A 72,089-nucleotide genomic window follows, 5' to 3' on the forward strand; every position below is an offset into this window, starting at 1 on the left:
TGTAGGTTAAACCCAGGTATCTAGACTACATAGCGCTTTCCTCACCAAAGCCTGTGGTGCATGATGGAAGATCTGGGCCACACGGGCAGCCATGTGTACTGTAGTGTGCCAGGTGCTTGACTTTGTTTTCCATTCCTACGCAGGCAGCAAAAAACAATTTTTTCTGAGCCTCCACCGGGTTTCCATATATAGCTGGTGGTCTGCATTCGGGATGGCGGACTGTTAGGACTGCAGTAATAAATGCTTATGGGACCAATACACAGTTCTAAGAAACACACCTACTCTACACTCGGTCCGACCTACCCAAATACCCACCGTCGCGGCGATAGTTTATTTAAAGGAATGTGGGGGGGATTCAGTCCTCTTTTTTTTTTTTTTGGTTTCTTTCGGGATCTCAAGCCATACTGTACAGACTTTATTTATACGTATATCACTCCGCATCGACTCACTCAATTCACGTCGGGAACTCCTTCTCGATGTTCCTCCGCCACCAAGAGAAGTGTAGGGACTGCAGTGGCGAACGGGATGGGTTCCTGCACTTAACTTCGGCCTGTGGAGTTGCAACGGTAGGTACTAACCTTCTATTGATGTATTCCTCCGCTGTGGAAAAAAGTCCTCACTCAGTTCGCTGTGTCCCTCCGCTGTATCGGAGCACGCAAGCAGAAGGCGCTTCTTCTGGCTGTAAGGAAGATTGTGGACCTACGAAGACAAAAGACCTTACTTGCACTCGGAAGATTCGCCTGTGTGTGGTCGCTTGTGGTGACGGGCGCGTTCTGCAGAAGACAGAGACGCGTCTTGGGTTGTGTTGCTCCGCTGCAGTGTTCCGCTGCAGGGTCGTTGTGAGGGGTACGGGGACTCTTTCGCACGGGCGGCGGCGGATGGATCTCTAGCTACCTTTCACGATATCGTTCGTCCTTCGTCTCCGCCATCTTGGATTTTAATCCGCCATTTTTCCCCTTGGAATTATTATTATTTTTTTATGATTAGTTTGCCCCCCCTCCGGGCCGGGATTCTGGACATCGGCAACGGAGGCTTTGGACTGGTGGGGTTCCGGGTGGCGAAGGAGACCGCGGGGCCTCGGGGCAACCAGCAGGTGAGAGTTTGGCGGAGGGGAGGGGGGAGGCATTGGCCCGGCGGAGGGGCCCCACTCCTTCCGGGGAGGGGGCGGGAGGCGAACGAGGGCCCTCAGGCTGGACGGAGGGGGGGGGTGCGCGTGGGTGGAGGCCTGTGGAGACCGGAGGCTTTTTTTGGGTGGGGAGGATACGGGACTCTCTTATTTTTAAGGGACATCAACGAACGGGTGGGGAAATCATTGCAAATGTCTTACTGGCCCCCTCCCCCCTTTATTCGGAGGTGAGGTCAACATGGGGGCTGAAGGGGTGGCTTGCCATGGGGAGGGGAAGGGGCGACTCGGGGAGAAAGGCTGGCAAGGCGAGTAAGATGCTCAGGACGTGGTAGGGCGGAAAAGGAGAGGCTGGTTTCGGAAGGGGGTACCCCAGGCGGGGTGGCTGTGGGAAGACATCCGGCCCATGACAGAGAGCCCTCAGCATTCCCCCACCGACCCACCCCCATCGGTGGCTTTCGTTATTTGCCTCCTCTCAGTATGGACATCCCGAAGGACTCCGAGTGGCACATCGGGGTGGTGTGTGAGAGTCAGAGTGATGAGCCCTCCAGACCCGAAGCTGACGACACGGGGGGTCTCTTGTGTGGGCCAGGGGAGTTTTTGTACGTGTGGCCCGTCCAGGACTGCGCGATTGTGTCGGTGGTGAACTGGTAGTTTGCAGTGGGGGTCAAACTATTGGCTGGCCAAAAGGCCGTAATAATAAATATCTATTTGCAGTGGGGGTCCAAAGAGAGGGGCGCTTGGCCACTAATGAGAGTGAGCCCCTCGGGGATAGGGCGGTATATAAATCTAATAAATAAATAAACAAAATAATGACAGCGACTGGCGACTCCCCCCCCTCCCCCCCCCCGGTTGGTGACTGTAACAGCTGGCATCCTCCTGCTGGTCTGTGGCGGTTGCAGAAAGATCTTCCCAGAAGAGGAACTGGGACGAGTTTCCTGCTGAAGGATAATTGAAAGTCGTCTTGCTTCTGGGTGTTACCCCAGTGCGTGTGGAAGGAGATACGGGTTTGGGGAGTGGTGCCCGGCGCAGAAAGCAGCTGCGGCTGGCTGGTATCAGACGAGGATGACTCGAGTAGACGGACTGGCGAACTGATGGCTCTTCGCCTCTCCAGAAGGCGAGGTGCGACCGCTAGGGGGCAGCGCAGATCCAAAGAACAGGCGGCGTGTAAAATAGACTCTCCTTCATCCCGCAGAACAACGAGAGAAGTTTGCTCCAGTTTAGGATTTAAAGTGCCGATTTCCCTTGCGAACTGACACTTTGTCCAGGGAATTCGTTAGAGCCTTACTACGGGGACTCCTGCTTATGTGGAATGGCTTTTCACTGTTCACCCTTATGAATACACATCACATTTAAATTTTATTAGGATGTCTCTTTTCAAGATAATTTCCAAATAGTGTTCTTGATTTTGCTAGTGCAAGTCAATAGAAATATGCATAAAAAACGGATAGGGTTACAGAGGAGCAAATGTATGCTGCTTTTTTTCTGGTCCATCAACCTTTTAGAAATAATGAGCTGAACTACACCAAAACACAAAACAAGAGATCGACAAAGAGCTAGTATAAGAAAGCCTGTTTGTATATTTGAAAATATACAGCCTAACATTGCAGGTAACTGACATGTTGATTAATAATCCATAAAGCTTCTGCAGCCCAAAACTGTGGCTGCTGGAAATCCTTTAGCAGGAAGTGGCACATTTGAGGCCCTGCTAAAAGTCATAAATATGCAGGAACACAGTGCATGATTGTTCTAGTGCACTGGCATAAATCTCTGCATGATTTGCACTTGCATTACTTGCAACTGTTTAATTTCTTTTGTTGTGAAGCATCTATAAGACATTATTTAGTCCTATAAAATCTTTGCCATTTCCTTCACCTTCTGCTTCAATATACCTGAACTTCAGTATTTCACTTTCTTTTTCAAGGAGCCATATTGCGTTCTGTACTGAATCACATTTTGCTCTAGATCAAAAAGGTACAGACCCCTTGTTTGCATTTTGATTGAAGCTGAAAACCTTTGAGTAGAATGACATGAGGAAACAGAAATCTAGATGATGGAGTGGGGAGGGAATAGTTTGGTTTTCTTACAGTACTGGAGGGAGTCTTAGGATTTTCTGAACATTTATCAGAGGTTTGTCAGTGATCAGAATGATAGAACAAATAAAAATGGTTTTCCCTGCCACTAGTTTATCAGTTTGCAACCCAGAGCTTTAGGGTCTGTTGATATGCTATGGGATACAGTTTTAGTCTCTGTGAGACTGCTGTTTTGTCCAACAGACTTAACCAGTGATCGGTGGCAATAGGCTATGCATCCTTAAAAATTATCTCAGAATAGTTAACAGTGTGCAGGGGTTCCATGGCAGAAAAAAATGAATGTGGAAAGTGTTCTTTGAAAATAGGAAGTTTGAAAATCACTTCAGTCATCAATTGATCATTGAGAATAGTGACTAGTTTTCACAAACTGTCAATAAGATGGTAACCCAACTTCCAAACTGTGTCACCTCAGAGTGCATACGGAAGCTCACATGTTGGAATTCTCCTCCACAGAATAAATCGTACACATAGAAAACTAGGATGTGAAAGAGAAGACTAGGCCCATCTCCCAATGCTTACTTTTCCAAGTACAATTTGTGAGCCCCCATCACCATCTGTAATTTGAAGTGGGACAGTTGTGATACAACTTTACCACGTTATCTGCACTTCTTGAGAAATAGACCATGAGATGCAAAACAGATATGGTGGGTATGTTTTCATTTGTTATGCTATTGGGTAGCTTTTGAGATACAAAGAATTGGAAAAGTGTCCTGTTGATGCTCTATATACCTTTCATATTTATTTGGGCATTATATTTTTTTCTCACCAGATATGTTTAAGTTTAAACTAAATGCTCTTGTAGGGCATGATATTTCATATTATCTGCTAGTAAACATAGGGAGATGGTGAAAGCATCAAGGGGGTCTGTGGGGAATTTTGGGGGTATAGGGAGTGGCAGAGAATTGTGGGGCTGCCAGGGGTTCCTGGGCCAGCTGGCAGGTGAAAGGTAGGGCAGAATTCTAGCTGCAGCCCAAATTTAGCTGCAGCAGCCTTTGCAAAGCAACCAGCCCTGCCCCAAGAAATATGGTTCCATTCTGCTCCTGGCTGGTGCATTCAGGGCCAGGCTGTGTTAAAGGGGCAACAGCAGGATAGGCCCCCTGGCCACTGGGGGGAAAGGAAGAGGTGGTACCCTCCAACCTTGTGAAGCAGTCCCTGAGGTGGGCAGGCTGACTCTTCCTTGCAGGGAGCAGCCCAACCCACACACTTTTGGTGGCAGTGGCTGCATGGAAGTCATGGGGCACAGGCTGGCCGCTGGGGGAAGTGAAATGCTTGGAATGGGCTCCTGGCGGGCTCGGCAGCAGCAGAGGCAGGCAGGCTTGGCAAACCATCTCCCGAGCCCCATCTCGCCCCCCCCCCACCAGCCCCACAGAAGGGGTGCACTCCCTCCATGCTGAATGATCCCAACCCAGGCTGAGGAAAGGCCACTGGGGTTGGTTGCCTCTCAGCTTGCTTAGATCCCTAATGGAAGGGGGTGGCGTCTCTCCTGCTTCTCTCTCACCCTGATTCCCTCTGGTTTTGCAATTTTAATTCTTTTTTTATTTTGCAAAGAAAAAAAGGGGGCACGTCAGGTGGGCGGAGAGGCTGGAGCTACAGGCTGCAGAGTGTGCTACTGCCTAGATTGAGAACTTCCAGGGTTGAGAACTTGTCATGTTAAAATACACATATGTGTTGCTGTGCTGGAATGTATGAACAAAGGCTAAGTTCTTGTGGCCAGCTAGGCAGGGTTAAAGCCATTAATTGATTGGAATCTGACTTTAATGTTGACTTCTAAATTCATGCAATATTGTCATGAAAACCAGAGATTATACCTAAGTACTGGAGTAGGCAAAGTTGTTTCCAGTTTTGGGAGGGGGGGTGAAGGGAGGGGGCAGGCAGTAAAGTTTGTTAGTATCTATGGATGTATTTCAACCAGTTGGATTGTTAAAATCATGAACCAGACTCTGGGAGAAAAAAAAGAGAAGGCATGGTTTATTAATCTTCTTTTAATAGTCCTCTTCTTTTTCCTTTTCTTCCCCATCAGAGGATCCCATCCTTTCATGTGTCCAGTACAGATAGCCCAACAACCAGGAATTGCAGGAATGTAACTTCCTTTTATTTATTTTCATCATTTTTGTTCCTCCTCCACCCAATTCAGGGTTCCCCATGCAGCAAGCATTAAAGATGATTGGGGGGAAAATGGCAAACCAACCTGTAAACAGTATGCCTAGTAAATGTCACCCCATGGGTCAGTAATGACCTGGAGCTTGCACAGAGGACTACCTTTACCTTAACATGACCCCTGAACCTCTGCTGTCTCCTAATTTGGGGTGCTCAGGGGTGTCAGGTGCTGGGGAGTGAAATTTCAGTGCTTGCCTTGGGCACCATTTTCTGTAGATGCACCCCTGGTGACAGGTCTTCTCCCCTCCAAAGAAGTTGCCATGGATGTCTGGCAGGGTAGTTCCCAGAACCTACCTACCTACCCACCCACCTTCCTTCCTTTCTCCCTCCTTTCATATTGTTATAGCAGCTAAATACATTGCTTTACTTTTACTAGGTCATGCTTTATTTGTGAAGTCATACATAAGAACATAAGATCAAGCCAGCTGGATCAGACCAAAGTCCATCTAGTCCAGCTCTCTGCTACTCACAGTGGCCCACCAGGTGCCTTTGGGAGCTCACATGCAGGATGTGAATGCAATGTAGCCTCTCTGCAGCTGTTTGGCTCTCCATCACCTGGTCTGTTAAGGCATTTACTCTGGCAATCTCAGATCAAGGGAGGATCAAGATTGGTGGCAGCCATAAATCGACTTCTACCTCCATAAATCCAAGTCTCAAGCCCCCCCCCCCCCCCTTTCTTTTAAAGCTATCGAAGGTTGGTGGCCATCACTCACCTCCTGTGGCAGCATATTCCAAACACCAATCACTAGCGTTGGCGTGAAGAAGTGTTTCCTTTTATTAGTCCTAATTCTTCCCCCCAGCATTTTTCAATGAAATGCCCCTAGGTTCCTAGTATTGTGAGAAAGAGAGAGAAAAATTTCTCTCTGTCAAGCATTTTCTAACCCCATGCATAATTTTTGTAGATCTCAATCATATTCCATCCCCCCTCAGCCATGCCTCCTCTCCAAACTAAAAAAGAGGTCCCAAACGGCTGCAGCTCTCTCCTCAAAGGGAAGGTGCTCCAGTCCCTCAATTCATCCTTGTTGCCCTTCTCTGCACTTTTTTCTATCTCCTCAATATCCTTTTAGAGATCTTGTGACCAAGCACTGGAAACCACACAGATACCTCCAATTAGCGGTCAAATTAAGCACTTTTCACTGCTTACTTTTCATATAAGGGCATGACAATCTTTGCAGTTTTATTCTTCAATTCCTTTCCTAATGATCCCCAGCATAGAGTTTGCCTCTTTTTTCTACAGCTGCCATGCATTGAGTTGATGCATTCCCATGGAACTATCAACTAAGCACGCCTACAAATCCCTTTCCTGGTCTGTGACTGATAGCACTGGACCCCTGTAAAGCCGTGTTAATGTGAGGAGTTTTGGATTTTGCCCCAATGTGCATCATCACTTTTACATTTTGCTTTTTTCTGGCTACATTGAACTGCATTTCTGCCATTTCTGAGGCCCACTCAATCTAATTTATCAAAGGTCGGCTTTGGAGCTCTTTCAGCCGAAATCCTTTGTGGTTCTCACCACCCCTACCACATAATTTCGGTATCATCTGCAAAGCTTGGCCACCGCACTTTACCCACCCCTACTTCTTTCAGGTAGTCAATATTTATGAATGGGTTAAAGAGCACTGGTCCCAAAATGCCGGATCCCTTTGGGGGACACCTAACTCCCGACATCTCCCTCCATTTGCTTGAGAACTTCTTGCCATTTACACCCACTCTTTGTTTCGGCTTCTGTTTCTCAACTTCAGTTTTTTTTTAGATCCGATAGGAGGACTTCCCCTCTTATTCCTCCTCCTTCATTGCTGACTTTTCTCAACAGTAGTCTCTGGTGAGGAACTTTGTCAAAAGCCTTTTGGAAATCCAAGTGCAGACAATGTGTCCACTCCGGTCTTCACCCTCTTGAATCCACATGCCTGTTTACATTAATCTCCTCAAAGAACTCTAGTAAGTTTGTAAGGGCACCAGGATTTTGCCTTCTGCAAAAACCATGCATGACTGCTGTTCTCAGCAGGTCTTGCTTCTTCTCACCATGTTTTATAATTTTATCTCTTAATGATAGATTCTACTCTTTAATTTACCAGGAACAGATGTCAAAACTGACTGTCAATTGTAATTTCCTCGGGTCCCCCTAAGATCCTTTCTTAAAGATTGGTGTGACATTGGCCATCTCTTCCAGTCTTCAAGGGATGGAGCCTGATTTCAAGGGGATAAAGATTGCATATTAAAAGTGAGAGAAGATCAAAGCAATTTCATGCTTGGAGTTCTTTAAGAACTCTTGAGTGAGATACAATCTGGAGCCAGGGGATTTGGTAACATTTAGTTTATCAATGGCTGCCAGAACTTCTTCCTTGTCTACCACTATCTTACAGCTAGTTCCTTGGATTCGCCTCCTAAGAAGCTTGGTTCAGGTGCAGGAATGTTCCTCACCTCCTCTTGGGTGAAGACAGATGCAAAGAATTCATTCAGCTTCTCTGCAATCTCCCTGCTATCTTTTAGCACACCCTTTGTTCCTTTGTCATCTAACGGGCCTACCGCTTCCCTTGCTGACTTCCTGCTTTTGATGTACTTGAAGAACTGTTTGTTGCTGGTCTTGATGTTCGCAGCCATGCGTTCCTCATAATCCTTTTTTGCCTCCCTTACAGCTAACTTGCTTCTCTTTTGCCACCATTTGTGTTCCCTCTCATATTCTTCATCAGTCAAACTGGACTTCCATACATATGCTTATAGTGTTGTTTTGAATTTGCAGTAGATCTAATACCGAGAAAGAGGTGTGTTCATTGGGGGGGGGGGGGGGGGACTTGGGATGTGGCCTGGGAGCCAAGTGGGCAACAATCTAAAAAAGTTTGGGAATCAGTGCTTTTGATGAACAAAACAAAAAAAGAGAGACATTGTACTCATCTCTAATTGTAACATTTTAAAATTGTTTATAAATTTCTGCTATACGTTTAAACATACGTTTAAACAAAAATGTTACACATTTCCTCTTTATACAGCTTAAAATAGTTTATGGCTCTTTTTAATTCCTATTGTGGGGTGTGCCTTTTGCCAGGCTTGGTGCTGCCAGTTGTGCTGTCCCTCCTTCCCCATACCTGGGCGATTTGCAGCCCATCCTGGCTTCCGTTTGGTCTGGGAATGGGTTGACCTGCCTTTCTACTTCTGGGTTTCTTGGCCAGCCCACATTGGGTGGACTTGTGTGTCCAGCTACTGGTGGATAGCTCAGGCAAGCTTAGCCTGAGCTTCCTGGTCTAGCCCGTGGCCTGTCTCTCCTTTTAGGCCTGGGAAGAGATGGTCTGGCCTCCTCCTTCCCCGACTGTGCGGAGTGGCCTCCCTGGAGCTGGCCAGCTGTGGCCCAAGCCCTTGGTGCAAAGGCCTGGGATTTTCGAGCCTCCACACCTTGCTCGAGCTGGCTGTTGCCACCACCTGCCCTGTTTCTCAGCTCCTGCTGGACTAACTGGTGGTGTAGGTCTTTCCTGACCCATCACTGTTCTCTGGGTCTGCCCCAGCACCTGTGGTGAGTGGGGGGGGGGGGGCGACAGCAGGATGTTAGGCAGCTGAGTCTTTGGGCTCCGACAATGTGGAGGACTTTGGGCTGGTGGCTGCTGCTAATTCCGGATACCGATGTTTAATTTGTACATTGTCTCACAGAATAACAGAGAACGACATCAGATTTCTTTGTTTTGTCAAGTCAGTGCCACAAACTTCCATTAATTTAGTGTATAGGATAAACTTCTTGCTAAAGTGCCAGGATAATAGAATAAAATGAATAAGAACTGAAAAATAAGTTGATGCTTGTTTCACAGCTCCATCTCCCAGTATTCGCATATCAGAGTACTTGTTCTGTTTGAAATCAACCACTGTCAGTGCTGTAAATCTTGTTACTCGAGTTTAGTCAGTATTGTATGTCTTCAGGGATCTACTTTTCTTTTTCAGCAAACACTTAGAAAAGCAATAAGAATTGTTCTTTCTTTGTGTCTGGCATCTACGTTTTTTAGACAGTAGGTTTTTCTTACTGTAACTCCCCCCTGAATCCAAGAGGCATAGGGCCCATTATTTAAAAGTATTATTTAAAAGTCCTACATTTAAATGCATTATCCTAAGCAGGTGGGCATTCTGATCATATAAATGTATGAAACTGATATTATCAGACATATGAAACTTTGATGGCACACAGTGCAGTATGTCACAAGACTGATACATTCTGTGTAAAGCAAGTTTGAGGCAAGTCCAAATTCCCATATTTACTGTTAATTGTTGTGTAATTAGCCACATTTGTATGACTGCACTGATATAACAGACTCCTATGTTTTATTTTACTTTTTGTACAGTCCACCTTTCTTATTTAGATCCAGGGTGGGTTACAGAATGAGGAGACAGTGTATTAAAAACTGTGTAATATATCAGATTTCAACAAAACAGTGTATTACAAACTACAAACCATGCAAACAAAAAACTGGGTTACAAAATTAGAAAACAGTGCAGTCCAAACAGCGTAATTCATACAGCAAACAATGTAAGAATAAAAGAAACTTGTCTAATTTTTAAATACATCTCGGTCTTTTTTCCACCCTTACATTTGCCTAGAAATGGCTATTTCTGTCCCCATAATATCAGCCCATGCTTCCAGGCTAGTGCAGTCTACTTTGTTGGCCTTATACTGGCACAGCACACTACTTACTGTATGTCCTTAAATTAGTGTAGCAGGCTTTGTGCATACTAACTGTGCTTGTGTGCTTTTTTAGCCATCTGCAGGGATGACTTCTGTGATGTAAAAAGCATAATCATTAACAGCCCTGTGGGGGAGGGGCTAAAGGACTTGGGGGAGGGGCTTGGCCTTGTGCTCGTGTGTTTCCTCCCCCCAGTTCACTTACCCCAGCAGAGGAGACAAACGTGCCAGTGGGCAGCTGCTACCCAGCTCTGCTTCATCAAAACCCGGAAGTTTAGGTGGCTATGGGACTGCGCTGGCGTGCCAGTCGGACACCAACATGGGGGGGATGGGTATTCCTGGAGGCGAAGCCAACATTCATCGGTTTCCTCCCAGGATTTAGGGCTGGTTTGAACACCAGGTGAAAACAATCTAATCTACAGGACATTTTTTTATTCTGTTCCTGAAATTGCAAGTAGAATTCTCAGCCCATTTCGCCATGTATTCTGGCTCCATTGTACTTTAGTTTATCCTCTGATTTCCACATGCATTTTTTGCCTTTAGTTTTCACTTTGTTTTTGGTTATTTTTCCTTTGTTTTTTTCTGGCACTTTTGAGACCATCTTCACACTGATCTTTTCTTGGAAGCTGATTTTGACAGTCCTCATCATTTAAGCCATGTGCAAAAGAAAATAAACTATAATTGTAAAAATGCACAGGAAGGGTAAATGCATGAAACAGCCTGCCCAAACTAATTATAATGCTTGTGAATCTATTCTCAAGAAAATCAGGAGTAACTTGAGTGTAACCAGTACACCACACTCGTGGAAGTTCGCAATTGAATGAACATGGTTAGGCTATAAGTATAAGAGCTGGAGTGGCGTAGTATTTAAGAGAAGTGGACTCTAATCTGGAGAACCAGGTTTGATTTCCCACTCCTACACATGAAGTCTGCTGGATGACCTTGGACTAGTCACAGTTCTCTGAGAACTCTGTCAGCCCCGTCTACCTCACAAGGCTATCAGTTGTGTGGAGAGGAAGGGAAGGCGTTTGAAAGCTGCTTTGAGACTCCTTACATTAGGGAAAAGCAGGGTATACATTTGTGTGTAACTTCTAAAGTTGTTGTGAAGTAGTTTCTTGGTAAAGGAAGACTTTTCTAGGCCAGGAAGAAGACTATAGCTTTCCCCAGTTTTGGAGGTATTCCAAACAGTACAGTAACCCTTGAATTTTAGGTTCTGTTACTGTCTTGGCCCATTGGGAGACAAATTTTTAAAATGAGGAATGGCTGACATTAGAAGAAGCTACATTCTTCTATTTACACCTCCCCAATTTTTTAGAATGTGTATGCCCATGCATCTCTGAGAGTGGAGTGCTAATTGCTCTTCCTGTTTTTAGTGGGATTCTTGTTTCTGCGTATATGTGTGTGGTTCTGCTTCTTTCATTTCTTTTTCTCCCCATCAGGTCAATTGCCTGCTTTACTTTTGTCCTTTCATTTCTAGTGAGGTTGCAATATTCAGGCTTACCAGCAGAGTTGAGAATGCATACGTGAAGGTGTGATCATCGGCTATTGGTATATTAATTATATTTGACTGCATAATGTTGTCTTAGAATACTAATCTCATATCTGAGGGCCAATTTGTGGCATTATCTTTTTCTTTGTTATTACTGGTGTCTTATTGTACTTGCTGGATGCTGTTGGATGCGCATCTTCTGATATGTGAATGGAAGTAGTTATGTAAAATTTTAACTTAAAGATTTCTTCTGCCATATAATGACTTTTCACATTTATTGCATGTTTGTAACAGGCACTGCCAATCAGTCATTCAAGTACTGACGACTTTGGCACAGTACATTAAGATTAAGAGAAATTGTATAGTTAGCTATCCTGTTTTTCAAAAGAATCATTCATGTACATTATTTCACTAAACCTTACAGTGACTACCATTTCACTGTACTACAAATGAAGACTGAGAGATTGTATTCCCAATAAGTTTATGGCTAAGCTACTACTTGAATCAGAGAGCTGCAACTTGTGAAGGTTTTCTTTTACTTTTGTTGGTGGATGTAATTGAAATCAGAGATATTTCCAAATTTGCTTTATTTCCCATCGTTGATAACATTTATGGTGAAATCTGGTGAAAATTAACTTGTCTATGTTTTTCCACTAGGGGGAACTCTTGTAGTACATTCTTTCTGTTCATCACTTAGATTACTGGAACCTGAGATGTAAGGAGTGGCTTGGAAAACTTGTTTGAAATTTTTGACTTACAGACTTCAGATAGTAATGAATCTTTTCTGAGCATAATGAAATAATGCTCTATATCTGAGATTTTGGATGAAGTGCTAATGTGAGCCCTGGATGCAGGTGTTTGGAATTTGTCAACATAGATATGCTCCTCCAAAATCTGAAATCAGTTTTCAAAGAATAATGTGGAGAGTTGAAAGGAAAAGGAGAGGAAGTGAAACAGTTCTGTTTATTTTTCAAGATAATGGGATTTAATGGCTTGTTGGAAGTGTGTCCTTTTTAAGAATATGCATCTCTCTTATTTTTACAACTGTCTGTGTAGCTGATGGTCTAGTTCAGTGTTTCTCAACTTGTGGGTCATGACCCCTTTGGGGGTCGAACGACCCTTTCACAGGGGTCGCCTAAGACTCTGCATCAGTGTTCTCCATCTGTAAAATGGATAAATGTTAGGGTTGGGGGTCACTACATTAGGTTGAGGGTCACGGCATTGGGAAGGTTGAGAACCACAGGTATAGTTGGTCTGAGTTAAAAGTCTTTGCATTATCCCTTTTCCCAGTCTGATCAGCCACTCCATCATTGTCAAAAAAAACCTCGTGGCACCTTAAAGGCTAATAGATTTAAAAGTCCATTATTGTCATCTGCTCTTTAAAAATATTTTTAAATGCTTCTTTTCATCATCATTGTGGATAGATTACATATTTTATTTGATAAATTTGTTTATATACAACTTTGTCTCAAGGTCTACGGACATACTACAGCATGTTTTATTGATACATAGATATTATTAATTACCACTTCTACTATTATAAGTGTGTCAAATTGTCATTGTTTTGTTGAGGGGTGAGCAAAAGTGTTAAAAATCAGATACTGTGCTTCAAAGAGGACGAAGAACACACACATGGGAAAAACACATAAGATATAGAACCCTCAAAAGGGAGGACAAAATACCCTTTAAAACAAACAAATTTAAAGACTATTTATTTATCATTTAAATTTGATAGACCACAACCCCCTTGAAGGTGTATAGTTGTAGACTGTTGAGTTGTGAATGTTGGAAACAGCCCCTGAAAAGTGAGAAACCTGTGCATTTGGTTTCCAACCACACAGTCTTCTATTATTGTGGTACAAGCATTATAAAGGAATAAGGCTACAGGGCTGGCCAAAATACGCATAGAAAAAAGATATACATGATCTTTACATGGGATTACATACTTGAGCTCTTTTGCTTCCTGCATCTGTTTCTATTAAACTTTGTGTGAAACTTTTCTTAAGTTGCCTACAATACACATTTCAGGTACAACGCTTTGTTTTAATGAAGGAAGTTGTTCTGATGAAGAAACAAAAATATAATGTTCAGTGTTCACATATATTTGAAATGGTGTTTATTAATGTACTTCTCATTTTTACAGAGCATTTGATTTGTTTCTATATCTGGGATTTCAGCTATTTCCTTTTGCTTGTGCTTTTTACTTCTGCCAGGAAGTTGAACTTTAATTGACTTTGGAAGAAGGACTAAATGCAACGGGGGCAGATTGCCTGTGGGAATGAAGTGGTTGGGAGAATCCAAGAACATGGTGGTGAATGGCCGGAGACATGGAAGCAGGTTATCTAATGATCACCACCAGAACCAATCCAAATTACAGAGCCCTGAAAAGGAAAATCCAAAGACTGGCAAAAATGGAGTTGAGAGACGATCAAGCAGATGTATGTATATGCTAATATGATAGGAACTACTTCATTTAATGATTTGTCAAACGAATTTTCTCATGGAACTTGTTATGTGCCTTTTTTATTTCACAAAGGTTGTATTTGCTGAATATATTTGTGTAAATATTTGCATTGTTTCTGATTAAGTTTATTAGTGACAGATCAATGTAGTAAAATAATTTATTCTTATATCTCAAATAAACCTGAGTCCCAATTAAAGCTGAAATGTGAGCTGTTTACTGTTTTTCTATCTGAATTTCGTGAGAAATTGTGTCTAATGTTTAATGTGCAGTGGTAGTCAATTTGATCCCAGAAAAATAAGTGGCTATTGCCATAAAAGTTATTGATTTTAGTGTTTTGTTAATTATAACACAACATGAATATACTTTTTGAAGCTACTCTGTTAGTTGCAAGGTTATGTAAAGTAGAGGCACGGTAATGGTAGCCCTTTCATAGAATCATAGAGTTGGAAGGGGCCATCTAGTCCAACCCCCTGCTCAATGCTGGATCAGCCTAGAGCATCCTTGGCATGTGTTCATCCGGCCACTGCATGAAGACTGCTATTGAAGGGGCGCTCACCACCTCCCTGGGTAGTCAATTCCACTGCTGAATTGCTCTCACTTTTTGGAGAGTCTCTAAATAAAGAGAATTCTGTATTTTCAGATATGAGTACATATTCTGGGAAGATGATCTGCTGCTCTGCTGGCAGAAAATGTCCTTTGTTTCAATTTAGATTTCAAGCAGAAATGTTTGTATTGTATGTTCTACTACAAATTTGATCTGCAGACAGGTCTTCCTGAAGTCTGCTTATTGAACTTCTTCAGAGCATTAGTATAAATAATTATTTAGAGGATGGGCACCTGTGTGTGTTTTTATACCCCCCTCCCCCTCCCATCCTCCCTTCTGTAGCTTATAGGATATTTTCAGTATCAGAGCCTGGGAGTTTGCATGGGGAGCCTTCCTCTATTCCATATGAACAATGAATATATGCTCTGTCTCTCTTCCAGTTCCAGCTCTGTTCTGAGACTGGAAGGGAGTTTATGAGTAACCTTTTTAAATGTGGCATTGACCTTGGGCAAGGAAACTGTATGTGTAAATGGTCTATTTGCATGATTTTTCTTTTTCTGGCATAGGAGCAACAGTCTCCCACATGTTTGCAGATCCCTTAATGTATTTCTACAAGATGTTTTCCAAGTGTACCTCAGCCACTGAAGTATCATTGGAACAACCTCGGAGAGGCCCAGTTATAGGAAGGGCTGTGCTAACACCATTGCATGCCTTTTATATAAAGGAAATATTGTTTTAAAGGGAAAAAGTGAGCAATATTTTGTTAGCATTAGAAGAGAGAATAAGGTTCACAAAATGACTTTATTTAGCAGATCAGGGAGTATTTTCTGGGAAGCAGATTTTGTATATCACATATAGCCCACCCATGTGAATGGCATTTGCAAAGTATGCTTGGGTAAATTTTGTTTTAGATGCTTGAATGGTGTCTACTCATGAACCAATATAAACGTCAATTAGCTGTCCTCTTGTCATATAATGGTACTTCTGTGCCTCTTCCCTTTCGCTTTGATGCCTCTGCTCCCTTACGTTAGCCACTTTCACTGGCTTGTGTCTTCTGTCCTTCCTTACCCTTTCAGATATGTTCTTACCAAAGTGTTTCAAATTTTTAAAAACCCAAATAAGGAAGTGAGAAAAAAACGCACATTAAATGATTATTTTTATTATAATTTTGTGCAATTTGAGGAGAGTCCATAGTTGTACTGCCCTTGGATTTAGGAACACCAAGTGAACATTACACGCTTTTGTTGAAAACTCACACTACAAGACAAACATAATAAAATGAAGTTGGCATATCTCATGTCAGGTAACTTTCACTGAGAAAAGTAAAATCTTCATCCTCCTGGCCATATGAAAATCAAATCATAAAAAACCATTTTTTTACAGAATAGTCACTGTTTGCCACTTTATTAATATTTCTGTTACAAAATTTCCATGGTTTGTGATGAAATAGTGAACTATACTAATAGCTATCTGATTGGTCCTTAAAGATGACTGTAATGCCATGTAAATTTCTCTGTGTTAAACCAGTGGCTTGGATCCAGACAAGTGTTTCTCTTGGTACTAGGATTTTTGCCCATGGAGCTCTATTTTCCCACCTTCCCCCTCTTGTGGTAACCAGGAATGCCTCCCAAAATCCTGTTCCTGGAGGTTCTCTGTCCTCTAGCAACAAGATTTCATGGAGTATTGATGCTGGTGCCAGAGCAGAGAGTAAAAAGAACCCAGCATGTTATGGGTGGAAGTTATTGTGCCTGTGGAAATGCTAGTCTGGATTTGTGACAACAGGAGCTAGAGTGCAGGGCCTTGGTTCAGTTACAGGAGCAGGCAACTTCCAGTATGCATTCCAAATGGCTGCATGGCAGACCAGTTCATCACACAGAGCTGTTTTTTGCCCTCAATAAGGCAAGCCCCTGAAGGGCTGACTGTATCACGGGCTGGTGGTGTGGGAGAAGGCAACAGTTTAACTTATGGTCCTCATAGCCTCCTAGACCTGTGAGGCCCCCAGCTTGTTTTGAGATGAGTTTATGTGGCTCTGGGAGTGCCATTTAAACTCAGCTTGCACTCAGTGCATTTGGCGGTGTACAACTCTCACTTGTCCTTCCTCTCTCTCCATTTTTTTGCTGGCACAACATCATCTTCACGAGTAGATGTTGTGGGAGAGGGAGGATTGTCACTTGAGGAAATTGATTGTTTAACCCTGCTTTAAATTCCTTAGGTCAAACATTATGTATGAATGAAAAAATAGGGCTGCTTTTCCACTAAACAGAATAGGTTGTTGTATTCAGTTAGCAAACATCCTGTATACTGGCATATATACACAACAAACTATTAGGCAAGTAAGTTCCCACTCCTGTTATTTTCTCTCTTGGAAATGCCTCATAGAAAGGGAAAATCCTTGAGATTCAGTAGTCTGTTTCAGCTAATACTGACATTTCTTTTGATTTATGCAGGTAGTGGTGGTTCGGGATTTGAAGGCCAAAGTCGCTACGTGCCTTCCTCTGGAATGTCTGCCAAGGAGCTGTGTGAGAACGATGATCTAGCAACTAGCTTGGTTCTTGATCCATATTTAGGGTTTCAAACACATAAAATGAACACTAGGTAACTTCCTTTAATTTATTTACCGAGAAAAAATAAAGAATAAATGAAGAGTTGGGAATCCCTAAATTATGTAGATGCTATCTTTCAAAGCTAACACAAAATTGGGATGCTACCTTGAGCCTTTTGTGGTTGGCCAGGCAGAGTGTGATGTTTCTAGTTCAGATTCCTTTAACTTCCATTGCCATGTTCCAAGTAAGACTTTGGACTATACAATATACAAAGGACAGAGAATGTGCTTCCAAATTTTGAATTCATCAGATCATTACAACTGTTAACATATTTTACTGTTTATGTGTTGATTTGGTTCTTTTATTAATAATATGAGAAATTGTTCCTTGATCTCTGTGTAAAGGATGATCACTGCCTCATCACCCAGATTGTGTTCTATTTAGACAACTGCTGGAGGTATGTAATGACTGATCATGGCAGCTCTCCTGTAGAAATAATATTTGCAGGAAAAAGTCTTGTAAATTCTTCATGGTCTTCTAGTAGGTTGTAGTTTCTTGAACCACAATATAAGTTTTAGGTGTGCGTATTTTTTCCATGTACAGTCTCAGTACTAGGCACAGTAGTTATTTTGGGGGGAAAGAATTGACCCGTTGGTGTAGCATTTAAAATATTTTGCTGGCGGTATAATTTTTTGTACAGTTGATTTGAGATCCATTCAAAAAGAGTTCTAGAAGAAACTTAGAACTTTGTTTTTTTGCATAATTGTCTTCAGTCAGTTTTACTTACTATGGGCTTCATTCTTAGATTAAAATAATCTTTTTGTGTATCATGGCAGCTTTAATTGTTACCAGAACTGTTGACGGTCTGAAATTAATATTCAGAATCTTCAGATGTTCTTTATCACACACCAATAAGAGTAACATTTTTTTAAAAAATTAATTTTTAACATATCATACACTGCTCTCTTAAAACACCAGTGAATCTGCTTGAAGATACTGCTCTAGAAAACGTGATCTAGTATAGTATACTTTGAATGATGCAGCGTGTTGTATCATCTCAATAATATGAAAATATAGAGAAATTCAGAGCAACACATTTTCATATACCTATAACTAATGGTTTAGAAGTTAAATCATCCTCCCCCGCCCAAGATAAGCTCTTTTCTGCATTTATATGTTCAGTCTGTCATTGTTGGTGATTTTGTGTAGTCCCTTGTCCCTCTGCTGCATTGGGGATCCCTTTGCAGAATTGGTTACTGTGTGTGTTAGAAGCTATAAAAACAAAGTTGTCATACAAGGCTTTATAGAAATGATTGGTGCCTTGTTCTTTAGTGGATTGAGCTTTATAGAAATGATTGGTGCCTTGTTCTTTAGTGGATTATTGAATAGTTGTGGGGAAAATTAATATACAGTGAGTGAATATGTAAATGACTTTTCATTGGAGGATTTCTTTTTTATCTTTTACTTGCTCCATTGCCATCCTTTGTTATTTATGGCTTTGTGAAGCATGATAACAACTAGAAAATGTTGTCAGCATTGGAAACAGTGTCACTGGTTGCAGTTGGGAATAATTAAGGTATTTGAGGTATTCCTGCCTCAGCCCTTCGACATAGGGAGTTGGCATCTACTAGGTACAGTTGGTGAAGCACAGGGTTGTGAAGTGATACAAAATATTTCAGCTGTTCTGGTATTATTATTATTGTTGTTGTTGTTGTTATTAAATAAATAAAAAAAATAAATTTAATAGACCGCCCTACCCCCAAAGGGCGGTTCACAAACCAATCAATATTTGAATACAACAAATAGTTTCAGTTAAAACAATTAATAAATTAAACATTAAAACACTAGCAGCAGTGATCTTCCACAATTAAAATAAGTAGATGATGTCCGGCATTAACCCCCCAGGAGGGGACTGGCCGATATTCAGTCAGCAGATGACAAAGCTGTAGGGAGTTTGGGTAAGTAAGTTTGGGTAGTCCAAGACCACCAGATCTCTGACATTTCTAATTTATTTATTTTCATAAGTAATTTTGGTTCCTAATAAAATTTTGAGAGCCAGCATGGTATACTGGTTAAGCTGGGAAACCCAAGTTCAGATCCCCATTCATGCCATGGGAGCTTCCTTGGTGACCTTGGGCCGGTCATACACTCACATCACTGACCTGCCTAGTATTTGGACAGGAGACCTCCCCAGAATATTTGGGTCACAATGCGGAAGGAGGCAGTGGCAGACCACCTCAGAATGTCTCTTGCCTGCTGGGTCATCATGAGTCAGCTGCAACTTCATGGCAAATAAAATTACCATTATGAACAAAATAATCCTCTCTTCTTGTACCTGAACATCTGTTTACTTCTTTGAGCCAGTCTCCTAGTGTGACTGTAGGAACTGGTGGTGTGGTTAAAAGAATAGCATGGTGCTTTCTAATCAGTCTGACCATAGGCCACTTTTGAATAGACAACCTATCCCAAATGTGCAGGACTGAAGATGTTTCATTCTGGTCCTTTAAAAAAAAATTGCATGTATGTTTCATAATAGCTGCTCTTGAACGTTCTGCCAGAACACAAAGCCTGGAAAGATGGCATTTTGTTTTCATAAGTGTCGGTCTTCACCTGCGTAAGATTGCATTCAGACTAAATTTTCCATCACCTGAATGAATGTCTGCCCCCCCACTGAAGCCCACTGATATCTACAAGATGTGACTTCTGGTGGAAATATGACTCTGAGGGATTACATGGCAATGTTTGCAATTGGAGGGGACGTCTGTGGAAATGGCCAATTTAATCTCGATCCTATCCGTTGTCTAAAGAATCTATCTGTTTCTTCTTCATTACATGCCTAGAGTTATTTTCCTCTTTTATGGATAATATTTCCTTGTCAGCATTTCCTTTTTTAAAATACTATTTTCTTAGTCTTATGGAAATTTCTTTAGGCCAAGAACATTTCAAGGTGCTTCAAACTTTGAAAATTTCTTTGTATATAATTTGGAAAGCGTTGCAGTTAGGTTGATGAAATACCAGCGTTTGCCATCACTATAGGTAAGAATAGTTAAGTTGTATTAACCTAAGAGATGAAGCATTTTTGCTGCTTTGTGATGCTCTAGTCTAGTGACTCCTCTGGAAAGAAGATTCACGTTATCAGAATTCGCAAAAGTGTCGGCTGAATCAGTTTCTTTTTAAGATGGCACTTTAGATATAACCCTCCTTACCTCAAAAGGTTGCAACTTCCTTGCAGTAGCACATACTGTGTGAAGGAAAATACAATTCTGTGTGTGTGTGTGTGCTTAAACATTATCTGAAGACTGACATCCTACAGTAAAAACACTGTATTTGCAACCCTTAAAAGAGTTGCTTGGATTAGGGCCTGCTCAGTCAAATAAACACACAAATAAAACTACTATAATAGTAGGAGAATGACACTAAATTGGGAATGGCTGTGTCCAAAAAGCCCTGATAAGGCTTGGATATTCTTGGATATGTTTCTCAAGATGCCTGTTAAGAGGACTGCCCTAGCAAGCTGCTTGAACAAGTGCTTTTTTCACTGTTAAGATAAAAATGTGTGGATTCATATACATTTGATTCATAAAGTGCCGCACACATGAGGAACAGCGTATTGCAGTAATATGGGGAATCTCTAGGTTTGTGTTGGTAGTCATATATTTCTGAGTTGGATTATTTGCCATATTCTCATTAGAACTTGCTCTTTAAAAATTCTTTTATCAAGAAAGAGATTTCCTTGTTTCCAGGTAAAGGTTTCCCCCTAGATATTTCATAAGATTCAGAGTTGTGAAATAAGGTAATTATTGAATGCAAATTCTCCTACATGAGCAATTAACAAAAAAACATTCTTCTTGAATAGCTTACTTTTAAAAAATTCTTACTTTATTTTGAATTTCTATCCTGTCCTACCCTAGCAAGCTGGTGTCAGGGCAGCAACAATAGTCAAATCAACAATAGTCAAAAATAATAACAATAACATTCCTGTCTAATAATAAACCCCCAATACAGTTAAAATATTAATAGTAAATATCCACCATTGATTTAACAACACTGGCATCATTGGACTTACCAGATTTAAATAATGAAGATGTGTCTCCCCCAAGGAACCCTCTTTTAAGATGGTATATAGCCCAATGACCCTCACCCTCTGAGTAATGTTTCAGAATATAACAGACAGGAAGGGGGAGGGAGAAAAGACAGGGAAAGAAAGTAGGGGGAAACGGGTGAGGCCAGCGTAGATGATAGACCATGGCTGCTTCAACCATGGGCCTAGAGCAGGGGTAGGGAACCTGCGGCTCGAGGCGCATCGCGTCTCTGCCCTTCCGCAATAATCCCGCAGGCGAGCATGACTGGCCGCGCCCGTACCTGCGAGGCCGGCAGGCGGGCGCCCACCCGGTCGGCTGGGCGGCCACTGACTTCCTCTTGCCTGCCCATTGGGCCGGGGTGGGTGCTGCCGGCTGGCAAGGCCAAGCCGCCAGCTATCCTGCCTGCCTGCAGCCAGCGGTGACATCATCGCTTCTCAGAATGGCCGGAGTAAAGGTAAAAGCCCCAATATATACAGGTATCTTTATTTTTAAATAATCAAAAAATTGACTTGCGGCTCCAAGTGTTTTCTTTTCCCATGGAAAACGGGTCCAAATGGCTCTTTGAGTGTTAAAGGTTCCCTACCCCTGGCCTAGAGAAACATCTCCATTTTCAGGGTTCTGTGGATCTGCTCCACATCCCACAGGGTCCTAATCTCAGATGGTAGAGAGTTCCACTAGGCCATGGCCAAAAATACATGTCCCTGGTTGAGGCAAGTCTGGTGTCCTTTGTGCTCTGGACTTCATGAGGTTAGTATTGCAGAAATGTAAGGTCCTCCGAGGGTGGGAGATGTGGTCCCATAGATATGAGGGCTTCAGACCTCTCAGGGCTTTAAAGGTCAGCACTAATACCTGGAATCTGATCTGGAACTCAGCTGGTAGTCAGCGCAGCTGGTAAAGCACTGGAAATATGTGCAGTCTTACTAAAGTTCTAGTAATGACTCTCGCCACTGCATTCTGGACCAGCTGTAATTTCTGGAGCAACCTCAAGGGAAACCCATCTTAGAGTGAATTGCAGTAATCTATTCTGAAGGTGTCCATTGCATGGATCACTGTGGCTAGGTTGAGACAAGACAAGTAGGGGGGCCAGCTGCTTCACCTGGAAGAGATGGAAAACAGCCAGTTTGACTGTCTGTGTGACCTTGGGCCTCCATAGGTAAAATGGCATCCAAGATCACACCCAGGCTCAGGACAACAGGTGAAGGTGTCAGTGTCACCTCGTCCAATCTCGCTAGCCAGTCTCTCCCCACTAGCCCAGCCACAAGACCTCTGTCTTTATTGGGTTTAATTTCAGCCTGCTCTAATCATCTCATGATGACCTCCAGAACACCTGGACAGATTTTCCAGCGTGATTTCCGGCCAGTCCCCCATCAACAAATGTGACTGGGTGTCTTCAGTGTACTGGTGACAACCCAATCCAAAACTCTGGACCCACTGTTCACAGAGTCACATGTAGATATTAAATAACATTGGAGAGAGGATCACCCTCTTAGGCACCCCATATTGACAGGGTGCCAAGAGGAAATCCCCCCCACACACACACACACGCATACAAATGGCACGCTCTGTCCCTGGTTTCGGAGGAATGAGGTCAGCCACTGCAAGGCTTTCTTTGAATGCTAGAAGCAGCAAGGCTGTGAGTCAAAAGGTTGTGATCAACCCACCTCTGCCAGGTAGGCACTGGAGGTCATCTGAGAGAGCTGCCAGCACAATCTCTGGGCAAAAGCCAGACTGAAATGGATCCACTCCCAGAGTCTCATCCAAGAACACCTGTATCTGTATTGCCATTGCTCCTTCAACCACCTTTCTCAGAAATAACAAGTTCGAGACTGAGCAGATCTAAAGGGTCTGAAGAAGGCTTCTTCACGAGTGGTTTCACTTTCTTCCTTCAGCCCCTTTGGGAAAGTCCTCATCTCTAAGAGCAAGTTAATCTCCAGCAGGGACTGTTGCACCCCATCACTACTGGTTTAACCAGCCATGGAAGGCACGGATCCAGGAGGCAAGTGGTTGGCTTCACAGCTGCTTGGGACTTGTCCATCTTGTCCAAACTTGGGAGAGCAGGCTGAATTCGTCCAATTAAGGAACCGGAAGACAGCCAAGGGGCCTGCAGCTCACTCACTATATCAGTATTGATGGGAAGGTCCCGGTGAAGCAACAAGATCTGGTTTTTAGCCTTTCATAAGTTAGATATCATCAATTATATAACTGATTACCAGACTAGCAGTTTTGAAAGTTTCCTGTCCCATGTGTGTCTGTGTTTTGGGAGTGAAGCTGTACTTTATTTATTTTATTTATTTATATTTTAAATTTCTAGGCCGCCTCTTCCCTGAGGGGCTCGAGGCGGCTCAACAACATGGCTGTTATCAACAGCAACTCAAACAACATGGCATTAAACATTAAAACTCTGGCAGCAGTTACATATAGTTTGAACAATCCAAAAAAAAAAATTCAAGCAGGTTAAAACAGTTCAAACAGTTCAAACGAAGCCCATGCTAAAGGCTAAAAAAAAGCAAGGGGAAAAAGGAAAAAAGGAAAGGAAAGGGAGGGAACAGGTGGGCCCAGATGGAGTCACAGCAGGCCCAACCAAGATGACAAAGATGGAAATCGGCAGAATTTCAGTGGGGGGCAGTAAAACCGCGGCCAGCCTCTCCAAAGGCCCGGTGGAATAATTCTGTCTTACAGGCCCTGCAGAACTCGCCAAGGTCCCGCAGGGCCCGGACTGATGGAGGTAGGGCATTCCACCAGGCAGGGGCCAGAGCCATAAAGGCCCTGGCCCGGGTCGAGGCCAGCCGCATCGTCGCGGGGCTAGGGGTCGCCAGCAATTCTGCCACTGCCGAACACAGTGTGTCAAATCTTCAACATATACACGTTTTCTGTACTTGATACTGTATCAGTTCTCAAACATGTTATAGTTCATGCTTTACAAATATAGGGTTCTCTAATATTGATGATTACCATGAAGGTCATTTGCAACTTTCCTACTCATCTGGCAATTAGATTTCATCTTGCTTCAACACGGTTTCAACTTTCCTAGAAGCCTAAGGTGGAAGGGATGAAAAGGACATTTAGTCCAACCTTCTACCATAAGGCATAACGAGTCATTCACCATGCCTTCCACAGGCCAGTCTATACCAGAGCAAAGTATGCCACAAGCACAGAGAAGGCACATTGCAGAATGGTACCAAGAAGCAAAAAGCTCCAAATGATTCAAACAGGTGAGCCAAGCTACATGCTGGAAAAGGTGTATGCACACACTACTAAAAATTGATTAGTAGCTGGTCTCAGTAAAATAAATACTGATTCCTAGCACAGGTGAAGTACTGATTTAATGGTACATGGGGGTATATTATTCTTCAAGCATCTTTAGAGTACAGGATTTACAAACAAATTATCTGAAAGGAACCCAAAACAGAACAAACAGGAAAATATGCCATTGCATCTAAAGCACAGAGTGGTCATGTTATTTGCTTGGATACTATTAAAAAGGGCAGCTTAAGGAAAAAGTCTAATCCTTTAAAGATTGTTTTTCTGTTAAGTATTCCTATGTCTTGTAGTCAATCTACTATGGAATTAGGCCACAGAAGTAATTTTTAGCAAGCAGTCATTAGATACAAGATATGGGCACATAGGAGTTAGCAGTGATTAATGCCTCCTAATTTTTTTCACCACAACTAAGATGGTTACATGTACTTGCTATTTTGAAAACAGTATTGTAATTTATATCCAAAGTATACTTGGAAGAGAAATGTGCAACAAATGGCAGCAGATTTTATAGCTAAAGTAAATAAGTATCTTTGTGGATTAGACAAGTTGAATGACCTCCCATTGTTTAATATGTTACAGTTTATATCCTAAGGTGAAAAATGATCTGTGCTGTGATAAAATCATACTTTTGCTACCCAAAATTCTACTAGGCAAGGTTTGCCATTATGTGAGATGTGCTTGTTAATAACACATTTTGTATCAATAATTAGGAACTAAAGGAAAAATACCAACATGTCCAACCACCCAGTTATGAGAGCTTACAAGACTTTAACATTTTAAAAGAGGGGATGGTGATTTCCACCAATTACCCTTCCCTACTTCAGCCCACTGGGGTTCAGAGCCTCGGGAACAGTGGTTGAATTTGGGCCTCATTGAGTTGCATCCATTGAGTTTTATTTCAATAATGACGGAGCCCCTCTGATACAAGACCCATTCTGCCAGTGCAAGAATGCTTGTGTTGGTGGAACATAACTCTGCAGTTGATGGAATGCTTCTTGCATGTACACAGTGGAATGGAAACATTGGATCCAGTCCAGGGTGGTTATATTGGATATGATTAGTTATAGAATACTTAGGGTTATGAATGATTTTATAGGCTGATGATTCTTGGCTAAGTCTTTTATTAAGACTTTTTAAATTAAGATTTTATTAATTTTATTCCCATTCTGTATGTCTTTACAATTAGATGTCAGACCCAGCATCAGCAAATTCTTTCCACAAAATCTTCTCAACTGCACCCTATAGTGGTTGGGAAGTCCAGGTTACCCAAGTGTTCACTGCCTTAGTGCTTCAGACAAAAGTGAGGGAAAGCTTCACTAAAACATTAAAATAAAAAATAGCAAATTGCCCTTTGTAAGCCTGGCATTTGTTTGCTTAAACCTGGGGAAGTGCTTTGCTTCTGTAATTTTCAGGATGTTGTTTTGGAAAACTGCGTTCCTAATAGATAAGACTACTGATCACCGGCCTTATGTTTTATCATGTCCAGTTTGTAGTTACTGTATTTTCTGTAAGTTGTTCTTTTGTTCCCCAAAACATTTGAAATCTATATGCTGCACTTACATGTAAGCTCCTAGAGGTCTCCCATCCCAAGGACTGATTAGATCAGTACTGTCTTGGCTTAAACAAGGCTGCAGCTTCACATGTCCCCAGCTATACACTGGGCCTTGGCTACCGTCTTTTATATTTTGAAGTGTGCAGTGATCCTTCCCCTTTTGTTTCCTTGAAGGTGTCTAGCTAGAACAGGCTACAATATTCCAGAGAAATGTTATTCACTTGTAGCAAAAAAAAAAAAGCAGGTATTTTGTGGCATCTCAAAAAATTACATATTATTCTAGCATAAGCTTTGATGGACACTAGAGCCTATTTCATCAGATAATGTCATCATGAAAACCTGAGTCAGAATAAGATTTCTCAGTATAAACAAGCTAAATGTCTTGTTTTGGGCTGGTGTGATAAATTCCCTGTTTTTGTAAACAGTCCAGTGACTGCAGAATAAACTTCGCTTTCTTTGGATGTCCCTTGTATATTTTGTATTTTCTTCCTATTCAGGCTAGAATTTTCTGTTTAATATACCCAGCAATTGCATTCACCTGCAGGATTATCACGTTGGTCACTTGTGATCAGTATGTACCACCCTTAAATCTGTACTTCCTAATTCTGTGGGGTTTCCACTTATTTAAAAATTTTCCTTACTTTTTGAATAATGTAGCTTATAAGCATAGCACCTGCCGAGTTTATCTGGTTCATTCTTTTCAATTTTAATGGTTGCCTTTTCACAAAATGATTTGTTTAGTCTTCTCTGAAAAAAGAACCCTTTTCTAAACAATTGCAGTAAAACTTTTAGGATTCTTCAAACAAACAATAAGCCTTAGAAATTGTAGATTTGAGTCCAGTTGCACCATAGAGACCAACAAAATTTTCAGGCTATGAGCTTTTGAGAGGCAAATCTCCCTTCATCAGATAGAAGTAGGAATAGAGGTCTCCTTATATCCCAGTTAGAAGGTGGGAGGGGTGTTGCAAAGAAGGAAATCAGGATTTAGACATACAATGCACATTTGAATCAGCTTGATTAGAGCAGAGTGGAAATGCTTGTGGGCAGAAAATTAGCAGAAATGCCTCTAAGCATTTTGCCTCCACTTTAATCGAGCTGATAACTTTATGTATTGTACCTCTTCTCAATATTCTTTCCATCTTCAGACTGGGCTATAAGAACTCAATCTCCATTCCAACTCATTTCTGATGGAGGGAGTTTAAAAGCTCATACTCTGAAAATATTGTTGGTCTCTAAGATGATACTGTTGCAAGAGTGGGGTGTGTGTGTCATATGCAGTTTTACAAAAACCTGTTTCCATTTGCCTACATAATGTAATGTGGAAAGAAGCACCCAGTTCTCAGGCCTATTCCATTTGCTAATTCTTTTAAGTGTATGCACTTAATTATGCATGCCTTGATTTTGAGGGTCCAGTGTATATGTTCACTGTTTCTCAGCTCTAACTGATATGACTAAGCTACTTCAGTCTACCTTCTTCTTTTGGAGTCAACATGACTGGTGAGAACTAGTTCAGCTTATACAGTTTGCCTAGCTGACTTCTTACAATAAGTACAGAGTGCCTCAGAGAAAATTCGTCTGACCCAAGTGGAGACTTCCTTCACTTCCTTCTAATAACAACCCCTAGATCAGAATCCAGCATTGGAAGTGAAAAATCTTCCCAGTTATATAAGGAAGCATTTTAATGGCTGTACTTGTGGGCATTTTCTTAGAGTTGTGCAGAATCTGTTGGAAGCAGTATCTGTTCCTTTCAAAGTGATTTAGTTATTCTAGACTTATGGAATGAGCAAATTAAAAAAACAGCATGTTTGACTGGATGGGCTTCTTGTATTTTGTTTATTTGTTGTTTTAGGTTTCGACCAATAAAAGGAAGGCAAGAGGAACTGAAGGAGGTAATTGAACGTTTTAAAAAAGATGAGCACTTGGATAAAGCCTTCAAGTCCTTGACGTCAGGTGACTGGGCCCGGCACTATTTTCTTAACAAGAACAAAATGCAGGAAAGGTTGTTCAAGGAACATGTAGGTTTGTTTATACTTATTTTTAGTTTGGATTATTTGTGTGTGTGGTTGTGCAGGCCTCTGTGAAAGTTAAACTAGTAAATTAGTTTACTTAACCATAACTCATATTCTTCTGGAATGCTGTCTTCACAGTAACCTGCGCATGATTTTAATTCACCCTCTGCTGCTTCCAAGACTTGAGCACTCCAAGTTCCAGACCACTCGCTTTCTGCTAAGTGACTGTAATCCATCGATCACCTTGGCAGTGGCTAAATTCTTGGAAAGCATTTTAAACACCCGTATTTAAATGTTTTAAAAGTTTTCTCTTTTAAATGGAAATATGGTAATAATTTATATGCCATTAAAGATTAAAATGAAATGAATGAAATTAGTTTACTTTTTGTATTTGCTTTCACGTTTTAACAAATGCTGTATTCTGTAAAATGTTGTACAATGGTTTTCAATGGGGTTGGATTTCAGTTTCTGAGTAATTTCAGAGGGGCAGCTGACAGCCCCATCCACAAGCCCCATCCACAAACCACTGCAGCCACACTGCCCCCCCCCCGCCCCCCACTACTCCTAGGGGGGCTTCTTGGCTGCCTAAGGAGACTGCAAAAGTTCAAAATTCACTCTGACACCAAAGCAGTCTCTATGGGACTGTTCAGACTTAAGCCACCATTTTTGGTGACTTAAGTGTGAACTGAATGCCACCCGTGTATGGCAGCAAACAGTTGAGAGGGAGCCAACTAAAGTCAGCCCCTCCCCCAGCCACACCATTGGACAATTCCTGCTGTGCTGATGGAGGCGGCGTGGGTGCAGAAAAGTTGACACTGTGGTCAGCACCATGTCACAGTGTCAGGGGAGGGCAGTGATGGCAGCTGTGTGCCAGCAAAATTGCCCTTCCACCAGAGTAAGTGCCCTGGGGAGGGCAAATCTGCTGGCTTGGCTGTCATGCTGCTCCCTTTGGATGGGGCTCTTAATCTGCTGCAACAAAATTAAATCTTATGCCAGAATGAATTTTATTTGTCCTGAAAGTAGACTGCTATATGATATTGAGAATGTGCTATGTGCATGCAGTATTCATTCAAAATAATTTTGAAGAAATCTGAGACATTTTCTTGTGGTGCAATAATACCCAATCATTTTTTTTCTGCTGTAGGTATTTATTTATCTACGAATGTTTGCAACTGACAGTGGATTTGAAATATTGCCATGTAACCGCTATTCATCAGAGCAAAATGGAGCCAAAATTGTTGCAACAAAGGAGTGGTAAGCATTTACTAGTACTTTGACAGAATTCTAAGAATATTTGTTGTGAAATTTGCTAGTGTAAGGTTCACAGGAGGGGAAACCCTATAATTTTCACTCTTTCATGTTCCTTTTGCTGTGCTAATTCATGTCACTTTTTACTGGTACTTTGGCACAGTTTTAAGAGTGATCCACATGAATCAGTGAGCATGTAGTAAATATGACAATGTCACAGATTCAATCAAATTTGGCTATGTGATGACATTAGAGAGAACAGATTAAGGTTTATTGCCCTCCGAAAGGCTCCATTCACATTAGAAAGCATATTTGAATTTAAACAAATAAATCAATGGAAATGCAGACATATCTGGGTCTCCCAGGCTGTCTATCATAAGCTTCAGAATGTAAGCCACGGGTTAGAAGTCAAGGGCCAAGAGCCTTTCAATTGCACTCAAGGGCTCATAAGAACATAAAAGAGCACTGATGGATCAAACCAGTGGTCCATCTCATCCAGCACCCTGTTTCACACAGTGGCCAGTCAATTGCCATGAAGGGCTAACAAATGAAGCTTAGAGGCTGAGGCCTTCCGAGCCCTGGTATTCAAAAGTGTACTGCCTGTGATTATGAAGATATCCATGGTTAGTAGCCATTAATGAACCAATCCACCATCTGTTTTCAGCTACAAGCAAGCCAGCAGGATCATTCCTTAGCTGGCAAGCTATAGTGCAACATAACAAAACAAGATAACAATGTCTCGAAAAACTCATCCTTCCCTGAGCCTGTCATTAAAGTAATCTTCAGAGGCCTTGTGTTGGGTGCCTCTACCATCTGAGACTAGCTGAGTAGCAATCTGAGAAACAGCCTTCTCTGTCATGGCACCAAAATTGCGGACTTCCCTCACCAGGCAGATTTGTCTGTACCCTTCTTCCATTGTCTTCTGCTAGCGGTGAAGACTTTTCTGTATTTAACATTTCCCCACTGTCCCGCCTTCCTGTTTGTGTGTTTTGTTTAACTCCTTAATTATCTGAAGGAGCGGGCTGTGACTTATGAAAGCTCATACCCTACCAGAAAGGTTGTTAGTCTCTAAGGTGCCACTGGACTCTTACTCTTTACTTCTGCTACAGACAGACTAACAAGGTATGTGCTATAGATAGGCCATATCCACAATCAAATGTTTATCTCATTTCTCAGAGGCCCTGATCCAGCATAAACACAAAACCCTTCTTTTGTACTTGGATATCCTTAGTTGGATTGAAGCAGGGTATAAAGAAGAGACAATTATCCTTGCCGTTGTGCTCCTCCTTTCTTCCCCCCACCTCTTCTCCTGCCCTTAAAGTTTTTGATTTATGAGAGACATTGCTTTATGTAATGACGAGTGTGTTTAACTAATATTTCCCCCAAAAGAGGTAGCTACACAGCACAAGCTCGTGTTTGCAAATCTTTTATCAAACTGAATGTTGTAGAAAATGAAAAAGGTCATGAGTTCACAGGATTTCAATCTGGTACGTACAGTAGAACAGCAAGATGGCGTAAATAAATGGGGAGCTTTCACTTTTTTAATTCTCCTGAGGTCCAGTCCATTAAATGTGACCTATAAATCCCCATTCTTTGAGGCCACACATATTTTCCTCTGCTAAAATGTTCTGTGGTGGTAAAAGATCACAACACTTTTTGATTTGTCTTGAAATACATAAATTCTTCCTTTGTGTTAAAGGAAACGAAATGACAAAATAGAATTACTAGTGGGTTGTATTGCTGAACTGTCTGAACTAGAAGAGAATATGCTGCTGAGACATGGAGAAAATGACTTCAGTGTCATGTACTCAACACGGAAAAACTGTGCTCAGCTGTGGCTTGGTCCAGCTGCATTCATCAACCATGGTAAGCAATCGATATGTAAAATATTAGATAACTGACTGTGCTGTTCAGAAGTAATTTTTAACGTATTTAGTCACTTGAGATTTGGTTGTGCCCATAATTTAATTTGAATTCTGCAAAATATCTCTGTTTTTTTAAAATCAGGTATGATAATGAATGTGCTGTATTTTTTATGTTCAGTGTCATGTCCAGTTACTTAGTTTTTTAATGAGTGGTGATATCAGTATGAAGCCTTACTTTAGATATCTGTAACTATTCATGTTTCAGGTCTTATCAACAGCTAATTGATTTTATCTTTTGGACCTTTTTCAGATTGCAGACCCAACTGTAAGGTGAGTGGTCAGTATTTTAAGACCATCCAAACTTATCTGTTCAAATATATAGAGATTCTAAAATTGTTTAAAGTAATTAAATCATTGAAAAATTAATTACTTTTTTCCAATAGTTTGTGTCAACGGGCCGGGATACAGCATGTGTGAAAGCTCTACGAGATATTGAACCTGGAGAAGAAATTTCTTGCTACTATGGGGATGGTTTTTTTGGAGAAAATAATGAATTCTGTGAATGCTACACATGTGAAAGGTATGTACTGAGCATATAAACAGTGTTAACAGATAACATGGCAATTGAATTACACAGCTACATTGTAAAGCTAAAGCCTGACTGCATCTGGGACTTTTTATTCTACAGTTCAGAACTGTTAAGGATTTTAGCGTATTAATAAATTGAGATTCTTTTGGTAATGGTTCATTTTTGTAGTCGACCCACGCGGTCAGCGTAAGAACGAGACGAGACGCGGAGATAACATCTGGTGGAGATCGCCAGCAGCGGGAGACCGGAGGTCCGTGTTCCTAGCGAGTCTCCCGCCTGCCGGTTCCTGGCACCTTTTATTCTTATTCTATTGGGGGCGTGTAGGAGGGAGGACCGGGGGGAGTTCCGGGAGAGCGGGAGGTCGGGAGATCATCATGTGATGCATGATCTCACTTGGCTACGTGCGGAGAGGAGCGTAAGCGTCTGAGCCTAATCCTCACCTGGGGGCAAGACCATTGTCCCTGCGCCCGGTGATTGAGCCAGATAGTTCATGACCCGTGACTCATAGGGGGATGAGGAGTGGGGGTGCGGTGCGACCAGAAGGCCGTAGGTCCATTGGCGTCCCAACGTTCTACTACGGTGCTGCTGGGTCAGCAGTGCATTACTACACATTTTGTGTTTGTATTTTGCTATTTCTAGCAGGCAAGCACAGGGTGAGTTACTTTTGTTTATACAAAATTTAAGTATCAAGAATGGCCTCTTTGTAAATAAGGCAATATTTGTTAAATGGGGGTGGGGCTTCTAATGACTCTTAATTCCAGTTAAAAATCCTATTGTTAAAAATCCCACTGCTTCTGAGGAGGCTAGTTAAACATTTACATTTATCCAGGTTAGATATGGATCACAAAAGCATCAGAAGAGTATCAGTTTATTAGTTATTATGATCTTTACACTAGGTATATGGATAGCTAAAGGAAAAATATTAGGTCATGTATTTTAAACAATCGTTGATAAATGAGTGTTTCTTGAAATATTTAAAGGTATAAAAGACAATCTCTGTATTTTGACTTCCATATTCCCCTTAAAACTGAAATAGCAGTCTTTTAACAATATAGAAATGTTTTAATGAACTTTGTTTAATCTAAACATTTCAGTATTGATCTGGAATTTAAATTATTTAATTGAATAGCATTTTATCACTGTTGCACTTGGAGGTATCAATGTATATTACTCTCTTTTAACAGACGTGGAACTGGTGCTTTTAAATCAAGAGTGGGACTGCCTGCTCCTGCTCCTGTGATCAATAGTAAATATGGACTCAGAGAAACAGATAAGCGTTTAAACAGGCTTAAAAAGATGGGTGACAGCAGTAAAAACTCAGACAGCCTGTCTGTCAGCTCTAACACTGATGCAGATACCACTCAGGAAAAAGTTAATGCAAGTAAGTAAGGTGTATGCATTTGTACTTTACTTATTCCTCCCACCCACCCCATCCCAGTTTGGAAATCAGAGTAACTTAGAACAGCATTGTCCCTTTCTCCATTCTCTCACAACAACCCTGTGAAAATTGGCAGGCTGAGATTTCGTGACAGTCCCAAGGCCCTAATGGTAGAAATGGGGGGTTTGAATCTGGGCTTCCCAGAATCCCAACATAATGCTTTCTCTACTGTGCCGCACCATGGTGATCTCAAAGAAACCATGCAATTTGGCTTTTTTATTAGACATTTTCACTTAGCGGAGGAACAAGTAATAAGACATTTACATTTATTGGAAAATTGGTGGTACAGTATTGGGATGTAGATTTTTTCAAAGATCTTTCCCCCAAGAATTAGAATTCACATGTTGCCAGCTGTGCAGATACTACAGGAGACATGAGGGAAATCAAATGCCTGACAACCTTTCTTCAGTAAATCATCTGTATGTTCTGTTTTTTAATTATTGTACAGCAACCATTCCTTGCTCAGATTAAAGATAGTTTCATTCTCTTTAATGTTAACTTAAAGTGTGAATTAAGAAAAATAGTTCTGATAGTATATGTAACCCTCTCCATTAAAAACTGTTTCATGTACACTGAGACTGCTACAGTGCCATCCTCAACAGAGTTATTCTGTTCTAAATTTACTGAAATCAGTGGGTTTAGACTGCAGTAAAATCTTATAAGATTGCAGTTATTTTATTACAAAATAAGGGGGTGCATATATCCCATCAAAACAGCTGCATAATGATCAGACAGATGTTGATGATGTTGTACTTCAGCCAGATAAACTTCATGTAAGAAGACAGTACTGAGGCTTTTAGGTTTCTCATTCTGTGCTAAGTCAACAGAATTTACCACATTAGGGTTGCACCATAACCATGCTGGTAGGGGCTGATGGGAATTGTAGTTCCTGAACATCTGGAGAGCCGCAGGTTCCCTACCCCTGCCTTAGATATTAGTTGCATGTATTATGTTTGTATGTATGCAATGATATGTGCATTTTCAAGGTATTTTTCATCATTAGAAACATTTGCAGTTGAGAGTTTCACTATATTTTTATTGCCTAACAGGAAATTATGGTATGTAGAAGTGGGGCACAAGGACATGCACAGACCATCTAATTTTCCCCATATCCTGTTCTCACTATGTCTTCTTTCCATCCTCTTGGCAACTTCCATATCCTCCCCTTTCCCTGCTTCCTTCTGTACTTCTCAACCAACCAACCAACCAACCAACCAACCAACCAACCAACCAACCAACCAACCAACCAACCAACCAACCAACCAACCTTCTATCTGCCCCCCAAGCGTCAGCTACATTTATTATTTCACTCATATCTTTCCTTTCTCCCCAGTGGGGATCCAAAGCAGTTTACAGCATTCTCACATGCATTTTATTCTCAAAATAATCTGTGATGTATGTTAGTTCTGAGAATGTGTAACTGACCCCAGGTCACCCAGTAAGCTTCCATAGCAGAGTGCTGATTCAAACACAGGTCTCCCAGATACCAATCTGAAATTCTAACCAGTACATCATGCTGGCTTTTGTGAGTGGCTGCGGCAAGCAACCCTACCCAATCGAGTCATGAAAGTCAAGTGATTGCAAGTTGTTCAGTGGGTGCTGTTATGCCTGGCCCCAAAGAGTCCTTTTTTAAAGGCCAAAAACAGCCTTGGGAAAGGCCATGCTCCCTCCCTCTGCCTTTTACTGAAGGAAACCACTTGAAGGCTGTTTGGTTGCCAAGCAGTGTCCTCTGAGGGAATTAGTTTCTTAAAGCTACAGGCATTGCTTCTGTTATTTTGAAGGGGGGGGGGTAATCTTCCAATGTTTGTTTTTTAGATATCAGATTTTTCTTCAAACCTAGGATGTGTTTCAGGTTTGTAGAAAGATCTGTTTTGGGCCATAGTGATATCAAGCAGATCTGTGTTTTTGTTGGTGTCATGATGGCAGTTCTGAGATTTTTTAAGTTGCTCTGTTACTAAGTCGACATTGAATTGAGAGGAGGCAGTCAGAATTGTTGAAACATGTTGGTTGCATGTGGCTGTTCCACAATAACATATACTGGTAATTTTTAACCTTTTTAGATATGGAATTAAATGCATGCAAGCCTTGAAGAACCTGAAGTGTATTTAAGTGCTGAAACTCATTGCTTTAGGTTCTTCACATTTTTAAAACTTTCTCTAAGCAGACATACTATATTTTATTAGTGTAGATAAAACGGGCAGTCTGGTACCTCCAAGTAGAATTCATTTGAAAATGAGGATGCTTAGCCATGAAGGCTAAGGAAATCCATAGGACTGAGATCTTGAAAAACTCCTCAAAAGTTGAGGAAAACCAAACAAATTAAATGAGGCTTGTTCCTAATCTGTATGGTAATTTTGTAGTTGGTTGCACTGTACCAGTGATCAGTGTATGATCAGGAGTGTGACATTCAAAAGTAGCTTTAGAATGCCACATCCATAACATGCAATGGTTCCACTACAGCTTCAATTATAATTATAAAACATTAATAACGACATTTTATTTAAGGTAATGAATTGGAAGTGATAAATAACTGCTACGGATCAGTTTTACTTTTCTAAACTTTTTTGTGTTTATGCTGTATATATTTGGGATTGTAAAACCCTGTTCATACTCAAATGAAATATTACTTCTACATGTTAGTAATCAGAATTCTAAGAAAATTTACTTTATTTTATTTAATCCTACAGCTAACCGTAAATCTTCAATTGGTGTAAAAAAGAACAGCAAGAGCAGAACATTGACCAGGCAGTCTATTTCAAGAATTCCAACTTCATCAAATTCTACCTCATCCAAACTAACTCATCTAAATAATTCCAGGGTACCAAAGAGACTGAAAAAGCCTGCAAAGCCTTTACTTTCTAAGATTAAGTTGCGGAATCAGTGCAGAAGACCAGAACAGAAAAATTCATCAAGAAAACTCGAAATGGGAAGTTTGGTTCTTAAAGAGCCTAAAATAGTCCTGTATAAAAACTTGCCTATTAAGAAGGAGAAGGAAACAGTGGGACCAGTGAAAGTAGCCATGTCTGGTGGCTGCTTAACGAGGCATGCAGCACGAGAATACAAACTGAATTCTGTGAGAGGTGCTCGTGAACCTGGAGAAGTATCACCTTGTACATATATAACAAGGAGGTCAATGAGAACGAGGATGAATCTGAAGGAGACCTCTGACTTAAAGCTTGAACCAAATATGCTGAATAGCTATAATAACTTGACTGGCACGCAAGCCAACGGCTTGGAACAGCAGTTTCATGTGATGCACGAGGGTGAGCAGGCACATGTGACATCACATAAGGGGGAGGGGAGGTATCAGAAGAATGACAGGGATGTGGCCAAAAAGAAATACCGACAAAGACGACTTCTGAAGCCATCTGCAAATATGGAGGAAATTGATTCTGCACATGATATACCTGGCAAAGACAGAGTGCCAGATTTGATCAGTTCACATTCTGACCTAGGAGAAAGGAACAGTGTAGTGGATTCAGCCATTGGATATAAAGATTGTATTCCTGTATCTGGTGGCTGCTCCATTCTGACTTCAGATACTTTCAAAGCAAAGGACCGTTTTAGAACTACAAAAAACAAAAAGAAAAGGCGAATCACAAGGTATGATGCACAACTAATTCTTGAAAACAGCTCTGGGATTCCCAAACTGACTCTGCGGAGGCGGCATGATAGCAGCAGTAAGACAAATGACCAAGAAAATGATGGAATGAATTCTTCAAAAATAAGCATCAAGCTAAGTAAAGACCATGAAAAAGATAATAACTTATATGTAGCAAAGCTTAATAATGGGTTTAACTCAGGATCAAGTAACAGTTCAACAAAATTAAAAATACAGCTAAAACGAGACGAGGAAACCAGGGGGACATATACAGATGACCTCCATGAAAATGGAGTGTGTTGTAGTGATCCTCTTTCTCTCTTAGAGTCACGAATGAAAGTGGATGATTATAGTCAATATGATGAAGAAACTGTAGATGAATCCTCATCCGAAGAGGAAGAAGAAGAGGAAGAGGATGACTATGAGGATGATTTTGAGGACGATTTTATTCCTCTCCCTCCAGCTAAGCGATTAAGGCTTATAGTTGGCAAGGATTCAATAGACATAGACATTTCTTCCAGGAGGAGAGAAGATCAGTCTTTAAGGCTAAATGCATAAGCTTACAGGTCTTTCTGAACAGGATGTCCATTTTTTTAAAAACAAAAATTCCAGTCAATTATTCCTCAACTGATGAACTTTCTGAAATGTTAGTGGAAGCACTTCTTTATTGTTTATTCACTTATATCAATATAATATTGTAGAAAATGTACAGCATACTGACTCCTTCAGTCATTTGTGCAGATTTTTATTGTACTTTTTAATAGCCTTCTTATGTGCAATTCTGAGTTAGAGAAATGCTCTATTGTAAAATAAAGGCTCAAGCAAAATTTAAAATTGCCATCAAATTTTTCCATGCAGGATAATTAAATTACAATAATGTGGCTAGATAATTATTTTTAAAGCTGTGGGAGCATTATTTTGCTCTTATACATGACTAAAAAAATACTTTAAACAAATCATAGTAGTGGCATATTAAGGTTTTCTAGTATGTTAATATCACCAGCAATGAACTACAGCTATTTTGGTTTATTTGCTAGATGTTTTTCCCCCTTGGAGTTTGTCAGTTTTAACACTGTATGCTGTCCCCAGAAGTACTGTTTGTGGCCTTTGTTATAGTAGCAAACCGTTGGTTGGAAGTCAAATTGATTTCTTTAAAAAAAAAGTGTTGACAGTTTGCTGACTTTTAGTACATTATATGTACAAGGGTAACAGTATGCAGAATACAAGTTTGGATATGGTGTATTTATTTCTTGTTATGTAAATTAAAACACCTTGTATTTAACACTTTTTCAATACTTTTAGATAAAATTGTTCTTTGCAAGAATGATTGGTGCTTATTTTTTCAAGAACTTGCTGTGAAAATAAATGTGATTACAACAGGCAACATTTATCCAATGAACTGCAGCTATCCTAATTGGATCCTCATTGTTTTCTGTTGCACTTGTAAAATGCTACAAGGAATTAAAAAAACCTATTCACTTTAATTTATGATAGTTTTATGAAATTTAAAAGAAAAACTTAAAAGTCACAGCTTTTGTTCTGTGGTAATTATAAAAATGTTTGTCTTTTGAGATACAGTGTAAAGGACTGAAAAATGTATATGTTGTAAATATTTGTGTGTTGTGAGAAATTTTGTCATAAAAAATTGATAACTTACCAGAAGGGTTTTTAAGTTTAGAAATACATTCATGCCAATAAATAGGAAATTATAAACCTAGTTTTAAACTCTGATCAGTGGATTTTTTTAATTGGTTTAGCATCCATCTTGAAATTTTAGAATTGCTGTATGCACTTTTTAAGAGCTAAAATGAGAAATAACTGATGTGGAGGAGCAATTTTAATCCTATAAAATTAATCTTTTTAAAAAACTCAAATTGTTTTAGTCAGTAGGCGTACACCTAATCAGGGCTGTTAAATCTGTGACTATTTTATGCACAGAATTTCATATGAGACCTTAGAGGATATGGAATACCTGAAAATTTTAATTTGTTAAACTTGTCCACATGATAGTTGATATGTTTATAGGCTGTTTTCCTCAGTTCATAGATCTGTGTGTTCCCAGAGATACCGATAGGGCTTTCCTTTGAAATACGTGGGGAATGGTTTGTGGTCCAAGAACTGTGTTTACACATTGGACTTCCCGTAATCATAAATAGTTGCTGAATTGGAGCAAGCATCTGTAGAAAGCAATAATGATTAGTGACTGCAGTTCTTGTGTGTAGGTTCTTGTTCCCTTCTTACTAGCTCTGATTATTTCCCCCTTACTCTATACCCCAAACCCATACCTTTGATTCTGCTGCCTATACTTCTTGTCAAAACAGTCAATTTCTGCAAGAATTCAAGTATATCTGAAAAAACATTCACGTTATCAATTTTATTTGTGATTAGTAAGTGGCACTAGTGGCATAACTTGGGGTGTGGATTATTTTGACATAACTTGAAAAAATAGCTGTAATTGGATACTTAGGTTACTTCTGTGGTGTGGAAGCTGCCACAGCACTGCAGCTTCTAATGCTGCCACCAAAGTAATATTGAAGAAGTCTTTGTCAGCATGGGAAGTTCTTGTGCTGATGCATACAGTGGTGGTGGTGGTGGGTGGGTGGGTGGGTGAGATTCTTTTGCCCTGACCTAAATGGTCCAGGCTAGCCCGATCTTATCAGATTTCAGAACCTAACCAGGGTATTTAGATGGGGGACCACCAAAGCAGTTCAGGGTTGCTACATGGAGATAATGCCAAATGACCTTTGAAGGTCTCTTGCCTTGAAACCTGACCAGGGTCTCTGTAAGTCAGCTGCAACTTGACAGTCCTTTCCACCTTCACCATAAGGATTTCAAGTGTTATCTCCATGGCATGGGATAGAGTAGTGCTGCTGAGTAGTGCCATCACCACAAAGTTAACCTAAGAACCCAATCTGTTTATCTTGGCAGTGGATAAAGATTCAAAGGAAATTGTTTGTAGAGTGTATTTAAAAACGGAGGTGGTGGCATGATGAAATGGCTCTGTCTCAGCTTCATTCTGTAGAAGTACTGAAGCTGCGCAGTGTATTCGTGTGAAGTAGAATTGTTAACTGTCCAGAAGAGCTACATTATGAATTGCTCATCTCTTTCATGTGGCACAGTCACATTAGCTGTACCCCTTTCTGATAAGGGACTGCACTTGGCCAAGTTTGAAGTGTCTCAAAACCCATCCCCTTGAACTTAACTTTAATGGGTTTGGGGCCCAAAATTGTGTGTTGTCACAGGCAAAAGGAAGTTTTGCTGCTTGAATTCAAGTTGCAAGATTTGTGTTGTTAATTACATTCAGTTTAAAGTTGTGTACATTTCAGTTAACATTTTAAATTCATTTCAGTTCTATTAAAATAGCATTATGGAACTGAAATATGTTTTTGGCGTTTCTTCTTACATCGTCACAGACATTCCAAATGCAATAAATACTATTGAATTAGATACCTGTAATCTTGATGTACATGTGTTTAATATTCATGATGTTTAAAGGATTTTTTTCAACACCGGCAGCAAGCTAACTCACTCTTACTCTGAACAATATATAAAAGGAAACCTTTAAAATGTATTACAATAGAATTGGTGTACACAGAAATCAGTTTTTATTGGTGCTAAAACTGATTTGAAATAAGTGAGACTAAAGCAGAAAATGGAAATTTTAAACTCATTAAATGACTGGTGGCTCTGAACATGTTTTTTACTTACTTTTTAATCTTTTCTATGATTGTGCCCATCTTTGTGGCTTGTAAATTGTTCAAGTTGTCACACTGGAGCTGAAGTGTTATTTTCAGCATGAATCTGTACACACTGATACTCATAGACCTAATTCTGTCACGTGTAGCAATACTGGGAAAAGTATCTGAACTTTCTTATTTACATAAATGGTTTGACTTCCAGAGAAAAGAACTAGATAACTTGAGTTGGTAACAATATCTGTTTGAAAATAGTGTGATGTGAAGGTATGGGATGAACCACAAGGACCACTAAGGGGCTCAAGCCAGATAATTGAGATTTGAGTAATTTTGACCATCGCTTCATTTTAATTGCTTCTCATTTGGTTTTTTTAAACACTGGTGAACACCGCTGAATAAAAATAAAAAGGAGTGTACACATAATGACAAGTCATCCAGAAGCACTTCTCAAATTTAATAAAAGCTCATACAATTGTGGTATATTCCTTGTTATTCACTTCACACTTTATTTAATGCTTGGGCACCTTCAAGTGGCAAGTCTGCTGAACCACTTCCAGAAAATACACTTTATGAAGAGCACCATAAAGGAAATTCTTACATACTGCTTAGGGATGTGCTTGTCATCACTTACATTTACGTTAGTCTGTTCTGACATTCTCTTTTACACCTGCAAGCTGCAATCTTGGCCTGCTGTAGTGTGTTGCTTCCGAAACCTTCAATGACTGAGATACAGTATATACTTGATAAAAATTGGTGACAATATTAATGTTTACAGTCAAATACATTTGCATGTAAAGTGAAGGTTATTTAAAAACACAGTCGCAAAAGCTCAGCTGGAATGTGTTCCGCAAGTTAGGAAAGGCAGCGCCCAGTCCAAAAGAAAGCCACCATGGTTAGCAAGGGAGGTTGAGGAAATCAGAAAAAAGATGTCTTTTAAAAAATGGAAGTCCAACTTGACTGGGAAGGAATACCAGAGGGAGCACAAATGGTGGCAAAAGAGAAGCAAGTTAGCTGTAAGGGAGGCAAAAAAGGATTATGAGGAATGCATGGCTGCGGACATCAAGACCAGCAACAAACAGTTCTTCAAGTACATCAAAAGTAGGAAGCCAGCTAGGGAAACAGTAGGTCCGTTAGATGACAAAGAAACAAAAGGTGTGCTAAAAGATAACAGGGAGATTGCAGAGAAGCTAAATGAATTCTTTGCAACTGTCTTCACCCAAGAGGAGGTGAGGAAAATTCCTGCATCTGAACCAAGTTTCTTAGGAAGTGAATCCAAGGAACTAGCGAAGATAGTGGTAGACAAGGAAGAAATTCTGGCAGCCATTGATAAACTAAATGCTACCAAATCCCCTAGCCCAGATTGCATTCACCCAAGAGTTCTTAAATTGCTGATCTTCTCACTTTAATATGCAACTTATCCCTGAAATCAGCCTCCATCCCTGAAGACTGGAAGATGGCAAATGTCACACAAATCTTTAAGGCCCCTTCCGCACACGCAAAATAATGCGTTTTCAAACCACTTTCACATCTGTTTGCAAGTGGATTTTGCCATTCCGCACAGCTTCAAAGAGCACTGAAAGCAGTTTGAAAGTGCATTATTCTGCATGTGCGGAATGAGCCTAAGAAAGGATCTAGGGGGGACCCAGGAAATTACAGGCCAGTCAGTTTGACCTCTGTTCCTGGTAAATTAGTAGAATCTATCATTAAAGATAAAATTATAAAACATGCAGAAAAGCAAGACCTGGTGAGGAAGAGTCAGCATGGCTTTTGCAGAGGCTTACAAACTTTAACTAGAGTTCTTTGAGGGTGTAAACAGGCATTTGGATAAGGGGGAACCAGTGGACATTGTATACTTGGATTTCCAAAAGACTTTTGACAAAGTTCTTCAGCAAAGACTTTGAGAAAACTCAGCAATGAAGGAACAAGAGGGGAAGTCCTCCTATGGATTAAAAACTGGTTGAGGAACAGGAAGCAAAGAGTGGGTGTAAATGGGAAGTTCTTGCAATGGAGAGATGTAGGGAGTGGTGTCCCCCAAGGATCAGTTTTGGGACCAGTTCTCTTTAACCTATTCATAAATGACCTGGAAGTAGGGGTGGATAGAGTGGTGGCCAAGTTTGCGGATGATACCAAATTATGTTGGGTGGTGAGAACCACAAAGGATTGCGAAGAGCTCCAAGTGGACCTTGATAAATTAGGTGAGTGGGCTAAGAAATGGCAAATGCAGTTCAATGTAGCAAAATGTAAAGTGATGCACATAGGGGCAAAAACCCCAAACTTCACATACAAGCTACAGGGGTCAGTGCTATCAGTCACAGACCAGGAAAGGGATTTGGGTGTCTTATTTGATAGTTCCATGGGAATGTCAACTCAGTGCATGGCAGCTGTGAAAAAGGCAAACTCTGCTGGGAATAATTAGGAAAGGAATTGATAATACAACTGCAAAGATTGTCATGCCCTTATATAAAGCAGTGGTGTGACCGCACTTGGAGTACTGTGTTCAGTTCTGGTCTCCACGTCTCAAAAAGGATATTGAAGAGATAGAAAAACTGCAGAGAAGGGCAACGAGGATGATTGAGGGACTGGACCAGCACCTTCCTTATGAAGAGAGGCTGCTGCGTTTGGGACTCTTTAGTTTGGAGAGGAGACGTCTGAGGGAATATGTGATTGAAGTCTATACAATTATGCGTGGGGTAGAAATGTTGACAGAGAGAATTTTTTCTCTCTTTCTCACAATACTAGAACCAGGGGGCATACATTGAAAATGCTGGGGGGAAGAATAAGGACTAATAAAAGGAAACTTTTTTTCACGCAACGTGTGATTGGTGTTTGGAATATGCTGCCACAGGAGGTGGTTATGGCCACTAACCTGGATAGCTTTAAAAAGGGCTTGGACAGATTTATGGAGGAGAAGTCAATCTATGGCTACCAATCTTGATCCTCTTTGATCTGAGATTGCAAATGCCTTAAAAGACCAGGTGCTCAGGAGCAACAGCCACAGAAGGCCATTGCTTTCACATCCTGCATGTGAGCTCCCAAAGGCATCTCGTGGGCCACTGCGAGTAGCAGAGTGCTGGACTAGATGGACTCTGGTCTTATCCAGCTGGCTTGTTCTTATGTTCTTAAGTGCTTTCTGAACAAGCTCTGAAACCAATGGATAAACACCATCCTTGCAAATGTGGGATATCCCAATATTACTTTCAAGTTTTCTGTCTTTCCTAAGGGATAGTTCCATAGTTCAAGGATGGGCCAATGGTTTGGGGGCATTGGTAATGTTTCTGAGATTCCCTAGAGCATATTAACTGTAGTGTAAGTTATTTTAAGAATCAAGTCCTGCTTCCTTCCGGATGTTATTTCTCATGTACTGAGGAAATGAGATTTGCATGTGGCCTCCCATTCCAGACATACAGTAGTTGATGTCTCCAACTTGGTATAATTAAAAGCCGCCGCAGCAACCTTTATTAGGCATATAAAATAAAGTCTGAAAAATTGTGATGTACAGAACAAAAATGTAATCGAGACAAAGACAGAAGAACTGTATCTAGCATTAGACGTTACAGGGTTCCGTCACTTGTAAGATAAATTTTGGTATTTTTTCCAAGGGCACAACATTTGAGTTATTTAACAGGAGTCCCACAGCAAAACTATCAGAGTCACAGATTTATCTAAGACCAGATAAGGAGAGAAATTTCTGATGCCCACGTATCTCAGACAGTCGAGTATAATATGGGCAAGCATTTCCACTTGATTTTTACAATGTGGACAGACCTTGGTATAATTGTTCAATGCATTTTTAACTCCTCTTGCAGCATACAGGCTGTATTGTTGAAATTTTTTACTCTAGTATTGCACTACAATACAGTATTGCACTACAATTAGTGTCTGTCTGCTGGCGTTTTCTATGCCTCACAACAGCACATGGTGAAGACCTATATCTTTTGACTGAAGTTTACTAAACAGTCAAGGTACAATCGACATAGGCCCCTTCCAACCTTTGATGCAGTGACTGAAAAATCAACTGCTTGAAGTTCCATTTGCTCTGTGAAAGTGTCACTATTTTTTCTCATGCCAGAACCACAATCAATGGCAGACTTAAGCTGCTGAGGTGGACACATGAAGCTCAATCCCTGTTGGAACAGAATATGAAGAAACAGAATCGTCAGACAAATGGAGAGCCACTTCTTCATCCTCAGTCTTGTCCCATGGAGTGAATGTTTCCCTATGTGCTTTGGCATGCCCAGTTCAATCAGAAGAAGAAGGAGGAGGAGGAGGAGTTTGGATTTATATTCCCCTTTTCTCTCCTGCAGGAGACTCAAAGGGGTTTACAATCTCCTTGCTCTTCCCCCCTCACAACAAACACCCTGTGAGGTGGGTGGGGCTGAGAGAGCTCCGAGAAGCTGTGACTAGCCCAAGGTCACCCAGCTGGCATCTGAATTCCCCAGATAAGCCTCCACAGCTCAGGCGGCAGAGCTGGGAATCAAACCTGGTTCCTCCAGATTAGATACACGAGCTCTTAACCTCCTACGCCACTGCTGCTAGACTGGAATCGGTACTTAGAGACTGTCTGCCAACAGTGTTCACCCTTGCTTTGTGAGCAATCTATCAGTTGCCTTGGCTTTTACGATATGGCTATACACACTGATCCTCAATCCAGTCAGCTTGCCTGCTGCTTGGGTAGACCTTCAAAACCAGCAGCCCAACCCTTGACTTCAATGGCAATACACATGGCTTCATCTGAATCCAAACTTACTGCCACAACATCTGTACCATCGGTTGCCACTTGTTTGGAGGCCTCTCCCTAACTTATGGAGCTCTTCTGCCTCTTCTGTTCGCAGAAGGAATTTGATAGCAGCTCAGACTCTGTAATGCACAACAAAGTTTCAGATTCTTCTTCCAATCCATCAGAGATAAGACCATAGACTCCAAACCTTCAGGACCCAGTTGTTAGCCTTGTGAATACCAATTAACAGATAACAGTTGCATTGCTCTTGCTCCCTACTTTGCTCCAGATATCAAATGACTCCTGGCAGAAACCAGCCTCTACACCTTCCACACCTAAAGAGGTTAGACAGCCTGTCTGAATAAGAGCAAGAGGTTATCTTCCTCTTTGTCCCTCATCCCCCTAAAATTTCATCATTGTGCCTGCTTCCTGGGGCAAAGGGAGACAAACAGCTCTTTTGGCATTTATGGATTTGCAGGGGTGGGGGGAGGGAATGGGACAGCACTACTAATTAGTTGTGCTGCCCCTGAAAGTAGCCAACTTCCTTGTCTGGACTAACTATAGGAAGAGATTTGTCTGGTTCTTGACCAGCTTCTTACAGACACCAAAAACACCACCTGGTGTAAGCCTTACTAAGCAGCAGATCATCATTCTTACTCTGTGGCCAACTGCAGCCCCATGGTTATGTCCACTGTTGTTTCACTAAGGCAGCACACCTGGATGTGTCCACTACACTGATCTAAGTCAAGAATAGAGGGTTTTCCCTCTGAAGAAGACTTTTTCAACACAACAGGCAACAGATTGGAGGGGGTCCAAAAGGTATACTGTTTGTTCTATCCATGAACCTTGCAATTGCCACACAAAAGACCTAGACACAGAAGCACTGGCTAAACTGTCATTGGACCAGAGCATGCTGCTGCTTGTTGGATCATTCTCTGCCATGCAGGTGTTTCCGCAATACTGTGTAAATCTTCACCAAGATGAAGTTCATTCTTAAGTGCCCTGAGGCATCCGGAGTCACCAAACAATTTATTCAATGCTCTCTTTTCCGCATCAGCCATCATAATAATGAAAATGTACCTGCCATCATGGGAAGCTGGAATGGCATCTGGGTCCAGATCATCACCAAGCAAGATTATACAAGTTTGCCTCACTTTTCCTATTCAATACATTCAAACATAACCCCCCAACACTATCCTCCCCCTTGAGATTGGCTACTGCCAGTGCCCACTGAAAGAGGAAATAGACTCCTGAAGTAGTCTAAAGGTCTACTGCCAATATTTCACCATCCCAAATAGACACAGACGCCTTTCTGTCCAAGATTTCAAAGGGGTCAACACATAAACCCAAGAATCAGGATGGTAACCCATTCATTTATCCTATCTCTTCCAATGTCTGGTGCTTGGTTACTTTTATGGAGTGCAAGATACTACTTCTGCATTGTCATTAAACCACAATGTTGCAAACTGAAACGTTTGGCAATGGGATATGCCCACTACCTCTGACTCAAAGATCTTCATTAAGTGGATGACTGGTTGCAGCCCATCTTTATCACCAAGAAATAACCAATTTTCCATGCATATACTGGCTCATCACAGCTTGCTCCTCCACCATATGAACACTACATTTCCTAGGACTTTGCTTTCCTCCTGCAGTGGTTGGAGTCTGCTGAAATTGAATCCATCAAAGGTGAAGGCCCAGTGGCTGGGCCAGATTTGGGATCAGGGTCCCAGCTTCTTTCCCTTGATGGTGTATAATTGACATCAGCACCATCCATCAAGAGTTTGGGGGTAATTCTGCATACCTCCTTATCAATGGAGACACAGATCATGATCACTGCCAGGTTGAACTGGTTTGTGGAAGGACATGACCACAGGAGGGTATGATGCCATAGAACCCTGCCCTCCAAGCCAGGCAGTTTCTCCAGAGGAACTGAGTTCTGTCATCTGGAGATCAGTTGTAATTCCAGGTGATCTCCAGCTCACCTCTGGAGGCTGGCAACACCAGTTCCCTTGGAAAATGGCTGCTTAGGAGAGCAGAATCTATGCTGTTATATGGCTCTGCTACTCCTTCCCTCCTGAAACCCCACTCTCCCCAGACTGTACCTCCCAAATCTCTTAAGATTTTCCTAATATGGAGCTGGTAATTCTATCTCCTTTCCACCCAACATCCAACCTACATTTATCTGCTCTGTCTTAAGCTTTCCCTCCCAACCCCTGTGCACACACACATCATAGCCTCTACCTGAGAAAACTGGCCAAGTTTGTGTGGTGGCAACCACTGGGCAGGCTCACATGCATGGTAGAGAACTCTAAACAACTTGCATTGAAACCTCACTTTCCCCTATTTCCCCCTCCCCACACTATGTCCTCTTTGCCTCCTCCTGGCAACTTCTATTTCTGCAAACCTGAGACCCTTTTCAGGTTTGTAAAAAGATGTCTTGCCCACTTATGGCTCCAGTCACCAGATTTAAATATTGAAAGATTTGACTGACTTTGCTATTAACCATAGGTATCTTCTCTTTCCCTTCCTACACTATATCCTCTTTCACTCCTGGCAAACTTCATATACTTTCCCCTTTCCCTTCCTCATCCTCTCCTTCTCAATCATTCACCAACCTACCTTTTCATCTTCATGGTCTCTGTGCATTCCCACATGGGGATAGCGCAGGGACAGGCCAACATCAGATATAAGATTTCGCAAGCTTCTAGAAGTAGCTGCCTTTGCAGTGCTTCTCCGACCACATGACAGAGGGGGAGGGAGCACTTTTCCCCTCAGTTATCTTTCTGCCACCATGGTTACAGGATGTATTTTCAGCTTCTGGAGGTTTTTCTAGTCATCTGAGGCACAGGGTGGGGGACCTTAAGGCATTTTAGGCATGGCCCCTCATTTCTGAAGTTTCATAATTATTAGATTGTCCGTAGAATTAGTTTGAGTCATACCCTTAAAGTAGTGTCTGTATTCCACATGTCTCGGGACATAGTGTTATCAGTTTTCTTTCCAACCCCACAAACAGCCCCACAAAGATTACTGCATGCCTTGGATGTCAAACGAACTCTTTCATTTACCTTCACCTCACTGATTCATTTGGGTTACATACAGCCTTTTTGTTTCTTTCAAAGGCCATAACAAAGGCAAAGCTGTTAGTTTATCTCAAACACTCTCACACTGGATTACTTCAGCTATCTGGATAGCATACACTCAGGCACAGTGTTCAGTTAGCATTAGGGCCCATTCCATGCGGACACAAGCTGCTTCTGCCGCCTTTCTCCTCCTTCATCAATCTCAAGTGGTAACTTGGTCTTCACCATCCACATTAGTCAAACGTTAGGCTATAGATGTGGGCTTTACAGGCCCTCATACCTTCAAGACTGCCTCTCCCCATATGTTCCAACTAGGTCTCTGTGTTCTGCAGAGGCAAATTTACTGGTAGTCCCTTGCCCCTCAATGATGCGGCTAGCCTCTACCCGGGCCAGGGCTTTTACGGCCCTAGCTCCTGCCTGGTGGAACACTCTTCCTTCAACTGTTCGGGCCCTGCGGGATCTTGGTGAATTCCGTAGGGCCTGTAAAACTGAATTGTTCCACCGGGCCTTTGGGGAGGCTGGCCGCAGACTGCCTGCCCCCACTTGATGTCCCATATAGCATACGTTGTACCATCTTCGGCATTCTGTCGGTCCCCTCCCAAGTGTAGGATCGGGTGCTGCTAATAAATATGTGGGATACTTTTAATGTGTTATTTATATTTATATTATGTATTGTTGTATATTGTTGCCTTTTGGCCTTACTGTACACCGCTCAGAGCCCTTCAGGGGTTGGGTGGTATACAAAAATTAATAAATAATAATAATATTTAAATAATCATCATCACCATCATCATCATCGTCATCTGGCAGCTGTGAAATCTACCATAATAATAATTAAAGAGGGGAAAGATCACTGAGAGTGATGGGACAGAAATGCCTGATGGCCAACTCATCAAGTGCAACCAGGAGGCAGCTTATAAATACCTGAGCATTTTGCAGCTGGATAACATCAAGCACGGTCAAGTGAAGGCTGCTGTCAGCAGAGAATACACCCAGATGGTCAGGAAAATTTTGAAATCTAAACTAAATGGTGAGAATACCATCAAGGCCATCAACACCTGGGCCATATCCATCATCAGGTACACTGCGGGAATCATCAACTGGACACAGGCTGAGTTGGAAGCATTGGATAGAAAAACTCGGAAGCTTATGACAATGCACCATGCCTTACACCCACGCAGTGATACTGATAGATTATACCTTCCCCGAAGATCTGGTGGCAGAGGCTTACTGCTAGTACAGCAAACAGTGGAAGAGGAGAAGCATGCGCTGGCCGATTATGTGAATGAAAGTCAAGAACAGGCGTTGATTGAAGAACAGACATTTGCTGAAGACCCAGAAAACCAAACAAGAAAACAGAAAAAAAATGTGATTAAAATGAGGACTGAAAGTTGGCACAACAAAGCACTGCACGGCCAATTTCTGGAGAAGATCAAGGACAAGGTAGACAACAAAAACACCTGGCTGTGATTAACAACTGGAAGTCTGAAAAAGGAAACTGAATCCCTGATTTTAGCCGCTCACGAGCAAGCCATTAGAACAAATTCAATCAAGGCCAGAATAGAAAAATCCTCGGATGATGCAAACTGCAGATTGTACAAAGAAGGTGACGAAACTGTAGATCATGTCCTCAGCTGCAACAAAAAGATTGCCCAGATTGAGTACAAACAGAGGCACAACTCAGTGGTCAAGATGTTCCATTGGAATTTATGCAAGAATTACAACATAAGAACAGCTAAGAACTGGTGGGAACATTGTCCAGAGAAAGTAACGGAAAATGAGAAGGTCAAGATCCTGTGGGACTTTCAAATCCAAACGGACAAAGTGTTGAAACACAATACACCAGACATCACCGTGATCGAGGACAGGAAAGTGACCATCATCAACATAGCAATATCCGATGATAGCGGGGTCATTCCAGTGGTAATTGGCACGCTGGGCGCCATCCCGAAAACACTAGGGCAGCACTCAAAACATCTTCGAATTGACAAAATCAACATCTGTCAAATTCAGAAGGTAGTGAATACTACGCCGATACAGTACAACTTCCTAGGCCTCTGGATGAGGCTCGAATTATAATGAAAGTCAAACAACCAGCTAAAGATCTGGCAGCTGTGAAATCTACCATAATAATAATAGAAAGGAAGCAGTTGTGGGGAGAGCAGTTTTACAATCACTGTTCAAGTAGACAAGCACCCACCTATATAGTAAGTGAGCTTGCTACTCTCCCATGTGGAACTACACAAAGACCACAAAAATGTGTTGCACTTATGAGTGGTCTTCTGTGCAGGCCCTGTTTCCCCGCTGCAAACTGCCTTACATGTACCTGGGTGGTTCTGCAACAGAGAATGGAAAACTGAGGGAAGGACTGCTCCCTCCCCCTCTGCCAAGGACGTAGGTATAGATTTTTTATGGGGGGGTTCAGGGGTGGGGCCGCACCCCACCCACCTCTAGCGCATGGCCATGCCTCCCCAAGCCCCACCCCTGGCCTAGCGCTTATAAAAGCAGCTCTCCCAGGTTGGGGATGGCAGACTCCGCCGCTCTGCCCTCCCCTCTGGGCAGAGGCATAGAGGGAAAATGGAGCCTGGTGCAAAATCTGAGCCCCCACCACCCCGGGCAGCTGCTGTGATGCTGGAATCCCACCCCCAAACAGTGCATCACTTTCCAATCGGCATTTTAAACTAGAGAGCCCAAATTCGTACCTTTTAAATCCCACCTTTAAAGGAGGGAGAATCTGGGGCCCCGAGTTAAACAACATTGAAAGTGATGCTGTTTTGGGGTGGATTATCCCCCACCCTGAAACAGCATCACTTTCAATGCTACCGGCGGTTAGTGGTTAAGAGCAGGTGCATTCTAATCTGGAGGAACTGGGTTTCCCTGCTCTGCCACTTGAACTGTGAAGACTTATCTGGGGAATTCAGATTAGCCTGTGCACTCCGACGCGAGAGCCAGGGCTGGGTGGCCTGGGTTAAGTCACAGCTGCTCTTTGGGAGCTCTCTCAGCTCCCACCCACCTCACAGGGTGTTTGTAAGGTGAGGGAGCAAGGGCAAGGAGATTGTAAGCCTTTCAGTCTGACTACAGGAGAGAGAAAGGGAGTGATATAAATCCAAACTCTTCTTCTTCTTCTTCTAAACTGAGGACCTTCAGATTCTCCCTTTAAAATCAGGAGTCCCCTGAAACTACGGCCAGGGGGCCAAAATGTGGCCCCCTGAAGGCATTTAGTCCGGCCAGCAGGCATGCGCAGGCAATGGCTCCATTCATGTGCAGTGGGGGCTCGAGGGAGAGGAGGCAACCGGCCCCTCAACGGGCTGTTGATTGCAATTACATGATGAAAGCACCCCCCAAATCCTCCTACATGAATTTTTCTGACCCAGAGTTGGAAACCTTACATGTGGCAACGCCTTCTGCTCCGCCTCTTCCCTCCGCCTACAGCGCTACTTCCCATGTGTAAAGTTGCTCCTCAGGCTTTCTGTTCCGCCTACCACTCCCATTTCGGCATCAGCCAGGCTGGCCGAATCGCTCACTGGCTGCTAGGGAGGAAAGAACCCAGGAAGATACCTGGATCCTGGGTTAGCGATGGAATGCTTCCATTGGGAAAGTTCTGCTTTTTTTTTTACAGGGGAAGGTATTCCACAGCCTCCCCAACAATATTTGGAGCCCACCCTGGTACTCTGGACGGGATATGGGCTTTGGTTACTGTTCTAAAAATCGAATTTCATGACAGAAAGGCGCCGGGAAAGGTGAAATCAAACATTTATTCGTACAATCATTTTGTGCATAGGAATTTGTTCATAGTTTTTTTTAGTCCGGCCCTCCAACAGTTCCTGAGGGACAGTGAACTGGCCCCCTGTTTAAAAGTTTGGGGACCCCTGCTTTAGAAATCCATATGCTTCGAGAAGAGGGTGGATTTAAAACGAGAATCTGGAAAAATTTTGGGGGTGCCTGCTGGTGCAATTGTTAAGCTAGAAGCACCAAACTTTCAGGGTATCTTTAGGAGTCTCTCCTAATGATACTCACTCCAGAGTTTGGTGAAGTTTGGTTCAGGGGGTCCAAAGTTATGGACCCTCAAAGGTGTAGCCCCCATCTTCTATTAGCTCCCATTGAAAACAATGGGAGATGGGGCACTCCCTTGGGAGAGAGTCCATAGCTTTGGGACTCCCCTGAATCAAACATCACAAAAAAACCTGGAGTGAAATTTCATCCAGTAAGAGACTCTCCCTGATAATTGAGATGCCAGGTTTGGTGAAGTTTGGTTCAGGGGGTCCAAAGTTATGGACCCTCAAAGGTGTAGCCCCCATCTTCTATTAGCTACCATTGGAAACAATGGAGGATGGGGGCACCCCCTTTGGGAGTCCATAACTTTGGACCCCCTGAACCAAACTTCACCAAACCCGGGTAGTATCATCAGTAGAGTCCCCCAAACAATCCCTGAAAGTTTGGTGCTGCTAGCCCAAACAATGCGCCCCCTGCCGGCCAAAATCCAAAAAAGCACTAAAATGTTATTTAAAACCCACAAACGGGTGGGCGGAGCTTCGGACATGAATGGTGGGGTTGGGTTCAAACCCGAGACACCCCCCCCCCCTTACCTACGTGCATGCCCTCTGCATGTGGTCTTTTGTGTGGGAAAATGCTCTGACTCCGTAGCACAGGGGAGGCGGAGCACTTCAAAGGCAGATACTTCTAAAAGCTTGCAAAATCTTATCTCCATGCCCTGCGCCTGCAACAGTCCCCATGTGTGCCTGTACAGAAGACCACTTGATGAACAACAGTTACAGGTAAATGCAACACTGTTTTATCTGCCTCCCATCATCAGCTATATTTATTATATATTTTCTGTATTTTTACCCCACTGTTCTCCACAGTGGGGACCAAAGCAGTTTACATTATACTTTTCTCCTTTTTATCTGAAAAATAATCCTGTGAGGTGGGTTAGGCTGAAAGTATATGACTGGTTCATAATTGCCCAGTGACTTTTCACGGCAAGATGGGGGTTCAAACCTGGATCTTCCAGATAAAACTCTAACCAGAAAAACACACTTTTTTGATAGGTGGCTGCTGTTGAATAGTAGCAAGCAGCCAGGTATATCTGAGTTACGCAAGTTGGATGGTATCAAGTCAGCCAGAAGTTGCTGTTAGACCTTTGATTCTCATCCCCCAGGAGGAACCTGGAGATCTCCCAGAATTTCAAGAGAACTCCAGACAACAGAAGTCTGTCCCCTTGGAGACAACAATTGCTTTGGAGGATAGACTCACCTTCCATTAAGGACCACTTGTTGACATTGGCCATGGTACGCCTTGGGCCCTCAAGACTTCTGGCAGAGAGGTTTAGGGTGTGCTTTAAACCATCTCAGGAGGAGAAGAGTTTTGGTGGCTGGTAACCATTAACAGTAACTTGGGAATGTCTGAAGTGCTTCTCTTTCCTGCCTCTCTGCCTTGTGCTCTGCTCAGGCACTGCAAGTCCTGGAGCAGCCTGGAGTTGATAGGCTGATAGGCTTAGCCTTCCCTCAAGAGCCTGATTTTACACCTTGGGAAGGGGTGCGGACAAAAATGAAGGGTTTGTTCTCATGCATTACATGCTATCAAGTAGCTTCTGACATATGAATCAATGTCCTCCCCGAGTCCTCTTGTTAACAGCCTTGCTTAGGTTATGCAAAGTTAGGGTCTTTATCGAGTCAATCCATATCTCTTCCTGCAGCCTTCAAAGTTTCCTATCATTATAGTCTTTCCAGTGTTTTCCAGTGACTAAACTACAATAGCATCAGTTTAGTTATTTTAACCTCTCGCATTATAATTACTAAAGCAAGCTTTTCTTGGGCTGCACTTGATCAGGTTGTGAAGAGCATGAGGTGTGTTTGGTGTTTTTCATGTCAAAAGTATGTGTGCTATATCTAAAAAAAATGTCTGGGGAAAAGGCTAGGCTGAAAAACTTTTTCCTTAAATTGGATTTTTATATGTGCAGAGGTGTTGAGGAAATATTCAAACATTATAAATAGATAAAATAATGTAAAAGTGTCCTAGAGCCCCAACCAAAGGGGATGAGTCTGCTTATGGGAACGGTGCACAACTGCATCAATGCATTTGCCCTCCTCAGGGCACTTACCCTGGTAAAGCAGTGATTCTGCCAATGTGCAGCTACTGCGCTGCCCCACCCCAGTGCTGGAATGCCACAATGGATGTTGTGCCTGGGTGCCAGTGGCCTGCAACCTACTCACAGATGCCCTTGTACCCATGGGCAACATGATGGCATGGCTATTATTGCTCTAAAAATTCCCCGCAGAGAGGTGTTTCTTAAGTGGAGTCATCAATCTATATGTAATCTTGAAGCCCCTGGAGATGGTGGTGAAGCGTTGATCAAACCTATATTTGCACAAAAATATAAATGCTTTTTTCCGACATGTGTAGGAAAAACAAGTGTGGTGCAACAGTTAGATACAGATATAGCTGTTGCTCTAAGAAGATAATTTTGAGTAGGTTGCAGTGTTAGTATGTAGTAGCAGAACATAATTCAAATCCAGCAGCACCTTAGCTACCAACATTTTCTAGTTTTAAAGCAAAATTTTGTTGATCTCTAAGGTAATACTGGACTTGACTTCGGTTGTTCTGATTTTCTCTTCCAGCAGGTGGTGCTAACACTCTGAAACCCAATTTCCTAGTCTAGCCTGTAACTGCTTTAGCTTACAAAATGGAGACAGGCGTGTATTTCACTGGGAACCGTGCCATGAGCCTCCCCAACATTGTCCCGTAATCCTAATTCAATGGCTGTTGAGCAGAGAAGAGATTCTGTGAATGCATGGAGTGACTGTGGTTGGTTTTCTGGGCTGTGTGGCCATGGGCTCATAGTTGTTGCTCCTAACGTTTCACCTGCATTTATGTCCGGCATCTTCAGAGGCATGTCGTGGTAAGATGTTTCTTTCCATGGTGCATGCATGCAGTCTTTTTTCCTTCATTTTTGCATAAAAGAGTCCAGAACTTGAACAAAAATACTCCAGAGTTCAGCACTAACAAAAAATTGGAGCACATTGAGCCCTGAAGCCGGGATTATTTCAAGAGCATGGGATCTATCTGGCATTCTTCTTTCTACAGAATATCTACAAAATGATAGTGCAGTTTTTAAAGATCATATCATGGCCAAATTAAAGTTGGCACTGGGAGATCCATAAATGGATGTACCATAAGTTTGTTTTAATGGCAGTCACTTTAATGGCAGCCACTGATTCAAATTGATGGTGCAGGTGGGAAACAAATCCCCGTTGATCATGCAGTTCATCCTGTTGTACTTGTTTACTCTGCAGAGGGAGTAAAAACTCAGAAGTGATTTATATTTGGAAAGTGGTGCTGGGAATGGGTTTACTTCCCCCCACACCAAAGCACAATCCTGCTCTGAATTGTCCTTTCCCCCCAGCTGCTACTGACAATTTAAGATTTAAATGTGATTTTTAATTTTTTTAAAATAGTGTAATACTGATTTGAACCTGGAGCAGCACAATCCAGATGTAGGGGGTGCAGCAGCAGCAGCCTGGAATAGGGGGATTCAGGTGGTGCAGAAAGGAGGGAATTTTTTTTAAAAAAACCTCTTGCCTCCTGAATCATCGCATTGGGAAAACAGGCCTTCATCACACTTTTCTGTGGCGTAAGTGTGTGGGCTTGGAGGGCAGTTTTCCTGAGTTGGAAAGCCAGAAATGCCCCCAGCTCACCTCCCAGTGCCAGCAACTACTTGGATGCCAGCTTGTGAGGGAGAAAATGCCTTTGGTCAAAACTGGTTCTACCACACAAACCACTTTTGGGTTTGGCCACCTCAGAGTTGTGCGGCACCAAGACACCAGTGCGTTTTCTCTCTCTGCTGGTGTGGGTGCCCCTTACACCAGCAGAGGGGGGTAAACACACTCACAGGACCCTCTGCTACTCCCAAATGCCATTTCGCCTTCTTCCCCCCAAATCTGGGCTGTTAAAATCCTAAACAGTTTGGATATCAGATGTTTAAGGGAATACTTCCCTAATGAGCCCCCATTATTTAAAATCAGGTAAGGGATTCAAGGGTCACCACTCCCTGAAGTAAAATTATCCTCTACTTGAATGTAAAATTAACTTCTACTAAAATTTACTAAAAAAAGTAAAATTAACCTCTACAAAAATTAACCTCTACTACAATGCTTTTTGGGTGACAGCCCTAATAAAATTCTCTCCTCAAGGAAACTCATGTGCCCCCATTGTGATCATTTGGATATCTATGAAGATGTTCTCATTCCACTATGATTTCTGAGAACTTATTTTAATCTTAAATGAACTGTTAATACCGTTCTTATGCATTCCAATAGCATATTTATCATATGATTTTAGAGGTAGCTGCTTAGTGAGCTCTTGTACCTCAACAACAGCAAACTAGCAATGGTGAGGAGTTACCTGATACTTAAATACTGCAGATCAAGTTAAGAAACTCAGAACAAAGGCTCCACTAAATGTGGGGATTGAAAGGGGTTTTTTTAATCATAAGAAAACATGAATTTTGTGTGAATAGGGTGCTTTTATATGATACTTGATTGACCCAGAATAGGAACTTCTAAGGGCAAATTTGGTTACATGTTAAAAGCTAATAAATCTGAGGCACAGTATCCGCCAGAAAGTGAATCTGAAGCTGTTTGCACCAGAAAGACAAGGATCAGACTCGCTTGTGACCCTTTAGTGGCTTAGTATACTAAAAATCAGGCTCATGAGTCTGTCTTTAAGCCAATTCTGATCCCATCTCCAGTCTAAATCTCCACTGCAGAGGTTTAGTGTGGAATTCCTCTGACTGGTGTTCTTATAAATGCCCAAGCCCGAGGCATTGTACTCTACTCTGGATAAAAAGAAAGAAAGGAATGCAGTGTGCTTGTGGGGGAGAAAATGCCTTTGGTCAAAACGTAAGTAGGGATTTGGATACTGTTTTGTTGCTACTAGCTGCAGCCTCCGTTCACCTGCTGTGCTGACAAAAACTGGTTCTACCAACAGATCTTTGAAGCAGCTTTCAGGATATACAACAGAGATGTTTGTTCAGACTGGATTTTAAAAACTGTTGAAGCAATCAGGATACAAGGTGAAAATGTCACCAGGTTTTAATGGATATGTAAAACTGATTTAACTGGCCATGTACCAAAACAGAACAATCAGGTTAACTTTTACTTATATCAAAAAGTTATTTCTTCTAAAGTTTCCAATATTACTTAAAAAGCAAAACTTAATTTTTTCTTTTGTTCCTGAACTGCAAGAACAGGTCACATTTTCAAAAGATCTGGTATCTTATATTCAGGTTACTACAAAAATCTAAACTGTTAGATTCAAAACTGTTAGATTGAGAGACCGTCTCTCCCTATATCGCCCTTCTAGGCCCCTCCGCTCATCGGAGGCGGACCTACTGGTGATCCCTGGCCCCAAGGCGATCCAGCTGGGCTCTACAAGGGCCAGGGCCTTTACGACTCTGGCCCCTACCTGGTGGAACAGGCTTCCAAGTGAGATCAGGGCCCTGCGGGACTTACAAAGTTTCCGCAGGGCCTGTAAAACGGACCTGTTCCGCCAGGCATTTGGCCAGCCAGGATGATGTCAACTCCTCCATAAGAACAACTGGCCTCCCGTGGGTATATAAAGGGGGAGGGAGGGGCTGAAGCCATCGGGAGTCTTGTTATTTTATGTATTTATATAAATTATATACGATGTTTTAAGCTGTTTTTACTATTGATGGACACTGCCCTGAGCCTTTGGGGAGGGTGGTGTACAAATATAATAAATAAATAAATAAACAAAATATCTCAAGACTGTAAGTTAGGTAGTACAAGTTAATTCTTAGTGTAACAAAATCTTCATTTGTTCAGCTGTTTTCTTCTGTGTGTATTCTCAACTGCCAGCCAAGTAGTTATAATATTCTCATCACTTCTTTACAATTGTGTCTGTGCATATTCTCTAAAATCAGAAGTTATATCACATCTGCTAAAAAGTAGTACTTTAAAGTAGTACTTTAAAGGGAAAAAAGATGTTTTTCACATGCATGTATTTTTCTATTTAAAAGTCAGTAGCATGGTAGTTGAGCAAAATCGAGCTGAAGGATTAACCCCCACTTTCCCTGCATGACACTGGACAAATTGATCCTGACAGCCTATTAATCAGGTAGTGCTGACAGTTTGTCTGATTGGTTAAACTCATGAGGAATGGAGGAGTTTGGGTTCCTCAGTTCTAGCCTTTTCCCCTACTGTTATGTATTCCTATCCAAGTCATGTGTTGCTGGACAAAAGTTTTGTCCCCCTAATGCAGGGGTCTGCAACCTGTGGCTCTCCAAATGGAAAGCCGCAGGTTGCAGACCCCTGCCCTAATGAATGGCAGAAGGGGGCTTCAAATGTTCAGTGCAAAGCCACCCTAAGCTAAAATGCAATAACTGTCTGAGTTTCTTCCCTATGACTGAAGATAATAGACTTTCCTCCATCTTCTAGAGCTACATGTCACAGGCTGCAAAAATGGCCTTTTTCTTTTTTTTCATCAAGTCACATCTGATTTATGGCAACCTCTGGTAGGGTTTTCAAGGCAAGAGCCATTCAGAGGTGGTTTGCCATTGCCTAACTCCTTGTCACAACTCTTGTATTCTTTGGAGGCCTCCCATCCAAATACTTGCTTGAGCCAACCCTGCTTACCTTCTGAGATCTGATGAAATCAGGCTAGTCTGGCCTGTTCAGGTCCAGGGCCTTAGAGCTCAATCCAGAGTGGTGGGATGAATTCTCCACTGCATGCAGCATGGGCTCGTGCTGATGGGCTTGTGCCCACCCCACCAGTGTAGGGGGCATCCCGCCAGTGTTGAAGGCACCAATGCTTCCAGGGGGTGTTGTGGAATTTCATAACACTCAAACCCGAAGTATGGGCGGCTGCAGAAGTGCCTATCTGGTGTAGAATTGCACACCAACAAAGGGGGGGCGTTCCTGGGGTAGGTCCAGCAGTGGACCCAACTGGAGGTGGCTTCCACCAGGCTTTCAGCCCTGGACACCGCCTCTGCTGGTCCTGAACTGTTCCTTTCCCCTATGGCGTTTCCTGGGGCAGGGAGATTTTGCGGTTTTCCTCCTACCTGTGCTGCCAGGGAACCGCAAAGGAAGAGGCACAGGTCACATCTTCCCCAGCTGCTGTGCTCCCCTGCCCCCATCTGGATTGGGCTGTTAGTCTTCTTGCTATTAGAAGCTGAAAGTCATAGTGAATACTATTGTTGTGGATAGATAAGCGATGGCTATTTGGCAAGTTCTTCACAGAAAAAATACATCTATTTGGCAAGTCAGAAGTTGCTTTGCTAGGGCAGCATTTTGACTTGGCAGCTGGGATTGGTAAGCAGTCCAGATTTTATCTGTCAGAATGGATTCATACAGTTAGAAGAGACTTCAAGGGTCATTTCATTCCATCATCCAGCACTGCAGTGGTATTCACTGCTTTCAACTGCCTCTTTGTTCAGAAAACCTCCATAGCTTCCAAAATTCTCCTCTTACATTACTTAACCAGCCTTACAGTGAGTAAGATCACCTGATTGAAATGCACTAAGTGGAAGTTTACACATCACAGCATGTAAATACTATGGCCCCCCCAGTGGATGATGAAAACTGGCAGTGGGCTCTGTCACAAACAAGGAAGGATTTCCACCTCTTTAGTGCAGTCCCCAGATATGCAGAAAAATATGACTTTGAAAATTCAGCTCTCCCACCCTGACCCTGCAGGAGAAAAAAAGCAGTCTGATATGAAATCTGTGCTCCAGAAGGAATGGACAGTTACGAGCAGCTCAGTCAATTAAATGAGAAGGCGCAGGGGAGATGATACATCTGGGTTAACCCTCTGAGAGCTTAAAGAATCCTGGGGGTGGGGTGGGGTGGATTTCTGGATTTCCTAATTATCCCCTCTTCCCCAGTTCCTCACAAGCCTGTATCTTGGACTACATGCTGTCCAATTTACATTTTTTCCCCTTTGAGTGTTCTGAGCATTAACACTGCCTCTTTCAACCCCATCCCCATCCTGGGAAGGTCCCTGAATTCAGTGACAGGTTACTATCCCCCAGGGGGGTCCAGACCATATTGCCATTAGTTTTCACCAGCCAAGACAGCCACAGATCGAAGAAGCAAGTGTAAGTTACCAGGATCCAGTCAACATTGTCTTGGGAGAATGGTTGAACTGGATCAATATTGGACCCGAAGATGGCCAAGGCCTGTAAAATGGGGCTCCTTTCTCCTCTCTGTCTGAAATGTGGCAGCCAATTTTGATAGAAAACCAAATAATTGTAGCTAGAAATGTATTTTACATAGAAATAAATATGAAACAATGACTAATGCTCCAATGACATCAAAATGAATATTTTATTTTTTAAAAAATGGAAAATGTTGTGCAACCTTTTAAGGATTCTGCATCTCAAGAATGCTGTAAAGTCAGTTTAAAGTGCTACAAACATTTAATATAATATTTCACTATGTTAATCAACATAGTTTATTCTAACGGCAGAATTTAAACTTGACTTGCTATACCATTTAACATGTTTTAGTACAGTACTGTTAAGGTCATATGCAACCCAAAAACATAGGAAGCAGTGTGCATTTCTATCCTTGTGGCAAAAGACAGAACTTTCAAAAGGCCACATTCAAACCAGTAGCCATGTAGTAGATAACTCTGTGCAGGGTAGCTACCTTTGTTAATGAACATTTTACAAACTTGCCAGGTCACAAAGTTTGATGAAGGAAAAGCAAGGTAGTGATTTTGAAAGCTGATTATTAGAGCTTTTCATTGACTAAAGCAAATAGCTTACATTGTAACCAAAGTTCACCAAAGCTGAGCTGAGTTGTCAAGTCTGCTTCAAGTTCTCATTGACAAACAGGAAAAAGGAGGAGCAATGACACACCTGGCATTTGGTCAAGTTGTTGATGTGTCCATTCAAAGGGCAGCAGAGTGCCAGTTGAGCGTGTTTCAATTCTTTTTTATGGTAGGCTGACCCTTAGACTCTGATCCTAAACAGGGTCATAAGAACACTGCAGAAGAAAAGGGCATGATGGACTTTAGAAAGGATCATGGAAATATTTGCTGAAATAACCTGACCAACAACAGAAGGTTTATACTGAGCTTTGTGGATTCACAGTATTTCAATTCTACAGAATACAGTCTATTCTCCAAATGGAAAATTCTTTTAGCTGTTGCCTGAAGTGGTTTAATGGGTTCTGTTAGGGGGAGTGATGGAGCCGGCAACTGAGTTACCAGTTGCCTGCATTAATATGAAAGAGGCATACTTGGTGACATCTTAAGATAATGCTTGAAAGTCTGGCAGCAGTTAGGTACAGAAGGAACATCGAGAGTGGGGGCGGAGGTACAAATGGCTTTGATTCCCTTTCTATCTGTATCCTGGAGCCTACCACAAGAGGTTTATTTTTAGTAGCATCCTATTTTGTGTAGTTTCTTGTCATGTGTCTGTTTCAGGGTGAGGCTTGGAATGGAAGAACATAGAAATGCTAGAAGGGAGAAAGAGGAGGAGGAAAGTGTTGCCACCTGCAATAGAAGGATGGAGGCAGATCAAGGTCGGCCTTAGAGGCAGAACAAGAGACCAGGGAGGATTTGAAGAGACCTTGGAAAGGGAGACCAAATCTTAAAGAGGGAAGGGACCTGATGCGGTGAGATGCCAGCAGCTGCTTTCTCACAAAGCAGGAGACAAAATATTCCACTTATCTTGGTGTTACAAACCCCAACATGTGGCGTGTCTGAATTTGCCCAAGCTGTTTGGGAAGAATGAACAGATAGTCATCCACGACAGCAAAAAGTAAAACCAAAACAACTGTGTATTATGGGTCACATTCTGAAGCAACTGTCATCAACATGATAGCCTTCGTGTCTCTTTTCCCCAAAATATCTGATAGCAAATGACTACATAACCCGCAGCCTGACACAGTGCTGCTTCATGCCAGAGCCAGACTTTGCGCAATCAGAACATACCTGGCATGCCTTTCAAAGGTTGAGCTGAATGGAGGTCACTGGCAAATAGGATAATAGTGGGGAAAAGTTTGTTTAAGAGAAAGATTGTGGTGCTCCATGCCCTATTTCATTACTTAATAACCTTCCACTTTTCAGCTTACCTCTTTTCTTAGCCCTCCTTTCTCTATACAGCATAACAAAGTAAAGTCATGAGTGTTATACTGCTCTAGCAGCTTTCTTGAAGTGCCCTCCTTGGGACATTTCTACCCTGTTTCCTGAGGTGGATTCACTTGGAAATCATCCATTGTGTGATTTTATTACCATCACTAGGCTGCATCCAGACCTTTTATGTTCAAAGAACTTGGTGTTCATTCAGAAGATGAAGAGAAAGCAAGAGACTGATGAGAGTTCCCAAAGGGCCAGGTTCAACACTGCCCAAGTCAGCACTTGAAGGGGACTTTCCAACCCTGGGGTGGAATTACATTATTTGCCTGCAATTTGTTTTTAAAAAGCAATTCATAAATATGTCATAAGTAACAGTGGAGTTTGAACTTGTCTCTGACTTTGTGAGCTCTGAGCAGCCCTGGATTAACCATTAAGCAAACGAAGCATGAGTTTAAGGCCTCAGGTAAAGAGGGCCCCACAGAGGGTTTTTTCCTCCTTATCTCTGCTACATATTGAAGCAGATTTGTTGTTAGATTAATTTTGAGGATATGATCAAAGACTTTGCAATTAAAAAACACAGGAGAAAACTTTTTGTTGTACAAATAAGGTTATAAGTAAGCAACAGTAAACATTATTTTGCATCTTTGATTTGTGTAGGTTAAAATTCTATGTTTCTTCAAGGCAAGAAAGCCATGGAATATTAGGTGTTTTGTTTCATACAAATAATGATATCCATACAAATAATGATATTCAGTGCTTAGGGTCTCTAGAGGTCTTAGGCCTGCCCTGGTTCAGAGGTTAAGGCTGCAATCTCCAGGCTGGGAAATTCCTAGATATTTTAGGGGTGGAGGCTGAGGTTTGAGGAAAGAAGCAACCTCAGCAGTACAATTCCAGTACAATGCCATAAAAATCTATCCTCCAAAACTGCTATTTTCTTTGATCCCTATAGTCTGGAGAACAACTATAATGTCAAGAGATTTCCAGTCCCCCTTTGGAGATTGGCAACCCTAGATTTCATCCAACAGAAAAACAGTTCAAATTTGGGTTTAGTGGAAACAGATTTTGCTGCAAGGAAATCAGACTTTGATCCAAGTATGGACATAACTTTTTGTTTAGGACTACAGTTGTGTTTATTTACTTTATTCACAACTTAAATCAGATTGCAGAATATAAAAACAATGCAATGAGACAACATGAGACACTGGATGAGCAATGCAGTAGGACAAGGATTACACAAATCCAAAGCAAGGTATATGATAATCAATGCAGAAACTGAGCCACAAAGTCAGAGCAGTAAGACAGATGAGGTAAGAGCAGAATACTTGTAATAAACATGGAAGACTTCAATCTTATTCTGTTATAAAAGCAACCTCCCCAATTGGTCCATTCTATTACAATTCTAATCCCTTTATGGAAATGAGTTCTTGAACATTTGTTTGACACATTTTGGAGCATGGTGGAAGAGGCAATCCTGCAGGTGTGTGGGTCCAAGGCTATTAAGGGATTTGTAGGTGATAACCAGTACTTTGAACTACACCCAGTTAATAGCAGCCAGGAAGAGTCTTTCCTGGCACACAAACTGCTGAAGGGCTTTGATTGATGGTCTAAGTTCTAAGGGCTGGACATGAGCACAGTTTCTTAGTTAACCCCCTCTCTCATCACACCAAAGCCCTGGTCCAAATGAAAACCCCACACTTCTACCCTACTATTTTATAGCATTCTGGTAAAATTTGTTCACAAGGCTTCCTGAGTCTGTACAGGAAGAAAGAAAAGCTGTATCCATCAAATTTTCTGATGGATGATCTGACCATATTCAGTAAAAATTAGAGCTAGTGTAAGGTGTACCTTTATGAAGAGTCTAGATGGACAGGACAGAATAGCTTTTTAATATGGAAGATGGACCTTCTCGGACTAGATGGGCCTTGCTCTGAGCCAACAGGACTGTACTTAAGTTCTCAAAACAAACAGGGCACTCCTTATCTACTGCAGAATTTCCCTTCACCCAGGAAAGTTAATTTCCCCGGAAACCTTTTTGTCAGTTTTTGATGACATTGACTACTCTGATGCTCTTTTTATATATTGGCAGTTGGCTCTTATTGTATTTGTGCAATCATTTTAATTGTTTTAATGGATTGCTTTGGAGAGATGTCTTGGGTAGAAAGACAGGATTTATTAAATAAACAAAATAAAGTAATTTCTGATTCCATGTTCTCTCTCTTGTTCCCCTCTCTCCTTTGATGAGCAAAAGTGCTGCCAACTAAGCCATATACCTTAATTACTCCAGGAAACAGATTCTGCCCCTTAGAAAAGCTGACTTTGACAAACACTGAGAAGCATTTCAATGGATCAAACTAGATATGATAAAGGCAACCAAATTTAGTTATTCACTGCAAAATGTGAGCAAGGGAATATCTAATTTTTATAGTGGGGAAGGGAACTGAACCCTCCCTCCCTTACTTTCATAAGCCCCATTGATTCAGGCTGTAAAGTACCTGAAGCAATGAGGCACGATGGGGGAAGGGTTAAGTGAGAGAGGATCCAGCTGCCTTTTCCTATGGGTTGCCAGATATAGCAGGAGACTTCCTAGCAACCCACTCTTGTACCTGCTAGTACCTGATAGGAAGAAATTGGGAATTGGGGAACGTGTCAGCACAACACTGGTATGCTAGTCTTCACCCACTGATTGCTCCTGAGGGGTTACTGGATGCAGGCTGAACGCCTATAACACTTACATCCCACTTTATATATGTACAAAGCAGATCTAGGGATCATAGAGTTTCCAGCAATTCCAAGAGAGGCATATATCACTACCATATTTTTCCCAGAAGTGATGTAACATTGTCTTGCTGATAATGCCCCCCATGTTCCCATGCCCCACATTCCTGCCCATTCAGTAGATAACCTGCCATTCTGACTTCAACAGGACCACCATGGCAGATAATAGATAGAAAACACACATAATAAAATCATATGTTGTTGAAAACCATTTAAACTAAAAACACACATACATCATTAAAGCAATTAAAACAAAAGCTGAAACACACACACACAAACATAAAAACAATTAAAACATAAGGCAGGAGAGAAGATCACTAAAGGAATGCCAAACAAGTCAAGCAAACAAACAAAAGAAGGGGACAGATGAGTCTCCCTGGTTAAAAAATTTCAGAGTTTTGGTGCCATGACCAAGAAGGCCCTCTCCTAGGTTGCCACCCATCCACCCACCTATTCTCTGAAGGCAGGATCACCAAAATCAGAGCCTTGGAAGATGACTTTAATGGTTAGGTAGGTTCATAAGGAAGTAGGTAGTCCAAGTCAAATAGGGTTTTAAAGATCACCATCAGCTCCTTGAATTGTGCCCAGATATTCATTGAAAACTAGTATTACAGGTTGAGATTAGAGTGATATTGGCCCTAAGGTTGAGATTGGCCCTAAAGTCCACTCCAGTCAACATGCCAACTACAGCATTCAGAACCAGTTGAAGTTTCCAAACAATTTTCAAGGGCAGCCCTATGTGGAACACACTACCATAATCTAATCTAGATGTAACCAGGGCATGCACCACAGTGGCTGGATAATAATCTGAATGTTAAATTAGCCATAGTCAGCCACCTGCAGTAGAGTTTCACTGGTTTCTGTGAAACTAATTGTCAGTGAAGTATGATTAAGACTGCAGTCTTAAAATCTAATCCTAATGTACTCAGAAACAGCTGCACTACAAATTTAAATGGGACTAATTTCCAAATAAACATGTACAGCATTACAGCCTGGCAGCCCAATCCAAAGGCAGGGGGCAGTGTCGCAGCTGCATTAACTGCAGAAGAGGCAATCGACAGCTCAGGTGCTGAGAGAGAAGGGGGAAACCTTTACTTCCCCAGGAAAGCCCACCAGGCAAAAGTGACTTACCACTTTTTGCACTGCTGGGTGGGGGCGTTCCCAGCTTGAAAGAGCACTCGGAGACAACTAATGTCAGTATTCATGACTGCAGCTTGAAACTTGAAGCTACAGTTTTGAGTAACCAGACAATATCTTCTAAAATAATGGTTGCCACATTAGCTCGATTTTAACCAGAATCTGGGCATGCTACTTAGTGCTTGTCTGAACCATTAACTGAACCAGGTTTCCAGGTTCCTTTTTTTTTTTAAATCAAGCCTCAAGACCTTCTTAATTAAGCAAACCTTGAAAATACAGCTTTCTATTTAATTTATACAGTAGAAAGAGAGGGATGCTCCAACTTGCCTTCCTTTTAACGGATAAGGAAAGTCACATTGCTCAATGTTTTATTTTAATATGTATTAATAAAATATATTTCTTAGCTTTTGAAAATATTAATCTCTTTACCCAATCTTCCTGGGGAAAATAATATGGAAGAAGGGTTCTGGTTTTGAAGCCCAAATTCAGTTGCATGTTCTCTAAATTATAAATTAGGGCCAATTTTGCACGCTGAAATTGCTCTTCTGTTGGCACAGGGAATGCCCCGATGCAATCAGGAGTTTTGCACTGCCCCCGGTGCTGCAGCATGGCTGCCCTGTTTCTGCCCCGGAGCTGCCCTGTGGCATTGGCTATGCTCTGCGAATTTCCTGAACAGCAAAGGTTGAGGTTCTTTTGAAATGCCCCTTTGTTGCTCCGGAGGCTTCCACTGCCGTGCAAGACTCCTCCATAGCAGAACCGGGGCCAATTTTCCCACCTCGCTGCTTCGTCCCATCCCACCAGCGGACAGGCCCTGAGAATCGGCACCCTCCCTCGCCTTGCAGTGAAAAAAACACAGAGAGAAACCTTGGTTTTTAAAAAGGAGGTAGAAACCTTGGGCAGAAAAGCAATGTGTGCAGCCGCTGCAAACCGGAGGGCGGTGATTCTCTCGCACATGCAAGGATTTTAGATTTGGATTTTAGACGGGGGTGGGGGTGGAGAACGGTGATCCCATCGCACACACAAGAATTTTAGACTGGGAGGGGGTGAGGGGGCCGATTCTCTGCCTGTTTTGCGTTCAGATTTATTTAAAACTAAAATAGTGAAAGTGAATGGAGGGAACGGGGCAAGGTTTAGCCAATCTGAATGCAGGAAACGGAGGCTGCCCGCGCATGCATGAAAGAGACTGTGGAGGAGCTCACGGTGTTTAAGCAGTGCTTACGGGAAAGCCCCAGGCTTGTGGGGAACCATTCGGGGCTTCCCTCACAGGCCCTGACTCAAGCAAAGGAAAGAGTCGGGCAGCAGTGGGGAACTACAAGACGCCCCATAGCAGGTACGCTCCGTGGATAAGCCACAGAGCAATTTCAACATGCAAAACCAACCTAAGTGTCCTCAAAATGGTCCCCATGGCCTCTATGTCACATGATGGACACTTTTCCTGGAGACCACCAAGTCTTTTGAGAAAGTGGGAGGGACCATACAGAGCTTTTTCTCTGCAGCTTTTCTGATAGGTCACTGGAAGTCTGACTGACCGGGCGGATGAAAATAACACTGTTCCAGCAGCAGTACTGTTTTTTTCCTTTCTCTTTCGTCTTTTCCTGCACATTTTTAAAATTGCCCCTCATCTCCCCTGTACTTGGGCCTTCTTTGTGTGTGTGGCTTTGCAGCAGCCATTCCCTGGTTGGCTCCACCTAGGGTTGCTAGGCCATGAGAGTGTGCAAGCATTGCATATGCCATGTCATCACTTCTGGAGAAACCCAGAAGTGATGACAAAATGCTCCAAGAAAACTCTATAATTAGTGGTTTAGTGATTCCCAGAGTGATGTGACATCACTTCTGGGTTTTCCCCCGAAGCAGTCATGCTGTGTGCAATGATTAACCCCTGGCCTGCAGTTCAAGCAGCAGAGGACAAGAAGGACTGCTGGCAGGAGACCTGGCAATCCTAGATCCACTTCCTGCAACAGACATCTTGTGATTGTGCCCTCCACCCTGTGTCAGAATTCCAGAAGAACCCACAAGTTCAAAAAGGCTGGAGACCCCTGTTATACCTATATAGCTGATTTGCTCAAGGCATAACAAGTTGCAAGTTGTAGACTCATTCACTGCCATTTCCTTTGTTGAATAACAAGTTAATTCAGCAAATCATTTAACATTATCTAACAAAATGTTTTCAAGTACACACAAACACCCCCCAAAGCATTCTGCCATACTATGCCAACACATTTTTTTCAGACAGCCCTCCCCCACCTTGCGAAGGTTACTCTGCTAGCATGCCATTTCACACGCTGTTTGTTTTAGTAGCTCTTGCCCAAGACCTTTATCTTGAGTTCTTGTTTGTACAGCTTGTTCAGAGCCAAGTCTTGGAAACATCCCACAATGTCAGTTCCCCCAGATTACTCTAGCTCATCCCAACACAGTGGCTTATGAGGAAATTTACAAGTATGCTGCTCAAAAACCAACCCTCTATCCCTATCAGGTATTCTTTTTGAGTGCATATAATTAAAGTTAGTGCAAGGATTTCAGAGCCTGAGTATGCCAACAGTCTTCCCACTTTCAACCCCAGGATCCATTTTCAACACAAGATCTCCTTTTACAGTTCTATTTTCCTTTTCCTGTCTCTTCCAATTTTCTGCAGCTTCCTTCTGAATGTGGCCTAATCAGAATTTCTGCTCCTAATGCTGATGTACAAATGCTTAACAGCAGCTGTTTTAAATTTCTTCTTTGAATTTTTTCCTTTGTACTTCTATTTCTGACAAAAAGAGAAAATGGTAGCAGTATCAGTGCCACAACTCATTTTAGGACAAGTTTCTACCCCCCTATTAAAGATGAGTGGCATATGCCGGGTGCAGTTGCAAGGGGAGGTGCATCATTGTGCCCCCCAGGAAGTGATGCCCAGGGCTCTAGCCCCCTCATGCCCCCATCTCCATGCCAGTGGTGGGAGTTTTCTGCTGATAATATTGTAAATTTATATGATATTTTATAGGATTGTTTAAAAGTGTTTATTATGGTTTTTACATTGTTTTGTCAAATGTTGGAAACTGCCCTGAGCCTGAAGGACAGTGGTAAGTCATATAAAAATAATTTAAAAAATACTTGGTGTGGGATAAAAGGTGGGATAACACCTCACACTTTCCTTCCTCTCCTTGCTTATCATTTGGATAAGAGCTCTTGACTGAAAAGTGAGGGAAAAGAATGAGCTGGAGATGAGCAGGTGACTCAGGGTGCACAGGATTACAAAATACCTACATACAGTTCTGATTGGGTATTAATTCAGAAATATCAATATGATAGTTAAATAGTATCCACTTCAATAATTACTTGTAACATTTTTCCCCTCTAGCCTCTGTTAAAGTGGCTCCTTTTCCTACCCCAGACTTTACACTATTAGGGAAGGGACAGTGCAAATTCATATCACTTTTACTCCAGTAGTTACTGATGATAGGTTAGATAGAGAACAACCAGACCTTACCATGAATAATCTGAAATCCACATGATGAGCACATTAAATCTGAACATTTAGTAGCCATAAGTGTTCTCTACATTGAGTCAAATAAAAACAGCCATGTAAACTAAAATAGTGGTTTTCAGACTGTGTTCTGGAAATACCACATTTCCTCTGAAACTTATCAATGGTTCCTTAAGGACAACCTTTTCTGAATCTTCCCTGCAATATGCAGCCATAGGGGAATGTCAGGTGTGCTGCAGACCACAGTTCTAATTCAAGCAGTACAATTGTATGAACTAAAAAGCCTAGCCATGGCTCCAAGTCTGGGTTACCATTCTCCCAATAGGTCCTGTACTTCTCCCAGAATCACAAGTTATCTCCAGACAACAGAGATCAGTTTCCTAAAGAAAATGGCAGCTCTATGGTATCCCATCTCTGCTGAACTCCCTCCCAACCCCAGGCTCCACCCCCAAATCTTCAGGATTTTCCCATGCCAGAGCTGGCAATCCTAACCACACACTGTAACCTGCAAGGCTTTCTTAGCCGATATGAAATTTTTAATTCACGTATATGTGGAAAGGTTTCCTGAAGAAGAAGGTTTGACAGCTGCTGGACTAGAAAAAGTCATATAGGCCATTTCCGTACAGCAGAAATAAAATGCCCTAAGGACACTTTAAAAACTGTTTGGGGGAAGAAATTTGCACAGCTCTGTTCCCCAAAACTTCTTCAGAATATTTTATTTCTGTCAACTTGGGTTTTTCAAAAATAGTTGAACTAGAGATCTTTCCCCTCAACCTTGGTTGAAGACAAGCCTTCCCTGCTGAGCGAACGAAAGGTGGCAGGAACAGCTTTATTTTTCCTTCCCAAACCTCTTTCTTTCATTTTTTCCATTTGGCATCTGCCATTTTGTATGCTGAAGAAGATTCTCCATAAAGGTTCCTGTCTGCTTCCAGCTCATCCATATGCAATTTCCATTTAAAAACTAGATAAATAACGTTTGTTTTGCCTAGCAATCCCGCTCATGTGCCGTTTTTCCTTTTTGTTTTTGTTTTGAGGGGTATGCCTGCAAAGATATGTCATCATGATTAGAGAAGCTGCAATATACACATATTTGTGTCATAGCTTTACAGACATGCCCCTCAAAATAAAAAGGGGAAAAAACACGTATGGGGGGGATGACTAGGCAAAACAAATTTATTTATCTACTTTTTACACAGAAATAGTGTGCTGATGAGCTGCAAGCAGAGGAAACCTGCATGGAAAACCTTCACCAAATAGTCCTGGGGATCCCCTGGAATTACACCTCATTTCCAGACTAGAGAAAATTGATACTTTGGAGAGTGGACACTATGCCATTGTACCCCGCTGAAGTTGCTATCCTTCCCAGTCTTCATCCCCAAATCTTCAGTTTTCCAACCTGGATCTGGTAACCTTACACTCAATTCCCCACCAGTTGCCAAGGGAGACCTGGCAACTGTAGAATAAACCAAGACCAACTTTGTGTTGAGATGATTAAGGCTAAGGTGACCAGCCGTCCCGCTTTTGGCAGGACACTCACGCTTTTCCACAATGTGTCCTGCGTCCCGCAGGGTTTTAAAATTGTCCCGATTAGGCAATGCGCTCCTGCGGCTGCGTGCGCCTCCTGCGCTGCTGCACTGCCTTCTGGGGCACTTCCCTGTTTCCTGACCGGGGAGCGCCGCAAAAGGCAGTGTGCTCCTGCGGTCGCGCAAGTGTGCGCGCCCCGCGTTACAGGAGTAAAAATCTGGTCACCTTATTAAGGCAAAAGCCTTAGCATTTGGTATGGTTTTGCTGTTCATGCTTTACTACTTATATTTATTGAAATATAAGAAAATGTAATTTATAAGGACAAAATAAATTCTATTTCCAATGTGGCTATTATTGCCTATGAAGTCATATGTGGAAGAATGTGAATCAATTAGGCACATGGTCATCTATGTCAATGCAGAGGTACTTCCCGCAACAAATGTCCTTCCTAGGCCCGTTCCGCATGGGCCTGTGAAGTGGCAGCCCACTGGTATAAATGATACCAGTGGAACCCTGGGACTGTTTGCACACTGCCGTGGCCCGCAGAGGCACTTTCGCACAGAGGTGCCTTTGTTTTGTTTGTAAACTTCCCTTCCTTTCCCCTGTGGGGAAACCAGGGACCATGGGACATGCCCCTTTGGCCATGGCAACGCCTCGGCGGTTAGAGGGCAGGAGGCATGTCCCCTTATCCCTGCAGAGCTCTGCAGGGGAAGGTAAGTTCACAAACAAAACGGAGGTGCTCGCTCAGCACCGGGTACAAAATGTTGTTTCTGAAAAGACTTGTTAGTTTAGCAAGTCACAGAAACACCGTTTTCCCACCGGTCAGGGGGAGAAAGCATGGTGCTGCCTCGTTTCAGAGGCGGCAGCCAGGTGAAGTTCT

At 42.1% G+C, this 72,089-nt stretch overlaps 1 protein-coding gene across 3 annotated transcripts; it reads left to right on the forward strand.

Moving 5' to 3' along the window:
* Window positions 1–544: 544 nt before the first annotated feature.
* On the forward strand, window positions 545–40,407 carry KMT5B (lysine methyltransferase 5B). 3 transcript variants are annotated; one of them, XM_048483955.1, is made up of 10 exons: window positions 545–566; window positions 13,733–13,957; window positions 16,975–17,122; window positions 27,815–27,980; window positions 29,119–29,228; window positions 30,922–31,088; window positions 31,398–31,417; window positions 31,531–31,667; window positions 32,861–33,057; window positions 35,802–40,407. In XM_048483955.1, the coding sequence occupies exons 2-10, from the start codon at window positions 13,798–13,800 to the stop codon at window positions 37,271–37,273; spliced, it is 2,577 nt and encodes an 858-aa protein (XP_048339912.1). In that variant the 5' UTR covers window positions 545–566; window positions 13,733–13,797; the 3' UTR covers window positions 37,274–40,407. The 3 variants fall into 3 exon arrangements, with proteins under 3 accessions (XP_048339912.1, XP_048339910.1, XP_048339911.1); XM_048483953.1 differs by lacking the exon at window positions 545–566 and adding an exon at window positions 629–1,093; XM_048483954.1 differs by lacking the exon at window positions 545–566 and adding an exon at window positions 2,533–3,860.
* Window positions 40,408–72,089: the final 31,682 nt, after the last annotated feature.

Source organism: Sphaerodactylus townsendi, linkage group LG02 (assembly GCF_021028975.2).
Source record: "Sphaerodactylus townsendi isolate TG3544 linkage group LG02, MPM_Stown_v2.3, whole genome shotgun sequence".
Classification (NCBI taxonomy): domain Eukaryota; kingdom Metazoa; phylum Chordata; class Lepidosauria; order Squamata; family Sphaerodactylidae; genus Sphaerodactylus; species Sphaerodactylus townsendi.

Excerpts from the sequence above, each read along its gene's own strand:
- KMT5B (XM_048483955.1), top strand. The coding sequence starts at position 13,798 with ATGAAGTGGTTGGGAGAATCCAAGAACATGGTGGTGAATGGCCGGAGA. Across the intron at positions 29,229-30,921 it reads ATTGTTGCAACAAAGGAGTG|GAAACGAAATGACAAAATAG; the intron begins GTAAGCATTTAC and ends TTTGTGTTAAAG. Across the intron at positions 33,058-35,801 it reads TCAGGAAAAAGTTAATGCAA|CTAACCGTAAATCTTCAATT; the intron begins GTAAGTAAGGTG and ends TTAATCCTACAG.